Here is a 56,388-nt window from a genome sequence, read left to right on the forward strand (position 1 = left end):
GTGAGAGAGAGAGGAGAGGAGAGAGAGAGAGAGAGAGGAGAGAGAGAGAGAGAGAGAGAGAGAGAGAGAGAGAGAGAGAGAGAGAGAGAGAGAGAGAGAGAGGAGAGAGAGGAGAGAGAGGAGAGAGAGAGAGGAGAGAGAGAGAGAGAGAGAGAGAGAGAGAGAGAGAGAGAGAGAGAGAGAGAAGAGAGAGAGAGAGAGAGAGAGATAGAGAGAGAGAGAATGGATGCCACGACCTAACTGTCCACCATCCCTCCTGTTCCTGTTGAACAGCGCTATTGAATATAATCCACCCACTTCATATGAACGTGGATACATTTAGGAATTAAAGTTGTGTTTCATCCGACACAGGAATATGCCTCCCTTGTTTTAGCAATCTTAGGTTTCTGTATACCGAGGTTCTTGTGCACATTCCGGTATGCAGAGGCCTACGCACCAAACAGCGCGATTGTTGTGATATCATTTATTTTTATAATAGTCGACATACGAAACTTCGTGGAGCAGCTTCGAGTCTATTATGGGCTGCGTAGGTTCGGGCACGGCGCTTCGGCTGACGACATGGGATGTTTAGGCAGCCACGGCTTGACATCTGCACATTAACCCTCGCCCCGCCGAGGGGGGGGGGGTGCAATTTGGCCCCATCTGTGTTTTTTCCTGAATAGCAAGAAAACGGCGGCGCGCAGCGCCGCCTAATTTTGAGTACCTTCCCGGGCATCCATTTGACACCTTTACATAAAATTTCAAGTCTTAGGTCACCTTAGGTCAGGAGTTATTGAGGTCAAACTGAGGTTATGTTCGAGCAAAAATGAGCGAAAAATATGAAATCTTGAAACGCCCACAAAAACTACAGTTACGAAGCAATTTCACAGTTCTTTATATGGTCATGTAGACAAAAGACAGCGCTACATAACTGCAATCTCGGATTGTCAAAATTTAGGGGTTTTGACCCCAAACATTCAAAAAGTTGATTTTTTTAAAAAGAAAAACTCAAAAATCCAAATTTTCCGAATTTCGAAAAACCGGGATACATGTGATAGTCCCTGCGCTCTTCTATATACATAGCAAATTTTAGGTCGATAACTCCTGTTTTGCCAAGTTATAGCGAAAACAAAAGCAAAATTGATGACGTCAATTTTTTTTAAACTAAATTTTTAGCAATTCTAGACCACGTAGCGCAAAACAAAGGCCATCATTGAACGCTCCGTGACGAGCTGCATCGAATCCATACCCATTTTATGCAAACATATCAACTTTGAATTTTGACGTAATTTGACCTGACCTTGACCTGACCTTCACCAGAAGTCAGAACATAATCTAAACTGACCTCAAAGGCTGTCTGACCCACATAATCGCATTTGGCATATAAAATGGACCATGAAAAATGCATCACATGATATTTTGATATTTTGACCCTCAGTGCTCTGACCTCTGTGACCTAACCTGGTATCAGTGACCTCAAATAGCAAAACATGTGTTTGACGAACATTTCCTCATCGATGATTTTCAATGAAATTTATTGTACTCGATTTTACAACGCATTTCTCGAAATGCCTGTAAACGGTGAAAATTCGATATTTGACCTGACCTGTGACGTCATCGGTTTGACCTAAGTCAATGAAATTGGGTCACAAGGTTGGGGCTATCCAACACCGTTTGCTGCTTGTCGCTAGGTTGCGTGGTTCTCGAGATCTTAGGGGGGGGGGGCAATTTGCCCCCTCCCCACAAACAGGGCGCATTACTCGGCAGACCCCAACGGGGCGCGGGATAATACAGTATCTAATCACACGTTAATGTGAGCGATAAATGTATGCACACTCGTCTACCTACATTTATAGTCCAGACATAGACCTCTGTCCAGATAATATTCTGTTGGATCTAGTGCGATCCTCATGTTATAATGGGGATATGCGGCTCTGGTGGAGAAGTTAATGCCGGCGGTGCGGAAGGTTCCGGGTTCGATCCCCGGTTCCGCCAGTCCCACGAGTTATCGTCCCATGACTGCGCCGTCAAGAGTAGGGTGGGCTCTCATTGAAGCCTTAGAATATGGAGGAGCGGGAACTCTCCTGTAATTGAGCGTCATAGCCTGTTGGAGGAAAAATATATTAATATAAAAATAGATTATTTCTTGGTGGCAATTAACCTCCTAGTTATATAAATTAGATAATAATTGGATTGATCTTCATTCAGCGCATCATAAAGTGCCGGTCGATGTCTGGGCCTCATCGCCGAGACGTTAACAAGTTGTTCATGTTTAGTTACTGTTTAGTTAGTAGCTCAGTAAGCCTTGTTTCTATCACCGCCATAGACAACAACGGTAGAATTATCAATTATATTTCGGCCTTTTTTAACGAATTCATGCATTGCTGCTCGGACGCCCAAAGCAAAAAATAATTTGATGACGTTGGGAAATGTGAATTTATTTTATTTTCGTAAGTAAAGGCACATCTAAAAGGCTCCCGGCCGCCTCTACGCCCCACTCAAAGGGGGTCAATATCTCCTTAACCCCCCTACGCGGTAGCTACCGCAGTCTGTTTCAGTGGCTTACCAAAAAAAATCGACACACAATCACCATTAGCGACTAGCGGACAGAGGCGGACATGGAATCATGTTTCACCTGGCAGCGTCAGCAGAAACCATCTGACCAATCAGAACAGGATAAACCGATAATTGGCCGAGGAATCGAACAGGCTCTGCCTACAGGCCGTGCGGATGCCAGCGGTTATGTCAACAGTGCCCGACAACTAAATCGGCTCAGTTCGCTGCTGTTTGCTCTAGTTCTATTTCAGGGTAATTGGCACAATGGCACACAGAGCGAGCTCCATGTAAATGGAGTTGCAGGATGTAGATAATTCTGTTAGTCCGATTGCATTCGCGCAGGATCTGCATCTATGTATGCGCTGGAGAACATGGTCATAATCAGGTGATTTAATCTCACGTAACAACGAATCATCTAAGTAACGTTTAAACTTCAAAAGAGGTGGCCTTGAAATCTCAGTCAGACGCAATCGTCGACCATATTCAGCGTCTGTATATTCGGACTGGAAATGTCATAAAAGCAGTTTATGACTTGTTTAGGAATACTATACCTCAATGTTCTTCAGTTAAAAACTCCTTGGATTTGGTTCTTTAAAAGTTATTTAGTGATTTAACGTCAACTTTTATAAGCAAAAGTGTGAGGTGTGTTTTACCTGAATTCCGAAAAACGGCAACATTTTGTAGATTTCGGACGATATTGGACAGCGGGTCCGAATGCCTTCCCCTTTCAGTCGGCCAGTGATTACAACTGCTCCACTGGTCTACCCGCAGAAACCACGGCGCGCTTTGCCATTTCCTCATCCCAATTACTTGATAAGAAAAAGTCCAGTTAAAGGTAGTGTGCCAGCTTTCTTGGACCGTATGGAGTTAATGGCCCAGATAAGGAGAACCGGATTTTTAGAACTTATCCATACCTTCAAAACTCATGGAAACGTCTTAAATTCTTCAAATTATGAGTACCCCAGTGCGAAATTCGCCCCGACGGGTTGTCGGTCGTACCCCAACCACATTTCACACCACTATGAACAATAAATGCACACACTGAAATCGCTATTACCGATATGCTCATCCAATCAAGTTTCGATAAACCCGTTCATCATCATCTCCTGCGGTTTCGAACACGCCTGTTAGGTGGCTTCTGATGCTCGTCGAGGTCGGAATTTCCAAATACGCGTGGTGCGTCGGGCCGCGCGCTCTGACTTCGGCCAAGAAAAATGCGTCAGCTGATCATTGTCATTTCTGCCACTTGCGTGTGGTGAAATGGGGTCATAACTTATAAGACGGCTTTTTCATATCAATTATTTTACATAAAATCATATTTCAAACCATAAATAATGTTCGACAGCCAAATAAAAGAAACAATACCAATACGGGCTTACAGTTTAAGGCTCGACATTGTGTTGTCTACGATTAGACAGCTGATAACTCATTCCCGTACGTCGTATGGTCGTAACACTATAATGACCTTTGCTTATTGTCACAAGTGCGCCGCATTCGCGATTGTTGCCCGACGCCTGTTTGCAGGTGAGCCCACTACAGTTGTTATACATATCTAAAAACCGAAAAACTTTTAGGCGAAAAAGGCACTATTCCAGGCCCATTTTTGATTTTTTTTGCGATATTAGGTAAAAACAGAAGCTTCTTATCCTAGGAAAAATAAAATGGGAAATCTTTCAAAGGTGGCACACTACCTTTAAACATGTGTTTGTCCTATTCTTTCCCCAAATGAATTTTCAATCGTTTAGCTGCAATCACATGTTACGTCAGATTACATCCCTGTTTTTCTTCATATGCAGATTGTACCCTTGCGTACAGCCCCATGTGACCGTTGGGTGGTCGTTCAATTTCTCAGCTGATCGCCTATTGCCCATCATGCTGGGTCGTTTCAGCCACCACAGTGCACGTCAATACCTCATCGATGAGGTGGCAACAGCTCCCTCAGTGGTCACTGCGGTTGTCATGGAAACGCTCTGGCAATCACTCTTTGCGTTAGCTTCCTCCGCTAGTTTAGCTCTGCACTCTGCCTGTTGCTCTGGGTAGTAACACAGCCAGTCTGTTCGTAACCCTTTCTTGCTTAGTAAGGCATGATTAATTCTTATACACCCCCGTCGGAGAATCAACCTATACCTTTCCAGTCATAACTGGATCGAAACTACCCAAGAAATAGACCAAGCGCAACAAATGCCGGCCCAATATCAGCATTTTTCACGCCGGATTAGGCAATGGCACGGTCGGGTTCAGGCACTCTGGCGGTTCGCAGCGAGCCAGTGTAATCCAGTCACGCAAGGAGCGTCCAAAGCTGCACCATGGGGAGGGGGGGGAGCTGTGGGAGCATGCTGTGTCAATGATCCTTCCTGCAGTGTATGGCCAATAGTGAAGATACAATGGAATTACACATAGGATATTTATCATTGTATTTTTCGTTATTGCTTCTTATTGTTATTGTTTTCTTCAATCTTCCCCATGTTCGACCTAAACCTGACCTGAGACTTCTATCCAGCATGATTTCCCTATCAACAAGCGACACAATATCTTTTAGGGGATTTCTAGTTTAATTAAGGGCCAAAGGAAAAGGGCTGGTACAAAACTGTTCGGTATGCGAAAAACAAGAAGTTCTGTGGGTTGTTTTCCAGGAAGCCATTTGCTAATTAAGATTCATCATCTACGTGATACGTTAGTCACTATACGCAGTACCTACTTTTATGCAGAAGGTTCCGTTCAAACAAATGGTTCAACAATGAAATGTTTCACTCGTAACACGAGCACACTGATATTTCTCATCGAATATTGGTATTTCCACAAGATGCCAAAACAGCAGTACAGGCACCTCCAATTATTTTCCAATTCCATCCTTCACTAGATCACACTGCATGAACGACTCTCCACCACCTTGTCGACTTATCAGTAGACAAACAGGCTGGCAGCCCGCGCGCGGCAGCGATCTGGCAGCTCTGACGTCATTAGCGCCAAGCTGCTCCCCGAGCTGTCATCAGTGGTGTGCGGGGAGCATTATTGCGGCGAAACGGCCGCGGCAGTGCGCCATTATTTGTCGGTCGGCGCCACTCTGGTGAAATGAATTAGACCGCTGTTGTTGGAAGGAAGCAGATGTAATGAATACGACCAGACCGCCGCCAGAGCGGCCGAAGCATCTCAGAGGTCTCTGGGGTGTGCGCCGTCCGAGCAGCAGCTTTTGGAACTGAAAATGACCGGCAGGATCACACAGGGCGAATGAGCAGTAGTACTGCCGCCGTTTATCATGAGAGATCAACCAACATTACATACATAGATTCAGGAAAACAGCAATATTAGTTGACGATAAATCCAGAAGATAATATCGACAAAATTGTATGCATTAAATTCGCAATCGGTAACAAAATTGTGTACAAATAAAATGTGCGTGTATTAAAATGTGTACATAATAAAAATCGTAACAAAATTGTGTACACAAAATTCGTAATCGTATTGGAACAAAACCGAGTACCACTTTGCCAAATAATATTTAAAACACGTCCCAAACATCACATGGCAAAATGCTCAGTGCTCACATTGCATCTGACAAAACACTAGGCTCTCTTTTCCTACCTACTCAAAATACAAACAAAACATGACATCCTACAAAATATAATTCAGTAATTCCGGAACTTGACATGTAATCTAAATAAGTTCAAAAACACGATACCATAGCCATTAGATAGTTTGTCGACCCGTACAAAAAAGCTAAACATTTGTATTTGAAGTGATCTGAGCTGACCTAACCGTGAACCCTAACGCTTGAATTGGTCAGCGTGACCTCACTGACCTCGGATGCCACAAAAATATTTGTCACACTAAGAGAGAAAAGTGCATCCCCTCAATGCTCAAAAGGCCTACAGCAAAGCGAGATGAGATATACCTCCATCCTTGCATCCATGCAATAGATTTCCTACATTCATTGATCATTTCTGCTGATTTAGGTGTTGCAATGCCACATCAAAAAGAGACAGCGAACGGCATTGGCTATCTTGTGCGCACATTGACATTGCGGGTCGACGTCGGTATTTGAGCTGCTGTAGAGTCGTTAAATGCATGTTTTTGCTGGACCTGGTGTCTTAACGACAGAGGATTTGTTTTTGTTCGGTTTTGTGATTGAACTGAGCTGTTTGCAAGAATGTGGCTGACCACATCCTGTAGATAAATGCTTAGTTCGTTTCTTTGTTCGTAATCCTCCACATCAACATTTTCAACCTACGAGTATATTCTGATCAAAGTACGATGACATAGCAATTGCTGTGGTCCAAATTTGACTATCAGCCCGGGTCCAATAAGCCATCAGCGACCTAAATAGTTAGCTGCTTTGAGTTACATAAACTCAGCGCTTCATCATTATTATATAACGAAAAAGTGTATAGTCGTAAGTGGCCGTATACGATGCACAAAACACCGAAAAACCCCAAACACTGCGAGATACAGGAACCCAGTGGTTCATCCCACAGTCTCGAACGACTGACCTTATCCGCATCACTGCGCTCATACCACATCTAATCGCGTCAGCCCCAGTGACATCAATATCCCACGTCTCTCCAATTACCTACCCGATCTGCCTGCCATACGCTCCGATAATTATTAATCAATCACTCCATGTGCCAACCGGCCGCGGCGCATGCAACAGCCGCCCGCTGGCTGGGCGTAAACAGTGGTAACGGTTGCTACCCTTGGTAACGCAGAGGGAAGTGCGTTAGTGCATGGTGTGGGAGGACTCGGGTTCGATCCCCAGTGCCGCCCAGCCCCCCCCCCCCCCCGGACGCGTCGCCAGCTGCGCAACCAGGAGCCACAGCGTAGGTTTCCGCAACAGCCGTAGCCTAGTTAAAAAAAGAGGAGAAATAACTCACCCAGTAATTGGGCAATCATGGCCTGTTGGGGGACTAAAGTGAAAAACACGTAGCCTGCGGGGCCCGGCGCGCGGCCGTCGCCGCCGTCGCGCCGTTACCGACGCAGCAGCGGCGGCTCGGCCGTGGCGGCGGCAGAAGGTGGGGTCGGTGGCGGCGAGCTCCGAGGTCGGCTCGGATTGCCGACGTGACGGTCGCCCGGTGCGCCAGCAGAGCGCGGGGCTCCCGGCCGACGGGCGGGTATCGTCGCTGGCGACGGTCGCCTATCGTCGCTACCGACGGTCGCCTATCGTCGTTACCGACGAGGAGTACGGAGCGCGGTGTGTTTGGTACGGGAGAAGAGACGGAGACCAGAGAGAGCCCCAGATTGGAGCGGAAAGCACCGGCGCGAGAGGAGTGGGATTTTCTCGCGGAAGCCGATTAGTCGGACGGCAGAAGATATCGGATTGTTTTTTTTTTTCTGAGTGGGTTTAGTCGTCGGAATAGAGACGGAGAAGTCTGACCAAGACGCAGTGGAAGAGGTGAGTACTGATTTGCTGAGTGTCTCTGATGTATCTGACTTCAGTTGAGGGTTGTTGCTGCTCAGGGGTATAAAATTCCTTTCTGCATGGTAATATGCACACTTTTCAATGATGAACTGCGAGTTGACTCCGTGTAATTCAGTGACTTAATAACTAGTAGTTATAGTAGTTAACTAGTACTCGTAGTTAATAACTCGACAATACGGGCACAGTGAATCGTAAGTTTTGCGAATTATACATTACTTATTCATCGTTTCTTATGTCAGGATAAATCGCACTCAACATTGTGGCTGCGTTTCTACATTTCGTCTGAAACGACCTTAATTTAGGTATAGTTCACCTGTTGGCTGTTCAAGTGTTCAGCCATAGAGCGACGACATTCCACGCATTATTGGCCTTTGATAACCGGCTTTACTGGCGGCCTGTTTCGGCGACACAATCCACATTGTCATTCATGTGATATATCTGCTTTTCTGAGCATGAGCTGGGCTTGACCTCCAATTTCAGTAGGACTGAGAGGACTCTGAATGCCTTTTTGATATCCGTGGATAAGTTGACTCTCCGAATTTAACGTGCCTAAATGTCTGCCAACGAAATAAATAACTTTTTATTGATTAAACTTCTAGGTGCAATCGATGCCAAGTATTTTGTGACGTCACTTATGGTACGCAGCGGAGGCAGAAAACGAGCTTATATCATGTTATCTTTATTCATTCGTTTGTTTATCCAATGCGGTTCTCTGCAAAATCCAGAGTCGGTCAGAATTGTATGTCCCGTCAATTGTGCTTACCATCGATTCTTGGCTGACCTCGTGCTCTAGATCCTTTCCAGTGTGCCAACAAATATTGCCAAATTATTTGAACAGAGGCCAGTTTTACCAACAGAAAAATAGCAGCCCGGCGCAATTTTTCTGTCAAAAACCAGCCGACGAGTTTCACCAACCAGGCGAGAAAATATCCGCCGGCGTGAAAAAGTATCAGCCAGAAAAATAGCCAACGAGTTTCACCAACGGCAAATGCGGCATTAATGGAGTGTTATTTTGCGCCATTATTTGTAGAAAAACAGCCCAAAAAATAGACGGGGGACCCCGTCTATTTTTTTGATGTCGTGTTGGAACAATTGGCCTCATTTGTTACTAATTATCGTGATTTGCGCTTCCCAGTTGATATAATAATTTAGTATCATTCATGGCCAATTTGCAAAGCATCTGGGCTTCAAGATTAGAAGAGGAATACTGATGATATTGCGTAAAGAAAGAGCCTTTGTCACCAGGCAGGACCAAAAGGAACCAACAAGACTGGTGTTTGGTGTTGTGGTGTTAGTTTTTTCGTTTATATTATCTTTTTGCTACAAGCACCCAACAGCAAGATGATAGCACATTATTAACTAGTGGACAGCTTACAAGTTCATTGCTCGTGCGAGTCGCATGGAAGTGGAAAATAATGATGGAAGATCATTTTCGAAAATTGAAGGTGCTTGAACAAATGCTGGAAGGAGAGGCAGAGAGGGTAGGCTCATTGGACTCAAGATTTTAAATAAATATGTCACTGTTTTCACATATTCAGCTACATTTGACAATGCAAGGCGCCAACTACTGATACCACTACTACTTTTGGGTGGAACTTACTTGAATGTGCGGAATAGGGAAGGTGCAATTGGCATGGCTAAGACTAAAATGGCAAGATTTTCAAGATCAATGACAGTAAATTTAAAAAAAGAAATTGAATAGCATGAAAGAAATGTATAAAGGCTTGTTTTTGAAGCCAAACGTGCAAAGTTTGCATGGTTGCGAACCCGAACAAACTTGCTGTCATAAGATTGTGCCACTGAGCTCAGCAAGTCATGCTGCCAATATTGAAGGAAAAGAAAATAATAGTAATGTTGTAAAATGTAAATGAATCCATAACTGTTGTGTGTGCATTGTGCTGATATTGAATGCATGTGTATCTTGCATGCATGAGTCATGCAGGGATCATGTTAAAACTGGCTGTAAGTATTGTGAGTTAGTTTTGCAAAATTGTGGAGGCACCAGGCAAATTGCGGCCGAAGTGTTATTTGTTCACCTCAGCGCTGAAATTTCTGCTCACAGAGTTTTCAGATCATGCGCCGAAATGTTCATGCAGCCCATCCGTTACACTGGTCATGTTGACAGTGACAAGGATTTTTTCCCAGTCTCATGTTGAAATACAATAATAATTCACTTAGCTTGATTTTAGCTTATGTTTTTCATGCCAGTTCCTAGAATAAAGCAGCCAATATTTTCTGTCATGTGAGAAATATAATAACAATATGCACAATTGCAGGCTGTGGCATGTTGTAAGGTTTTCCTTGTTTATTGCTGAGGTTTTTCCAGTCTCTGCTGCAAAAACGGTGATGAATCCACCATCGTCCGACGGTTTCGATGACGCCAATAACGACAGTGAGGACACCTCCGAGTCGGACGGAGACGCCGCCGCTGACGACTTCACCGTGCTGGACGAGGTGGAGCGCTCGAGCCGACAGACCGTGCACCGCGTGCGCTGCCCGACTGGCTGGCGCACCTGCAGCCGATTGGCGACCGGCGGCCGGCGCCGGCCAATCTGTCGGCGCTCTGCCCCGAGCTGTGCGCCCGGCTGGCCGCCGAGGGCATCGAACAGGTGTTCCTGGTGCAGGTGACCGTGCTGCCCGAGCTGCTGGCGGCCGCAGAGTCGCCACTGCCACCGGCCGACCTCTGAGTCTCGGCGCCGGCCGGCCGCTCGGTGCCCGCCGTGTTCCGCCAGTACGACGCCGACACGCCGCTCTGCGTCCAGCTGCTGGGTGGAGACACAGTGGCACGAGGGGGCGCCAACTGGTGGCGGTGGGGCCGCGCGGCCCGGCCTCCCTGGCTGATCGTGGTGAGCACTCCCGGCTGGCTGATTGATCACATAACCAGCGCCGAGGGCTTCTCGCTACCGCACCTGCGCTACCTGGTGATCGACGAAGCCGACCGGGTGATCGAGATGGTGGAGACGGGCTGGCTGAAAGCGGTGGAGCGGGTGGCGGCGGCCACGGCCCGCCGCCCTGCATCGCTGGCCGGCTGACGGCCGCCGCCGTCTGCGCGCCTCACCTACCGCTTCAGAAGCTGCCATTCTTGGCCACCCTGTCACAGAACCCGGAGGCCGGAGAAGCTGGAGCGAATGTCGCTGTTCCAGCCGCGACTGCTGGTGGTCGGCACGGCGGCCGCCGCCGTCGTACTGCCCGGTCAGTTCGTCGGCAGGTTCACCACGCCGGCCGAGCTGAGCGAGTCGTTCAACGTGGTGGCGCCGCAGCCGCTGAAGCTGCTGGTGATGCACCATTTGCTCCGACAGCCCGACTGGCGACGCTCGCTCGTGTTGGTCAACTGGAACGAGGTGGCGCACCAGCTGGAACTACCGCTGTCTGTGCTGGGCGCGCGCGTGACTGAGTTCTGTGGGGTAGTGCCGGCGTGCCGGCGGCGGCGCGCGCTAGCTGAGATGGCCGCGCTGGTGTGCTCGAGGCTATAGCGCGCGGTATTGACGTGGACGCCGTGGACGCGGTCGTGTCGTACGACATCCCGGCGCGGTTGAAGACGTACATACACTGCGTGCGTCGGACGGCGCGCATCCGCCGGGCCGGCCAGGCGGTCAAGCTAATGTTGGAGCGGCAGCGCAGCAATTTCCAGCGGCTGATGGTGCAGGCGGGCGGCCGGGTGCGGGAGACGCTGGCGCTGCTGGACGAGCTACGAGCTGCGCCAGTACGAGGCGACCTACGTCAGTGGATTTCCACACTAGCTTCTAGTGGATCGCTGTTGTTTTTTATGCTCATTGCTCATGATTTATTTACATTTTAGAAATATTGCAATGAAATAGATGTATGCGTTGTCATCAGCCTAGAAAAGTTAAAGTAAGTAAAGCGTTTTAGTTGCATAATGTATGTTTGTTCATGAACACGGATTTAACATGTCCTAACTCCCAAACATTTCGATATTAGACCCGAGTTACAAACCAATCGAAAGGCTTAGACGATCATTTGGGGCGTAGCCAGACGGCTCGGCTGGGTGTGAAAGCCGGCGACCAAGGTGGTGACCACCCGATCATAATGCACAGCGGTCTCCGTCGGACGATTGTGTCCGCGCGCAACGAATGATCTGGGCACACGCAGAGGAGTTCGGCAGGACTCTCCACTGAGCGGTACTGGGCGCAGTCGAACGACGGTCGACGACGCTAGCGCAGGTATTGTTAATTTGTTACGACTTACGAGCCGGACCAGTGTAGCGGGCCTGGAGCAAATATTATTTGCTGTGTGGCGTTCCTTCTGCTCGACCGGGCCCGGCAAACGGGGCCTGCATATCGGCTAAAACCACCTAGCCGGGCAGTCTGACCTCCACCTCGCCGAAGCGGAGCGAACGACGTACCCTCAGCCCTGCAATGACCGCGGTGCAGCAGTTAATCTGGGTAGGTATTTTCCTAAGGTAAGACACTTGCCTTTGCACAATGCTTTACATATATAGGCCTTGGCGAGTTCGTTAGCCCTCTTACTCCCGCTAGAAGGTGCTAATGCAGTGCACGCGAAGCCGCCTCGTAGCACCGCAGTTCAACTTCAATCGCTCGGCAGCGGAACTGTCCGTCGTCCGTCCAGCTTCAGGTGGCGTCTCTGGGAGCAATGCTGACCGCTTATTTGCCGCTCTTTTGAAAGCTAGGAAAGAGGTGCGGCTCCCGGATCTGTCGGGAGCGGGACTCATAGGCGGCGGAACGGGTAGGGCACCGGGGCACCGTGCCCCCCTTTGATTTTGACATTTTAATATAAGCCCTATGGGCGTTGCATGGAAAGAATGGGACCAAAAGTCGGCAGTGCCCCCTTAATTGAAGGTGTTCCGCTGCTACTGGAGTGGTCCCATCTAGTCCCCACCTCATAGGTGGAGGTCCACACATTGCGTTCTCGGTCTACACGATGATTTTCTACAAGGTGCGACTAAAAACAGACAAAAAGGTACATAGCAAGTTGAAGGTATTGTAAAAATTAATATAATAGGCTGACAGGAAAAAAGATCCATCTTAAATTTGTCTTAAATGCAAGCTTCCTTACGTCACCTTTATGAATGACGTACCTACGTTTACAATTTGGTAGTTTTGTATTGATTGGCTTTTGCTGGGCACCAGAATGTTAATATAGATATGAAAGTTTATAATGCTCTACTTTGTTGTTATTACTCTTGAAAATAATGTAATAATTTACGATAATAATATTTCGAAATGTATATAGCAGTTGCATTAGAAATCACGCTTCAGTTTGATTGAAAACATGCTTTAAATGATTTATTAACCTCCTTGACATATCGTAATTTGATATCGTAACAGAATATCAGCTGACTACCGGCGACAAATAATTTCCGTCCGAAGTCGGCTGGAATTTTTTGTTGGTGAAACTCGTGGCTGTGTGGCGTCTATTTTTTCGGCTGGATATTTTATTTCGGCGGCCGGCTGGTATTTTTTGGTAAAACTGGCCTCAGTAACATTAGATTAAATGTCTCACTGCCGTTTACTATTATACACTTTCAACAGTAGCTCTTCTATTCTTTTTGACTATGTTAGCTGGATTTGAATGACCGGCGGAGCCTATGGGCGCTGAAACAGTCTGTTTTGATTAGATGGCAGAATCCAGAATGCAAAAAGAGGCTAATGCATCGTCAGTTGCACGCGAAAAATGCAATGCCGCGTCCATTTCACAAACCATTAAAAACCAACAGAAAAGTCAATTAGAACGCCGAAAGGCCGAACATGATCCTCTACACTCTATTCCAAATCCACATATCTTGCTCCCGTATGCCCTTCTCTCCCCACTCACCTCGTCTTCCCCCAAATATTGCTTTTATCCTTCCCGAATAATGTCCCTTCCCCTCCCCACCTAACCCATCTTCCCCTCTCCACCTAGCCAAACTTTTTCATTCCCATGCTTCCCTTTCCCCTCCCCGAGTAATCCCTTTCTACCACCTCATCCACCCCAATATCTCTCATCTGAAAAGACATCCAACAAACCCATTCAACTTAGTTTCAGCTCCATTTCATTTTCTCTCTTCGAATTCCAGTTCATTCTTTTTCATCTACTGGAGTCCCAACATCCCGCGCAAGCAGAAATAGAAGTTGGACATCGGATCAGCTTCAAAGAACTGTGATATGAATAGCAAAAATAGTCCACTGAACAAGCGAAGGTTAATGTAAAGCCTTTAGTTTTGATGATCAAGAAAAATGTTCGAAATCAACAAGGTGTAGAATGAACAAGGCTACCAAACTGATGTCGCGGATTTTTTTTTTGGCCTTCAAATATTAAGAGTTTTTTTATATAATACCAAAAAATTGTAAAACAAATCTTGAAAACAAGAACATATGTTATATAATATTGGTATTCTATCGTCATGCCAACTTTAGGCTCGATAGCTCCATTTTCGGCAAAGTTATGGCAAAAAACTGCTCAAAATTGATTACTTCAAATTTCCAAACTCAATCTTTAACCATTATAGACCACGTAAAGTAAAACTGTGACAATCATTGGATTTCCCGTAATGAGCTGCATCGCGAAGATACCTTTTTATGCAAATATCAACATTGAACTTTGACTTTTTTACCTGACCTTGACCAGACCTCCACCAGAACGTAAGCTAAGCTGCCCCAATGGTCGTCGAACCAACACCATTGAATTAGAAATGTAAAATTGGTCATAAATCATGTCTAAACATCACAGGACCGTAGTACAAATCGGCTCATATTCTGACCCTTAGTGACCTGACCTCTGTGGCCTGACCTGACCTGGTATTAGTGACGTCTTTAAGCAGCATATGTATTAGACAACCGACGCTCTATCGATGATTTTCGACAATATGCCATGGCAATATACAATGGTGAAAAATGCGAGCTTTGGCCGGATCTGTGACGTCATCGGTTGCCCGAGGCCAATGAAATTACTTATCTTTCGACAGTTTGTACAGGGCTATCGAACACCGTTTGAGATTTTTAAATCCGTCCAGTAGTTCCGAATCTACAAGGGGAAGGGGGGGGGGGGCAAAAATAGTCCCCTCCCACCAGGTCGCGTTATAATCAGACCCCACCAGCGCGCGGGTTAATTAACAGGTGAATAAAGTGCGGTTTGCTTGCTCAAGATAAAAACGAGAAGGAAAACACGCTGAGTACACGGCTCTCTTTACTGTCTCTTATGCTTTAGCAAGAAAGGGCTTCGTACAGAAACAACATGTCAGACCTAATTGCGACTATTCAACTACTCGAGCTGGAAATTGAATTCAATTTGCTCGGCACAGGTCGCTAATTCTTTGGGAATTGTTGTCACTTGCATCCTACAGATAAAATGTGAACCTTGTTGAACGTCGTCTTCTGCATACAACGACGGCAGATGCAAAATGCAGCGTCGTATAGATGAAGATGCATGAAGATGCAATGAAGATGCATGAGCTTCAAGTACCTACTCAAAGTCACAAAGTAACAATCCGGCATTGAAACAATACAAAGCTATTACCAGTAAAACGCCTTTTGGGCGAAGAACGAGCGAGCGAGATAGTGAGCCCTGCACGTGCGGAAGGGCGAGAGGGTGCTTCCAACGGGCTTGCGCAAAGCACCCTTCTAACCGGTCGCTAGCGGTGTGCCAAATTTGAACGCAATCGCCCCAGCAGTTCCTGAGATCTGGAAGCGGCATTCTGCACGTGCGCACGTGCAAACGGGTCCAAAATGACTCTTGCACGGCACCCTACTAACTGGTCCCCAACCGTGTACCAAATTTGAGCGCAATCGGCCCAGCCGTTCTCGAGATCTGGAAACGCCCCCTGCACGTGCGCACGTGCAGTAGCACCCTAACCGCAACACATGGGAATGCATTGCCTGGTGGGTGCCTACTTGTATGCCAAGTTTCAGCGAAATCGCCCCAGTAATTACCGAGTTACTGAAATGGGAACAAATTTGGCACCTCTTATTGTTGTATTTTGCACGTGCACTGGGGGTGACCCACATGCATCGAGAGTATCCTATTTTGGGTAGAAGAGATGCTGCTACCCTACAAAAATTACCGCAAGTCAATCGCCCAAGCGGCTGCTGAGATATGAGCCTCTCAAAATCACTCCTTTTGCAAAACAGCTTGAACACCCTTGACTTTTCACGTGGCACGTGCCACGATGGTCACTGAGATGTATCAAAAGTAGTCAATTACGGGGTAGAAGGGATGGGGCTACCCAACAAAAAGACCGCAGGCCAATCGGTCCGGCAGTTGCTGAGATATAAGCCTCTCAAAAGCGTTACAGGCCGGGCCGGGCCGGGCCGCTCATACTGAGATTTTTCCGTTACATTGAAAAGACTCACTTCGCTCGCTGCGCTCGCTCGCTCGTAATCAAAAAAGCAATCAGGAGAATTCAATAAAACAATCAAAATCAAATAGAATTGGTCTTTGTTTATTATCGTATACGCAGAGCTCCTTTTTTAATTGTTTGTTCTCCGGAAAAAGTTGAAGTGATAACTATCGGACATGGCGGGATGGACATTGGACAGCAAAAATAGGAATCTCCAGATTTTTGCAGATCCCTTTATTGTAATAAACGCCGCTGTTCAAGGCAATCAATAACTTACCTACATGCTACGAAGATAAGCTTCTTGAAAAAAACTTGGAGACTTATAACACGATCTGTCAGTTTCGAAACGGGCAGTTCCGGAAAACGAATCACTACAAAGAAGACGGGGTATGCATGGGGCAGACGGGGACAGTGGGCTGGGACACAGGGCGGAGTGGGGCGGAATGGTGGGGCGGAATTACGGGCGGAATTACGGGGCGGAGGCGCACGGGGACACGGGGCGGTTACATGGGGTGGAGTGGGGAGGAATGTGGGGCAAAGTGAGGCGGAGGCGAGGAGCAGCATTACGGGGCGGAGTGGGGCGGGCGGAATTACGGGGAGGAGGCGCACGGCGGAATTACGGGGGCGGAGGCGCGGGGCGGAGGCGCACGGCGGAATTACGGCGGCGGATACGCGCGAAGACGTGAGGCAGAGACGGCGGGCGGGATCACTGCGCGACACGCCCGGTGCCAATTAGTGGAACTGAGCCTGCCGTGTGAGAGCGGATCGGCACCAGATCGGGGAGGTAACAGGACCGCAGCGACCGGCGACAACAATACCTCTCCGGGGAGTCCCACAGAACTCGGAGAGGCGTGTGATGCCGAGCTTCCGCCGAGATACCGCCAAGATACCGCCAAGATACCGCCGAGATTCTGCCGAGCTTCCGCCGAGATACCGCCAAGATACCGCCGAGATACCGCTGAGGTGTTCCCGAGCTCAGAGCTGGGGCGAGACTCGCGCGGACCGAAACTGACACCGCGGCTCTGCCTGAGATACTGCTGACTGCGGGGTGCTGAGCCATTAATCTACTACTGAGCCTCTCTTAGTTAGGTATCTCCGAACTGATGATTAAACTGCTAATCATGAGAGCTCTGTCAGCCTCCACTGAGCTGTCGCTGAGTCCAGAGCTGTTCCAAAGCTGTCACAGAGCTGTCAAAAAGCTGTCACTGCGCTGCCACTTAGTTAGCACGTTTTCTACCAACATCGTTTCCATTTCCCGCAGCGCTGGGCAGCCGTCTATATAAAAAGACGTCTTTTGTCCACGATCTCGCGTGTCGTACCGCTGTGAAGGTCGCCAAGGAACCGTTGACCTCTCCCGGGTCAATGGGGACCCTCAGTCTGATCCTAGGTCACCGAAGGCCCCCATGTCACCAATGCCCGTCAGTCGGCGACTCAGCGCCCACGAAAAGAGGGGCTAAGCGAGGAGCAGACGTCGACACAGCATCTCAGAAAGACGCCAGAGGTGTGAGGAAAAGCCGTCAGCACAGCGCCGCGAATGTCTACGAAAGCACCCGGGGACAAGTGGCATTTGTCAGGGGGCTGACGATGCAAAGGCGGCTGTATTGCGCGAGATAAGCTCCTTGGGTGCCACGAATGATGTGTGAGCGAAAATCGGCTAATGGTGTCCAACACTAATGGCGCATTGTACATATAAGTAGGGGAGACCCGGGAGGTATGGGCCGGTTTTGTGAAAAGGCAATTTTCTTCCAGTGGGCAGTGGCTAGACCCGGTTTTTCACCCTGTGCATGTGAAATTGCCTTTCGCCTACAACGTGTGCCTGACATTAGGCATCTGGGACCAGCTATTTTGTCTCCAGATAACTTCCAATAAATCATATGCTTTTTCGATCCATCAAAATACACCGGGAGGTATGGGCCGGTGCCAGGTTTCATATTCTTTTCTCGACAATGAGAATATACTTGTAGCTGGTATCTACCTTGATCTCTCTTAGAGCCCAGGAACCGCATAAGCGGCCAACAGCTTACTTCATAGAGGTCACTTGGGCCCATATGTATTTTGGTTAACTCAAGCATGCACCATGAAATAAGATCAATAATATTTTTTCTGTTCAAATGAAATTTGAAGTTAAATTTTCGACCTTGCGCGACAAAAATAAAACTTGTTGACGGAGACATTCAATGAAATCAACATTTTTGTTTATTTAGGATCAACGGGGGTGGGTGGCCCGAACCTCCCGATTAGGACGCCAGAATGTGCGTAGCATCTCAGCTCATAATCTTGCAAGAAAGCTTCAAATTGTCTATCCAGTCTTAATGTGCATGCTTAAAACTTTATGTTAGCGATGGTCTGACATCATAAAACGAGCCTGGTTCAAATTTATCACGAATTTTCTGTATGTACCGTATTTTACTCGACGAGGGCAAAAACGCTTTATCACCGCTCATTGCCAAAGAAGACTGAGGAAGATTTTGAAAATCACGTGGGATGTATAACAGAATGGCTGCTACCAGTTTATTCCATCAAATGCGTAAAAATACGCAACACTTCTTCAAAACTGCGATGGCCCATACCTCCACGGGGCCCATACCTCCCGGGTCTCCCCTACTACAAAAAAAAGAGCTCCGTGACGTCCAGGGCGCGAAGGGTGGACCAAAGTCTGCCAGGCTGTGCCAATTTTGCCTCATGATGGAAATATGGATGGCGCTCGAGCGACATGTGGCCTCACCGAGTCGACATGAGCCAAGAAATACACACCAGCAGCAAGACGGTTTGGGGGGTTTGAGATGACGTATATCGAGCTACAGCAGCTCCAAAACACAGCTGACGCCTAACTTATTTGAGCTTGTACTACCAAATGAGTCAGGCAAGCCATGTGAGGCGGCAACATTAGCTGCCTGTTTGGTTGCGAGAGTTCCAAGAACATTCCGAAGCCGCGTATTATCTGGATAGGAAGCTGCGCTTGTTTCATCCTCAGAATATGGCGATAAGACCGTTACACAATACACTGTCGGGATCGGCTGGCGCATCTGGCCACAACAGACAATTTCAGCCGAGACATCGTGCTGTATTGCTGTCCGCAGTAAATGCTTATTCGCAGAATGATCACTGGTCGCTGTTTTTCGGAACGTTATGTAAACCCCGGATCTTCTGTGTTATGCAAAATGGCACATAAATGGCTGCACACGTTCTTACGAAGATGTAGCGATTCCCCTCCCCATGATGACACTATTCAATTTCATCTATACTTGTTTTGGGAAGTTATAAAATTGGAACATGATTGAGTTCACGGCGATGTTGTATTTAGTCATATTCCAACATGAGTATGCATACAATCGTCAACACACGATATCCTATATTTCTAATCGTATTATTTCTCAGTCCCAGTTTTGTTGCAGACAATGCGGACCCAGTTGTTGACTAACCATCCATTCACATGATCATAAACACTTTGAAACTGTAAACGTTATGAAATGCAAAGAAAAAAAGGAGAAAAAAAAACGGAGTGTCTGAGATATGAACAAATTTAGCGTTGCTATTCATTCTCTCTATCAGCGTATCGGGCCTTCGAAAGCTTGCAAAATGGTTTAATAATTCCAGGCGGGCCATCTTGTTCAGTTGCCAGTTGACATTCAATGATATTGACCCTCAGGGAAGTCAAAATGTCTGTAAATGTCTGTTAGAGCTATCTGTAATGTATGATCACGGGTCAAACGACGTGGTGCCTCCGGCCACGAACTCCCTATCGCCGAGTTAGGAGACTGACCTTATCTACTAGGCCATAACGAATATTTTTTATCAAAATGAATTTATACGGAAAATTGTATTAACCCGCGCCCGGCTGGGGGTCCTGGATTTCCACGCCCTGCTGGGGGGTGTTTGAACACCCCCCCCCTTGTAACTCGGCTCCTGGGCCACGTAGCGATACGCGGAAGGCGGCGTTCGAAAGAGCGTCAAAAATAATGACGAAATCACTTCGGTCAATTTTTTGGTCAGGTCAAAGGTCAGGTCACCAGAGGTCATTGAAGGCAAAATTTCGCCGATTTCCAGGTCGAATGTCGAAAATTTCCAAGAAGCCAACGCATAACTCGAGAACCAATAGAGCTACAGCGCCGCGGAAAAGCGCATTCGATAGCCCTATTAAAGCCCTTTCTGAGTAATTCTCTCAGATTTGACCTAATGTCAATGGTTTTGCCTGCAGGGGGCAAAAACTGCAAAAATAGCCGATTTTTTCGGAAACAGTTTTTCTGCAATAACTTTTGACTCAAGCCTTGTACGAGTTTACTTTTACCGGCATCGTGTTCCTCTCGTCAAGACGCATCGAATGAACTATAACTTGACCTTGAAAGGTCAACTTGAAAATTTGACCTCAGGTCAAGGTCATGACCTGACCGGAAAGGGTCATGTTGCATATCAGTCGATCCGTATCGTCGAGCTGAACACATCTAAGGCGTTTTCATCGCTCTAGCATGCCTCTATCAAAAGTTATTTGCGAAAAACTGTTAGATACCATTCGTGACCTAAGATGACCTCAGGGCATAAACAAGGGTCACGGACACCATTTTCATGTTCAGTGTGTCTAAACCACTTGTAATTCGATGTTTGGGAGTGTTTATAATGTCTTTTGTCCAAAAGAGGCGCATTTCAATTTTCTCCCATTGACTTATAATGGGGAGGTCGCAAAATTGACCTGACCTTAGGTCATCGATATCAAAATTCTGAGATATACATTTTTTACAAGCTATTGCCCTTAGCAATCGCTGAAAGTTTCAAAGCGATCGGTCACTCGGTGTAGCTATGACAGACATTGAAACTTTTTATGAGGTGAGGTCACTTCAAGTGACCTGGTGACCTGACCTTGAATGACCTTGGTCTGAAATTTTCACAACATGTGTAGAATTGATGTATGATAAGGTGTACCAAAAACGGCGGCGCTCCGCGCCGCCGTTTTTGAGATATTTGCGAAAAACCACAAGGGGGGGTGTTCAAACACCCCCCCAGCAGGGCGCGGGTTAACCCGCGCCCGGCTGGGGGTCCTGGATTTCCACGCCCTGCTGGGGGGGGGGGGGGTGTTTGAACACCCCCCCTTCTAACTCGGCTCCTGGGCCACGTAGCGATACGCAGAAGGCGGCGTTCGAAAGAGCGTCAAAAATAATGAGGAAATCACTTCGGTCAATTTTTTGGTCAGGTCAAAGATCAGGTCACCAGAGGTCATTGAAGGCAAAATTTCGCCGATTTCCAGGTCGAATGTCGAAAATTTCCAAGAAGCCAACGCATAACTCGGGAACCAATAGAGCTACAGCGCCGCGGAAAAGCGCATTCGATAGCCCTATTAACGCCCTTTCTGAGTAATTCTCTCAGATTTGACCTAACGTCAACGGTTTTGCCTGCAGGGGGCAAAAACTGCAAAAATAGCCGATTTTTTCGGAAACAGTTTTCCTGCAATAACTTTTGACCCAAGCCTTGTACGAGCTTACTTTTACCAGCATCGTGTTCCTCTCGTCAAGACGCATCGAATGAACTATAACTTGACCTTGAAAGGTCAACTTGAAAATTTGACCTCAGGTCAAGGTCATGACCTGACCGGAAAGGGTCATGTTGCATATCAGTCGGTCCGTATCGTCGAGCTGAACACATCTAAGGCGTTTTCATCGCTCTAGCATGCCTCTATCAAAAGTTATTCGCGAAAAACTGTTAGATACCATTCGTGACCTAAGATGACCTCAGGGCATAAACAGGGGTCACGGACACCATTTTCATGTTCAGTGTGTCTAAACCACTTGTAATTCAGTGTTTGGGAGTGTTTATAATGTCTTTCGTCCAAAACAGGCGCATTTCAATTTTCTCCCATTGACTTATAATGGGGAGGTCGCAAAATTGACCTGACCTTAGGTCATCGATATCAAAATTCTGAGATATACATTTTGTACATGCTATTACTCTTAGCAATCGCTGAAAGTTTCAAAGCGATCGGTCACTCGGTGTAGCTATGACAGACATTGAAACTTTTTATGAGGTGAGGTCACTTCAAGTGACCTGGTGACCTGACCTTGAATGACCTTGGTCTGAAATTTTTACAACATGTGTAGAATTGATGTATGATAAGGTGTACCAAAAACGGCGGCGCTCCGCGCCGCCGTTTTTGAGATATTCGCGAAAAACCACAAGGGGGGTGTTCAAACACCCCCCCAGCAGGGCGCGGGTTAATGCATGAATTAGCAGATGGCACTGAAAGTTTGCTGCTGATGTATATACAATTTTGACGAAATATAGCCATGATAATAGTCTTCTGTGGCCCGAGCTCGTTGCTATTCATCTCACACTGATGCCATCACCAATGCAAAGCTTGCCTCCCACTGACGTCATAAAACGACCTCCAATGACGTCACGATACACCACCATGTAATATGTATGCAGCAAGAGGATCCACATAACGAACTAGCACCACGCCATGCCTATCACCCGATAAATCCAATAATAGTTTTTTGATGCCGTTGCAACAGATGATGCATCCTTGTTATATATGACACATTGCAGGTCGCGCCAGATCAAAGTTATCAAATAAACATCTTAAATTGTCTGAAGAAACGGAATGGAAATTAAAACACTACCTACGTTCGATGTTAAACAGATGTATAATGCATCTGGAGACACACATAGGTATAGTCAAATATCACCAATCGCAAAACTTTTGCCAACAGTGACTTTTGCCTAATTATACACACAATCCAATGCCCACTGCTCAGTTGCAATTACTTCATGGCAACGCGGCTTTCGAAAATCCTTTGTTCGTAAATTTCCATATATTTGATCATAGATTTTGATTGAACCGTTAAACATACATGTAATTGTAGGAATGTAAAAAGGTGTAATTGAGTGAAATCAAATTTTATTCAGAGTCGCGTATGTTATCAAGTGAACAAAATACAAATATTGAATTTTCACATTTCAATTTTACCGAGTTGTATTGTTTTGTTATACCCAAGAAACTCTACCCTCGCCGGTCGAGGGGGGGCGGGTGCGCCCCCCACAGGATTTTTTTCGCGATAGCTCCGAACACGCTGGCGATAGAGAGCTGAAACTTGGCATACCTGACCTTTGGTTCAAGCCGGATCTTTTGACACCAACCGCATTTTCGGGTCAGGTCAGGTCACTGACCTATGACGTCATAAGTGATCCTCTGCACGGTCTTCAGATGTCACAACTTCGCAACGCCCTCACTGCCAGAGGAGATGTCACAGGGAAATGAAACTTGCAGGATCTAGTATCCATTATGAGTCTCACCACAACTTGTATATCTCGGATTTTTCCTAAAGGTCATATGAGGTCGGATCATTTTCGTGACCTTACCATTATAAGTCAATGGGGAAAAATGAAAACTGCTATTCTGGCGCCGGGAACGATCTCCAACTATCTCAAGCACACAGAATCGTGATTTGATGCACTCTTTGCAAGGTTAGATGCGTCACTTTTGCAATGTTGATCTTGCGTGACGTCATTTATGACGTCATCAAGGTCATATTAGTTTTTCGTCAATAACTCTTGATCAAATTGAGCTAGCGAGTCGGGAAAGCCACCAATGGACTCAGGAAGACCTGCCGAATCGAGTGATATACGACATGGCCTCTTTCGACCAACTTCGTGACCTGGGGGTGCTGACCTGACCTTGACCTGAGGTCAACATCCCAAGTTGAGCTGACCCGGACAAAAAGTAAATCATTCGACGCGCCTGAGCGAGGCGAACACGATGCTGCCAAAATCGCGGCTGCGCGGCCGTTTTTTGCGAAGTTATCCACCAAAAACTGAACCGTACATTGGGGCACTTGACCTGACCTCAGAGGTCACCGGTTGACCTAGGACCTTAAAATCGGGTACCAATCTCTGCGTCTCGTAACGGCGCACACGCTCGTTTTTTTTCGCGACGCGCTAGGGGCGAAACGGCGAGGGGAGGGGGTCGTACCCGCCCCCCCCCCTCGGCCGGCGCGTATGTAGAAAACCAATAGGTCCGCGAGGGTTAACTCTGCATGTTAGATGATATCTATCTCTGACATCTGATCCCCGCGCACCATCAACGCGCGGCCATTCGGAAGATACGGGAACGCAACTTTGTTTATTATGACATTTGGGATCTCAATATCAATGCGAAGTATGTTCGTGCAGAAGACGGGTCTCGATGCACTTCAATCACACTAATGCACTCTTGGAATTACTAAAAAAAAACTTTTCAGAAAGTTTCTATACGCTGCGTTTCTGGTATACTTAATACGTGATAGGCTCAGATTCCTTGCATCATTTGCATGTAAGAATTTATGAGAACTGATATCTGTTATGTCAAACTCTTCCAAACAGTGTCGAAAAACAGACCTACTCAAAGCATACTAAATTTAATGAACTTAAAGAAACGCACGTAAAAATCAAATAAAAGAGTATCTAACTTAGGTACCTACTTAAGTATTATGCGACAGCTAGTTGCATTGCTGTCCGTCTTCAAAGAACAACTGAGGAAAACGTCAAACCAATGCACGACCAATGAACTTCAGAGCGTTTTCCACATAAAACACAGCGGTTGGAATGTTTGCTAGCTCAGGATATTGCGCCACTTATATTTACTTTAACTTCTATCCTCAGAAGTTACCAGCTGCACACAGTCTAGCATCTCACCAAAGGTTTACAAGGCCAACTGTCAGGTACGAGGAGCGCCCTAACTGTAATCCAATCATCTGTAACTTATCATAAGTAACTGCATTTTACTGTCTTTTTCAGAGAGCCAGGCGACCACCGCCGCCAGCACAGCCAACTAGGAGAGTCGAGATCAATACAGCCACAAGCCACCGAGCCTCATCATCTGTTCACTATTCTGTGTAACATTCCTAGACCAGCGAGGGACGTGCCTGCCGCGTCTTTCATCTCTGGCACACGTAGATCGCATGATGATGAAAATACGATTTTCGGATCAGGGTTAGCATAGCTGCATAGCAACAAGTATAGCGGTATAGCAAAACTGCTGCTGATAGCAACTTATCAGTGATACCTCTCCCAACAGAACTGTTGAGAGCACCCACTACTTGAAATACAAAGCCGTTCGCAACTGATGAACCTATTGGACGTTGTCAAGGCTTCCAAACACATTCATTGCACGGAAAAACTGAAAACTGCTAAAGGAAAGAACATCTATTTGAGATTTTGCCGTGTGGCTATCAACGGCAGGGGGAGCAAAACTTTATGAGACGTCAGTTGTTGGCACTGTCACCTTTGAGAGCCGAGAAGTCGCGGACAGCTGGCTGTTCTAACTAGTAGCGACCAGAATAGACATCGACTGAGAGGGGCAACACTGACACTCACCATAGGCGGCAGATTATGACCGACATTCATTGCGCTCTGACGGATACTGAGAGACGAAAATAGCCGCCGACAACCACACAACACCGCCGGCATCTGCACATCGCGATAAACGACGGACCAACTCGTCCTTACCAGCAGATGAACCCGAAGAAACTGGACGAAGGAATCCGAAGCTAACTGTAGAAAAAGCAGGGGAATAAAAAAGGAGACCGAGGACAGCAGGACGGATACGAAGACAGAAGAAAGAGAGGAAACAGAACCTGATACCCACACAAGCAGAAGCGTATTTCAAGTAAAGGTCCGGAATCTCCTGCTTTGTACTCCTACCTAACACCAGGGTAGGATCCAAACCTTCTCACCGGTCAGCAGAATGTCGGTCAGAAGCTGGAGCTCAGCAGGTTCGGCCGGAAGCGCGCGCAGAGAGAGTCAACGAGGAAAACGTGAGTAACCCATGAGCTTTCTTTCTGGTTATTTATACCTCAATGTCAATGACCATCGCAACTAGGCTCAAGCCTCGAGTTTTTCCTTTTTTAGATGCAATATGGTCATAAACTTTATCGTTTCATGTATGGACATTCTCGTAGCATTTAGATTGCTTCGATGAATTTTATTACTGCTCAATGCTCATCCATGAATGAGTCTCGTTAACACCACTCGCACATCAAACTAGATTTGTAAATACCCGTCTTTCTTCCTGCAGGAGGAAACTTCGTCGGCAAGCTGACGCAGAGCGTTCGTCGTATTGTCAAAGAAGTGAAAGAGGACCCAATCGAAGGAGGTATGTACTAAAGGGCCGTCTTGCAATACTTTCCCGTTTGCAAGAAATCAGCTAGTTGACTAGATATACTTTCTTCACCTGTGTAGAAAACCTAATAATTTGATCGCTTTGAAAAGTTTGCACCCAATCGGTTAGCAATTTTCCGTCAAAGGGCAAAGTTTTTTTTTGTGGTGAAGAACGGGATCGTGTACTTGTTCTGTGAGATGAATACCGGATAATCTAAGGATAAATGTTACAGCACCGCAATGCGAATTGCAGTGAATCGTTAACCGGATCCTATTCAAAACTTCACTCTCTGAATGAAAAGTGTTCTCATAAAAATAGTCTGATGAAAATTCCCAGGCGCCCATATGTATGATGTAGGGAAACTATAGTTATGAAGCAGTCAGCAGCGACCATCATTAGTGCCTGAATAAAACAGCAACATCGCAGTGCTAACGCTATTCTTCAGAGACAGACAGACACCTTGGGTTACCGAGCTTCATCCATTCTATTGCGGAATTTCTCGTACAATCTGATGGCTTATGACACGGTCCGTTCCAATCCCTCCAAAGCCACCGGAGGCCCCATTTCCCATCTGGGAACACCCACTATTTAGTTAATTAACCAAGGTTTAGTTTATTTAGTTAATTAACGCGTCAGTCGCCGGAGGTGGATTAACAACATTGTTGGGGGACAGTTAACCTTCGCCCTGGTGGGGGGGGCCATTTTGGCCCCCCCCTGTGGTTTTTCAGCGATAACTCAGAAACCACTTGAGTTAGCGCCCTGAAACTTTGTATAGCTGTTTATTCAACATTTTTACATCATGTCCTTTTTTGGGGGGTTCGGGTCAGGTCAGGTCAGGTCACAAGGTCACCAAAACTGACACCACCTCTAAAAAAGTTCAAAGCTCTCTCAAAGGCACAGCTTTTATCCGATCGATGTAAAATTTACAGTACTTGAAGATGTCACCCAGCTCTACAAAATGGCTATCTCGGATTTTTTATAAATGTGACCTAAGGTCAGGTCAGGTCATCGCTGCTCCCCATTATAAGTCAATGGGAGAATCGAAAAGTAGTTGTTTTTCAGCTAAATCGGGCGTGATTGTTCCTATATTTCGTTATTGAAGTGTCTTGGGTCAGCAAATCACAGCCCATGTGAAACCATTTGCTTGTGACCTCGCTGAGGTCACGCTAGGTCATCTCCCTGGTCACCAGAGGTCACCAGCGGTTTTTCTGCACTTACTTGTTATTGAATAGAGATAGAGACTCCGTTCGACGTTTATCGTGTTTGTCTCGTCAATGCGGATCGAATGATATGCAGCATGACCTATTTCGGTAAGGTCATGACCTTGACCTGAGGTCAAATTTTCAAAATGACCTTTCGAGGTCAAACTATATATCATTCGACGCGTCTCGACGAGCCAAGCACGATGGTGCATGAATCGTTTCTCTATTTTCTCGTGAATGCATGCTATAGTTAAAAACATTTTCAACGAAATTTGCCAAGTTGACCTTGCATGACCTCTGTGGGCCAAACCGTTGAGCTGAGGTCAAATCTGACGAACCTTGGCGAAAGAGCTTGAAAAGAGCTATCGATTGCTTTTTTCCGCGGCTCTCTAGCTCTTCTAGTTTCCGAGCTACAGCGGAATATGTCCGGCAACACCGAAAACACTGAAATTTGACCTATGATGACCTCTAGCGACCTCAATATTGACCTTAGCGAAAAAATGACTGAAATACTTTCGAACGTACTTGTTATGGGCTTTCGTTTGCTTTTTTCCGCGTCTTCCTAGCCCTCTTCGTTTTCGAGTTAGACGGGGGGGGGGTCATTTTGGCCCCCCCCCCACCAGGGCGAAGGTGGCTCAGACCCACACCAGGGCGCGGGTTAACTAGCAAAGCTGGCTGAGCCTTCGTAGAGAGGCCTCGCGTTGCCCGTCAGATTCCCAGAGAAACTACCAAAATCAGACTGCTGACAACGGCTGATCAACAGTGGAGAGGAAAATAGATGCCTGTCGCTAAATCACGCCCCTTCCTGAACGAAATGGAATGTAAAGGTCAACAGAATGGCACAAAATAACAAGAATTGTGCCATCACATGCCTGGATGTTAAAAACAGCGTCAGAAAAATAGTTTAGTTTCACTTATCACTCCAAAGTCCAAACCAATTTCGTTACTCTCTAAATTGAACCAATTTGGTAAAACTGCGAGCGGTCGTATACAAAATAAAAGCTTCACGGACGCGCTATGCTATCCCGTGACAATATCGTCGCCTCTTCCGGCGATGAGCGGCGGATGTCACGTTTTCGCCCAATGCGCTACTGTGGTCTAATGGGCGGGCTGGGCGATCTGCTAACGACCCCCCCCCCCCGCACCGACCCGGGGGAAGGGGGAGGGGGCGTGCGGTGGCACTCTGCGTACTTAGTGTGGCGCTCCAGACCCATCAAATTACCGTGGGCAGGGCGCGGAAGGCAGCCGAATCCCAGCACACACGCATCGGTGGGGAGTCTCATAGCTCTTTCGTTATTACGTCCGACTTAGTTTTTTCGGACTTGATACCTACTTGATAGACTGACAAAAAAACGATCGGTTATGAAAGAGATCCCCGCTAAGGATGGGATCTTGGATATATGATGCCGGTGTTTGGTAGATAAAAACAAACTATGAAGGAACGCTGCTACCTGGTGAAGTTAGCGGGTCTGTATCAACTGCACTACAGTCTACAATATGCATATGAATTGAGTTAGCGTGACCGAAATCATAATGCGATTTTTTATTACCATACTGGTCATAACTCTCCGACCAGCCATCACATTACCACCCAGTGGCGTATCCAGGGGGGAGGCCAAGAGGCCATGGCCTCCCCCTTTGGCAATAAACACGCAAGTGGGCCCTTTGGGTTACTTGAGTGCAGTGACGTACCCAAGGGGGGCAATGGGGCCCTGAGGGGCGCCCTGCTTACCTGAGGGTCCCCCTGGTCGTCTGAGGGTCCCTGGTTATCTGAGGGGCCCCTGGTTATCTGAGGGGCCCTGGTTACCTGAGTGGCCCCTGGTTATCTGAGGGCCCCTGGTTATCTGAGGGGGCCTGGTTACCTAATTGGTCCCTGGTTATCTGAAGGACTCCTAGTTTCCTGAGGGGCCCCTGGCTACGGGGGCCCTGGTTATCTGAGGGGCCATGGTTACCTGAGGGGCCCTGGTTTCCTGAGGGCCCTGCTTACCTGAGGGGCCCCTGCTTACCTAAGGGGCCCGTGATTGCCTGAGAGCCCCTGATTATCTGAGAGGCCCCTGGTTACCAGTGGGGCCTCTTGGTATATGAGGGCCCCTGGTTACCTGAGGGGCCCTAGTTATCTAAGGGGCCCCTAGCTACCTGAAGGGCCCCTGATCCCCTGGCCAGTGATCTGAAGCAACCCTGGTCACCTGAAGTGCCCATGTTTACCCGGGAGTAGGTACCTGGTTATATAAAGGGCCCTTGCAGTCACATAAAGGCCCTTAGTTACCCGTGGAGCCCCTGGTATAACCGTCCCCTGGTTATCAGAGGGTCCCCTGGTCACCTGGAAGGCCCTGGTCAATTGAAAGAACCCTGGTCAATTGAAAGGCCCTGGTCAATTGTAAGGCCCCTGGTCACCTGAGAGGCCCCTGATTACCTGAACGGTCCGTGATCACTCAGATTCAATGGTATGGCCAGGGGCAAGGGGGCACGTCTCCGTTATAGGGTTCAGGGTCACCTCGGGCCCGAAAAGGCCTTGCGGTGCCAATTGGCGGCAGAGGGCCCGCGCTGGCAACGCTTCAACTGGAAAGGAGACCACAGGGCTTGTGAGAACACCCCATGAGCTCTTGTGTAGCCACACTTATCTCCAGAAGGGCCTCACGCCAGGTTCTGAGGGACCTTGCCGGCCCTGAGTGCTCTTGCCGGCCAATAAGGGATCAGCTGTAAGGGCCCCATACCCGTTTACTAAATGCTATGGCCCCACGGCCCACACCGGTGTTTCTGAGGGCCCTCACAACGGCGCCTGCGAGGGCCTCCACTGCCACCTCTAAGGGCCCCACACCAGTGCCTCTTAGCACCAGTGCCTACTTCGGCGGCTCTAAGAGCCCCACACCGGCACCTCTGAGGGCCCTATGCAGCGCCCTATGCATCTGACGGTCACTTACCAGCGACTCTGGGGGCCTCTTACCGACCTCTGAGGGTCCCTTGCCGGCCTATGAAGGACCACCAGTAACTTTCAGGGCCCCACACACGCCTAAGTGATGGCCCCCACCAGTGTCTCTAAGCCCATAAGGCCCTCACAACGGCGCCTGTGAGGACCCCACACCAGCGCATCCGACGGCCTTTCACCGACACCTCTGAGGGTGACTCAGACTACAGGTGACTCTGAGGCGCTCGCTCGCTTCACTTCCTCATAAAATACCGTGCATTTTATGCACACTTCTCAAGCAAAAAAAATGATATTTTTACCTGCCAATTTTGGACATTTTCTCGGGGCTTAGACAGACAGACAGACAGACAGACAGACAGACAGACAGACAGACAGACAGACAGACAGACAGAGGGGCCCGTCTGCAAGGGGGAACCGGACCCAGCATGTGCCCAATCCCCTCATCGAAGGGCTCTGGATACGCCCCTGCCTGGGTTGACAGCGGCATCCGGGTGACCCGTGGGCCCCTTTGAGAGCAGGCGGCCCCCTCCTGGGCGAAATCCTGGGTACGTGCCTGCTTGAGTGTCCCAAGAGAAACGACCTTCAGGGCCTCATCTAAAGTACTGGCCCAAGCATAAATAAAGTCAAACTGCGTCAAACTATCTTAAAATGCCATTGATGGCCCTCATAGGCCCTCAGAGGCCAAGGCCGAGCCCCCAGGGGCTAGCGTGGGCCCTTAGAGGTCGCTTTGGCGGCCATAAAGAAGCTTAGACTCGAGCGTGGGATCCTTTGACGCTGGTGTAGAGCCCTAAGGAGCCAGCGCTAAGCCCTCTAAGGCCAGCGTGGGGCCCTCTAAGGCCATTTTGGGGTCTTCTAAGGCCAGTGTGGGGCCTTGTAAGGCCAGTGTGGGGCCTTGTAAGGCCAGTGTGGGGCCTTGTAAGGCCAGTGTGGGGCCTTGTAAGGCCAGTGTGGGACCCTCTATGTTCAGCATGGGGCCGTTTATGTCCAGCGTGGGGTCTTTTAAGCCCAGCGACATGGGGCCTTCTTAGGTCAGATTGAGGCCCAATGGCCACCGAAACTAGCTTGGGGCCCTCCGAAGATAATGTGGAGCCCTTTTAGGCCAGTGTGGGGCACTCAGGGGGCATCATGGGCTTCTAGAGACCGGCGTGGGTTCGAGAGCGGCATAGGGTCGTCAGACTGACTCAAAGACTTCCCAGAGCCAGCGGGGGGGGGGGGGGCTATGAGGTCAGCCATAGCATGGGTCTCCTCCTAAGGCCATTATGGGGCCCGGAGGCCAGCGTGGTTCACTCTGTTGCCGGTGTGGGACCTTCAGAGGCCAGAATGAGCCTTCAGAGGTCGGAGTGAGGCCAATGTGGGCGACATAGAGCCATCAGAGTCTAGACCAGAGCTCAACCCGAGTCGGGCCCTTCTAAAGTTCAGGGTATCAGCGCAACCCTCAACCAGCGCAAGACACTAAGAAAAGATATTGACATCTGCCCCTTGAAAAATGTTACAACCGTAAAAAAAATGACAAAACATTTTGCTTTTGATAATCTTTAGTGGCCCCGGCGACGACCAAAGCAAAAAAAAAAAACTGTATGCCTACTGCTGAAATAGATTGTACACTACATACAGAGCTATCGATGTCGATGGCCTTTTCACGTTTTTCTTTTCTTTTTTATATTGGCGAGTGTGCTTTTTCACGTTTTTCTTTTCTTTTTTTATATTGGCGAGTGTGCCTAAAAAGACTTCCTCACATGATGAAAGTGGCAAAGAACCGCACCTGGGCGTGGCATAAGTACGCCACTACTGGGGCCCCTAAGGTAAGGGCGGGGCCCCTTGAGCAGGTTTGGCCTCCCCCTTTTCAAGATCCTGGATACGCCACTGTTACCACCACACTAATGCTGCCTACCATGGCAGATCCCGCTCAGAAATCGACCCTGCTACGTCATATTTGGCACAAATCGCTCTGAATTGTTACTGTTCCTCGCGCTGTACCTTCGCATCCTGACAACTGTGCGATATAAATGCCGTCATTTAAATTGATAACTGTTACAAACACAAGCATATCCTCGCTACGTCCAAATGCTAAAAAAAGCTGAGAAATAACAAAGTAAAACAAGGCCGTACTTCATTTAACGTCACGAATCCAAAAGCTTGCTATGGCGACCAGATCCTTCGTCAGGCGTGAGGTCATCGAGAGGTCATCACCTATCGACCATTCGATTGCTCGCAGCACCTAGTGGCTCGCGTGGCTGTTGGTTATTTGTCACCCCCACTTACCGATAACCAATCAATACTCGTCCGCGGTCGGTGACGTCATCGGCGGCCTATTGGAGACGCTCCTGAGGAAACCTGAACAGATGACAATTATCTGCGCTCCTCAAAGACTACAGACGACGTCCCGGCGTCGGCAAATAGCTGTTGGGGAAACCGGGGGGAAAACGCCAGAAAGATAGAGATGAGAGGGAGAGGGGAGAGAGGGAGAGGGTGAGGGAGAGAGATAGATAAGAGAGAGAGAGAGGGGGAGATGGAGAGGGAGAGAGAGGAAGAGAGAGACATAGAGAGAGAGAGGAAGAGAGAGAGAGAGGGGGGGTAGCAGGAGAGGGGAGAGGAGAAGGGGAAGGGGAGGGAGAGAGGGGGATAGAGCTTGTTTCTGGTGGGAAATATTTCATTTTTTTAATGGTAGAAGTGGTCCATATATCCAAGAATCCACGCTAGCTCCACCCAAGCTAGATACTGAATGACGTATAGCTCACGCAGTATCGCCGAGGACATTGTCTGCCAAATAGTATTTGCCCAGCCAGACGAGCCCAGCAGTCAGCATATAAGCCAGCACAGCAGCTCCTCTGCAGGTAGGCTGAATTACTTCCGTAATTGATTCTGTGCGACTCTTGATTCACCGCACTGATGTCATTTAGCACTGCCGTCGGCCCCATTGCCGTAGGGCCCCACGGTCGGTCACCGATACCAGCGCCTCTAGCGGTCACCTCAGGAAGCTCGTGGATAACAGCCCAGTAGCCGAGTACCTACCTTGAATACGCTTCATTAATGTTATTTGTCCGATATATTTAAAACGGAAACGTGTAAAGCTGAATCCTTGTTATGTTACCCAGAAACGTTTCCGAAGCATAGGTATTGTTCCAGAGACTGTAAATCTGGCCCGACGGATGAACGAAATCCGTCGAAGTGTTTTTTTCGTGGGGTCGTGTGGTATTTTATAAGGTCCACCTCAACAACATATTTACCGATGCTAGGTTCCTGTAAGTTTATGTGCTATTGATTCACCGTCTCTCGCAGAGGAGATAAAGACGTGACGTCGACAGTGCCAAAAAGTTGGTGACCTGATCTGGGACGGGAGCCGAGCTGTTGGCAGGGTCATTTAAAACTTTGCGACAAACTCAACTTTCCGAGCTTCTGACGCTAACCAGGTTATTGATTGAGGAACCCCTCCGGCCTCTCCATCACTCCCTGTATCAGATATGCCGTGTAAGAAGTGCATCTTCCTTCCAAGTTTGAAGCTATATATGTAAAAAATGCGAATCGGAACGCTCGCATTTTCTTCTTTCACTGAAGTACCTCAGTTGAAGTAGAACAGTTAAAAAAGCGGCTTCACCTTTCATTTCACCTCAGCTGCACTTGTGAAATTTCTTTCATACTCTTACGAATAAAAACATAGTCACATCACTTAACCCATTTATGCCGTTTATTCACTGAGTTATCTGCCAGTCCCTGCTTACTAGCTGTGACTCATTAATTTTCGTTAAGGATGGACATATCCCAATCTCAAAACTCATCCTGTACCATACATGAGCAAAGTTCCCGCATGAATTGATAATACCAGCTGGGTCGTTTTCAATTTTCCCAAACGAATGTCTGCGACCAGTCGTAGTCTGGAAATAGCTTAGGACCATCCACCGGCGGATCCAGGGGTCATTTCGCAGTCATCTCCACAGCTCAGGAAACGCACAGGATCCACGCTGTCTAGTGAGCTAAAGGGTTCTTCCGACACGTTCCACCCGGCCATTCGGACCATTCTGAGAGAGCGTTTGTTCTGTGGAGAACAGACTCCAGGGAGGTCGAACAGAAACAATGGCTCCTCCCCGGGGCCCAACAGGGCGAGACGAGTGCTTAGGTCCCCCGTGGTACGGCTAAGCACCACTTTCAACGAGAAAACCGACTGGGGAGGAAAGGAGAGCGGTGATGACCACCGAGGAAAACCGATTGAGCAAATTGAAGACATTGGTTTGGTACTCCGCATTAACCTCTGCCAACCGGCCAGGCCGTTTCTCATAACGTCGACAGACAGTAGCAGGGAGACCTAAAATCACAAAACTGGCATGGGGTTAGGTATAACTCCTTTCAGAAATCCTGTAATGTGGTTGACAATAAGTGTCACTGGAAGAAATCAGCAGAGAACTGCTCGTGTCAGCCATCTTTTTGCCATCCGTGACATGAATAAGATCCGAGTAGGCAAATGTTGACACCTCTGACCTCACACGACAAATGTGATTGCCTTTTTTGTATCATTGCCCAGTTTCCCCAATGGTGACGTTTTAACGGTAATTGGAGTGTCTTGAAATTGAAACAGACCGGTGACTGCGGGCCTTAAACATGTTGAACATTAACCCACCTCTTGTGAAACATCAACACTAACATGTTCGATGAGTCAGTAGATTGCTGTGGGCACAGTATCCCTTGTTTGCAGCCACCGAACGACTATAGTGTTGGGGCTGCAGCAGCCCTGTGGCGTGCATCCACTTGACTCATGACTGCTGAGCTGAGTCTCTGAGCCCTGTCACGGTAGTCGATCAATATCTCTGCAGCTCGGGCTCCAGCCAGCATCAGCCCGAAGACTGATGTGTATTAAAATTAACCCTCGCCGGACCTATTGGTTTTCTACATACGCGCCGGCCGAGGGGGGGGGGGGGGCGGGTACGACCCCCCCTCGCCGTTTCGCCCCTGGTGGAGCTAGCGCGTCGCGGAAAAAACGAGCGTGTGCGCCGTTACGAGACGCAGAGATTGGTACCCGATTTTAAGGTCCTAGGTCAACCAGTGACCTCTGAGGTCAGGTCAAGTGCCCCAAGGTACGGTTCAGTTTTTCGTGAATAACTTCGCAAAAAACGGCCGCAGAGCGCCGATTTTGGCAGCATCGTGTTCGCCTCGCTCAGGCGCGTCGAATGATATACTTTTTGTCCGGGTCAGGTCAACTTGGGGTGTTGACCTCAGGTCAAGGTCAGGTCAGCACCCCCAGGTCACGAAGTTGGTCGAAAGAGGTCATGTCGCATATCATTCGATTCGGCAGGCCTTCCTGAGTCCATTGGTGCCTTCCCCGACTCGCTAGCTCAATTTGATCAAGAGTTATTGACGAAAAACTAATTTGACCTTGATGACGTCATAAATGACGTCACGCAAGGTCAACATTGCAAAAGTGACGCATCTAACCTTGCAAGGAGTGCATCAAATCACGATTCTGTGTGCTTGAGATAGTTGGAGATCGTTCCCGGCGCCAGAATAGCAGTTTTCATTTTTCCCCATTGACTTATAATGGTGAGGTCACGAAAATGACCTGACCTCATATGACCTTTAGGAAAAATCCGAGATATACAAGTTGTGGGACTCATAATGGATACTAGATCCTGCAAGTTTCATTTCCCTGTGACATCTCCTCTGGCAGTGAGGGCGTTGCGAAGTTGCGACATCTGAAGACCGTGCAGAGGTTCACTTATGACGTCATAGGTCAGTGACCTGACCTGACCCAAAAATGCGGTTGGTGTCAAAAGATGCGGCTTGGATCAAAGGTCAGGTATGCCAAGTTTCAGCTCTCTATCGCCAGCGTGTTCGGAGCTATCGCGAAAAAACCCTATGGGGGGGGCGGCACCCGCCCCCCCCCCCCTCGGCCGGCGAGGGTTAACCGTCTGACTGAATTCACTCACCAAATGAGCATCTCGCAAATTTATTTTTACACCCAATGCACGGGGACTGAACGTTTGCACGGGAGAACAAGGATATTGATATAGGTAAGCTTGATTGCGCTTTGACCTGTCACAATGCCAGAGTTCATTCACCATGCGGCCATACGTTTGCACTGCCAATCTAATTCATTTAGTACCTACCATACTCTACAATCAGTCCACCAAAGATGCCTAAATAATGCACACAGTTCCGTATCTAACACACACAGCTAAGACTTCCTTCACAGTTCACAAGCCCCTCAGCAACCAACAGAAAAACAAACCACAAAAAAATCCTAACCGTACCGCGCTCTGTGCTGGCGGTCACCTCCGCTATGAGGATCACTGGGCCCGGTCAGCTCCCTGCCAGCTCAGCAACAGTTGGACAGAGCGGGCGGGCGGGCGGCAGACCGGCCGACCGGTCAATAATTCGCCGGGACCGTCTCATCCGCCGGCAGTGGCCGGGCATACGACCGTCTGGTCGGGTCGAGACAGGGTCGAGACCCGGCGACCGGCTGTCTGGTGGACCGAGCGTCCGGCCGGGTCGTCCCCCGGCCGAGAATGGACACTCGGTGGTCAGGTGGACAAGGTCTTAGGGTCAGGATCAGGGTCAGGTTTGGGTTTTGTGGTCAGGGTCTGAATCTGCGTCAGGATCGGATTCGGAGTCTGGTTTGGGATTAGACTTGGGATCAGACTGGGGGTCGTGCTTGAGGTTAGTATTGAGGTCAGATTTGGGTTAAGGTTCGAGGTCAGGATTGGGGTCAGACTCGAGGTAGGTGGTAACTGGTCAGGGTCGGGGTCGAGGTTTATATCGATTGACATTTGTGCCATCGTCTCTGAGGAACGGAACGGAATGCCGTGGTGGTAAACTGACCTCAAATGACGGAGAATTGACCTCCGCGCCGCTATGTGCTGGTCGATCACCTACGATTCACAGAGTGATTACTGATTAACATGACATCTAATCTGGAATTTTCTTATCTTTTGATTTATCTTCGATGCATGCACCTTGACCGAAAATCATGTAACATAGCTGACTTGTGTCGAACCACGATTACATCTTCCCTTATTGAGCGAATATCAATAAACATAACCAAACTCATGTCACCTGAACCGTGGCGAAAGAAAATTCCACAGCTGTATGTGCTTCCGATTGCTTTAATTTCACAATTGAAAGCCTACCATTGAAAGCTACGTAGAATGGATGTAATCGGCATCCACCTATGTGTTCCTGTGAGTGAGGGGCTTTTGAAGTTTCAGTCGCAGGTTTGCATTTCAGTACACATCAATTCCACACCGGAGGTTAGATCCGTCCGGTGCATCCACTCGGAGCTAACATATTTGCCCAGGTTACCAGCACCCAAACTGACATAAGCAGCGTTCGATGGTGAACTGCTTACATTTCAAATATACCTTCTGTATCCGAACTTCATATGCTGATGAGCAAATAGCATCCGCTTTCGCTAAAATGTCGAAATTAGTAATGAAATTCCATCCAGTTATGTTCCGATATCACCAAACACCGAGCCACGTTTAAATATCACTCACTTACTTTCGATATACTCGTAACCACCATTGTCTTTCAATTCTCGGCTGCTAACAACTCAAGCTCCTTCCTGGAGATCAAGTTTTCTCCTCAGGTTTTCTCCGTCTCTTCTCGACTTGATCACAATCATGTCAAACGTGAAACCCACTACCATTTCACGTTCAATCCTCATTTCAAATGCTCATCACCCACTTTCTCCGTTGCGATCATTATTACGAACAAGCCCACGGCCATGACAATTGTCATCTAAAGTCTTCAGAAAAACGAATTTAATTAAAGCGCAACTGCCGTTGATGCATGTGCCTATTCCCTGAGATATTCGATAACATTCTTTCACCCTTTTGGAAACAAATTTTCTCCGAGCCACACATTTTCAATCATCACAACAAGCGCAAAGTGATTCAGGCGCATTAACCCCTTTAATTCGTTTGCCAGATTATTGTCATGCCTTCTGTCATGATAACCTGATCTTACAATCATCTTTCCCCAGCCTCCACGGACCAGTTGTCACTTCACTCTTTGAAGACCACTCGCGCTTCATGACTGTCACTGACCCCCTCCCCCTTCGGGTCCAAAGCCCCGGCTCGTTTGTTCCCGTTACGAGTGTCTCGCTGACTTAAACCGACACCCACCGTGACCTCCCGGTCGGCAGCTTCCACCCTTGAGGAGGCTGTCTCACTGACTTAAAGGGACCCTCCCACCTTAACATTAGTTTTGAGTTGAGATAGCCAAATTGGTGGCCATGACCTGCAAATACCGGTTTGGACACTCACAACATCGAAAAATGCTTTAATTCGAAGATATGGAATTTCAAACTTGCAGTTTTCGGATTCTAAGGGGCTAATGCATTGGAATGCCCCCTTAGAATTTGTGACGTCAGCGGAGATCTAACGATTTTTAAATCTTAGACTAAAACCATCGTTAACACGTGGTGGTATACGCTGCTTTGCGCGCAACGTCTGCCGCACTTTAGGGCTGCCAAATTATTGCTTCCAAATAAAGTCGCTAGTAACAGGGGAGATCCCAAAAAGTAAACAAAAGTAAAAGCCTAATATCTTGAAAACCAGTGAATATTTTTCGGTGAAATTTGGTAGATATTCGTTTTCGCTCTTTCTGAACCAAGGGACATCACTTTCATGCCAATTCATTAACGTTTTTGAAGGTGGGAGGGTCCTTTTAAACTGACCCCCTCCCCCTCCTCACCCGACAGTGCAATCCCGAGAGGAGGTCATAGCGCTCAACGAACGCCTCCGGAAGGTCAGCGGTCTCCTCGACTCGTCATTCGGTCTAGCCAAACAGGCTCTGCTGGACCTCCACAAGAAGTTCGACTGTGTTCAGGAGGGAGGCAACGTCTTCACCCGCTACAAGCTGATGAAGCGGATGATTAAGGTGAGAGTTCTGGTAAGGTGTGTGCTTGATCTGACAGAAATGTGAATTGACTTGTTTTGATTAGCGTGATGTATGATTGAGTGCCAATGCCCATGTCAACGAGTGTATTCGTTGTGCTGCCATGAACAGTGAGCACATTATTTGGTAGCTCTGGTGCTTGAACCGTCTAAGTCAGGTTGTTGAGTCATTTGAGAGCTATTGTCAGCATAATTCAATAATAGGAAAGTTGATTGATCAGTTAGTTTTGGTTCCAAGGTGAACTATTTAATTCATGAGCTGTGCTTAAAAGAAATGTCAATGACATGTTTTGAGGATATGTTTTGGTGATGGCACATTTTATGAGCCTGTAAGGTCGGAAAATGATCAGCCTGTAGCAAAAAAGTTTCCAGCATCCGTAACATTTTCCCCAAGGCCAGGCGGTATAAATGGGTGCAAACTTTTACATTAACTGTGTTCCAAAGGAGCTTGAGGCGAGATGGAAGCTTGCTTTCATAAGCCTGCTACGCAGCAACAAAACCAATAAGACTGCTTCATGAGCTACAGCTCCTGGAATCGCGCTTACACGTGCGTTACTTCTTTTACGGTCTGATTTAACAATCGGCTTATAAATTGTTCACCAAACTTGACTTCAATACGGGAGTCGCTTATCGACAGTGAGAAGCCAGACTCAATCACTAGTGCATGTATGCCTGCATCAAATGACATTAATATCGTTCTCCATCATGGAGCGTTACCGATTTGCGGAATCACCATCACGCAAATGTTATATAACGCTCGCGCGAAGACTGCCACAGCTCGAGACACAGACAGACGTTCTCCGTTTAGCGTCTCCATGGCCCAATCTTGTAAAGTGCCGTAATTTCCCATTTCAAGTATTTGGTAATATGCATCATGATACCGGTGTTAGCAAATGCGTGTCGCAGTCAACGAAACAACTCCTAGGAACGTCAATATGTATGATGGACTAGCATGCGCTCCTCCCAAAAACATTTATCTCAAAAAACAAAAACAAAATCTCTCTCTCTCACTCTCTCTCTCTCTCTCTCTCTCTCTCTCTCTCTCTCTCTCTCTCTCTCTCTCTCTCTCTCTCTCTCTCTCTCTCTCTTCTCTCTTCTCTCTCTCTCTCTCTCTCTCTCTCTCTCTCTCTCTCTCTCTCTCTCTCTCTCTCTCTCTCTCTCTCTCTCTCTCTCTCTCTCTCTCTCTCTCTTCCACTGCTTTCTATGTCTCTCTTTAGCATGTCCCTTTACCTACTGCTTTTCCAATCACAATGCTCTTTTTATCATCGCTGTCTAACCTCAGAACTTCCGGGCCACACCCTTCATGCCAAGGCTCCCCTTAGCCCTATACACTTCTCCACATGACGCGGTGGTTGTTCGGAACCTCCAGCAGCACTAGTTCTCCTCCCACAAACACACCAGCTGGATCTGACTTAGAGTCACAGCAGGTCCATCATTCATCGGATCCCATTCCCGTGGGACTCGTAACCAGCGGAGCGAACACCTCCCTTGGGATCGGAGACTCGAGTTGCTGGCCGTAGTCAGACGGCGGAAAAGCGTCGTCCGATGTGCGACCTTTCTCTGAGAAAGCAGAGGGCGTAGGGATGGCGCTTGCAGGCAGAATCGGACCTGACCACTGAAGTGACCAGTGACCTGAGTACACATGTGCTTGTATACAGCTAAACACAGCTACGTTCGGCGTCAGCCAAGACCTAGTAACTATCTCCAAATTTAGAATAAGGTGCATGCGTAATGTGCTATTTGATTTCCTACGGACAGTCGTAGGATTTAAGGATTACTTGTGAACAAATAGATGGCTTGGAATGGCGTTAAGGGAATATCTCTGGCTAATATTGGACCCAAGACAGACATTGGAGCAATATAAATTTAAACCTGACAATGCAAACGCATAAAAGATGGCTCGAGGGAAGCCTTTATGCCCTGTCGTCCATCCTGGTAATATCGATAGCACATGCCTTGGTGATCATTTTGCACGTGGCACGTGCGGTGAATGCCGTTTTCATGCATCAAGAGTAGCCTGAAACTAACAACGCGCTGCGCGAATACGACGGTACTGATTAAAACCGCTGACGTGGAGGCTGAGTGCTGAAAAATGTGATTGTGGATGTAAAAATGGTTACTCACATATTTAACATAAACGCACCTATTTAACCCGCGACCTGGTGGGGGGGGGGGGGCTATTTTTTGCCCCCCCCCCCCCCCTCCAGACTTTTCGATATATCTCCAGAACCGCTGCGCCGATCGTCACCAAACTTTCAGTACCCTCCCAGACACCAATTTTACACATTGTGACCAAAAATTTTTCCAAAGGCTATGATAGGTTGGCCGGAAATGACGTCAGAGTGACGTCATATTCTGCCGTTTTCGGCCCAAAAAAGGGTTTCGCGGGAAGAGCTGTCAGGCCTAGAGCTTTGCAAATACAGAAAAATGATAAAGATATAAAAGCTGTAGAATTGACAGGGCTACAAAACTGTTATCTCGGATTTTTGAAATTTTTGAATTTTGAACCCCAAAAATCAAAAAATAGATTTTTTGAATATAATAGCCAAAAAATCAAAAAAGATTTATGAATTTCGCAAAAACCGGAATATATGTGATAGTCCATACCTCCTTCTATCCACATACCAAATTTGAGATTGATACCTCTTTTTTTGGCGAAGTTATAGCGAAAAAAACTGTTCAAAATTGATGACGTCAAATTTTCAAACTCAATTTTTAGCAATTCTAGACCTCGTAGCGCAAAACAAAGACCACCATTAGACTCCCCGTGACGAGCTACATCGAATCGATACCCATTTTATGCAAAACTATCAACTTTAAAATTTGACCTTTTTTGGCCTGACCTTGACCTGACCTTGACCTGAACTTCACCAGAAAGTGACCTAAGCCGTACCTGATAGTCTTATAACCAACACCATTGAGTTGGAAATGAAAAATTGGCCATAAAACATGCATCACACAACCTTAGTAAAGTTGGGCTCATGTGACCTGACCTGTGACCCTTGGTGACCTGACCTGTGACCTGACCTGGTATTGTCAGTGACCTTTAATAGCAACATATCTACTAGGCAACTGACGCCCTATCGCTGATTATCGACAAAATGCGTTTTCCTCGGTGTTATAGCGCATTCCCTAGCAGACCCGGGAACGGTGAAACATTTCATCTTTGACCTGACCTGTGACGTCATCGGTGACCCCGAGGTCAATGAAATTTGGTTTCTCTCGACAAATTTGACAGGCCTTTCGAACGCCGTTTGAATTTTCCGGATCCGTCCAGTAGTTTCGGAGATACGAGGGGGGGGCAAAAAATAGCCCCCCCCCACCAGGTCGCGTTATAAACAGACCCCACCAGGGCGCGGGTTAAATCGTATGCATAAAATACATACTCTCCCATCCGTGGGTCACTTAGTATGGGGAAAGCCAATAGGCACACTCCTGACTAGCTGCAAGTGCAGACCAGATCTCTCTAGCAGATAACTGGAGAATGATTCTCCTCTCAGCATCCTCCTTCCGGACGACACAGAAGTCATTCATTGCACCAATTCCGATCGACATTCTAAAGGTACTTTTGTTGCTGACTTGTCCACACGGTACAATATTGACAAAGTTCCCGGTATCGCAGCTGGAAACGTCCGCCACAAACTCGGCTGGTGTGCTGACGTGACCTTACATCTCGCGGCGTGTGACATTTCTGCACGTGGCGTGACCTTTGGCACACTCGCACAAACTCACTGCGCGCACAATATCAGGATACTCAGGGCAGGAAATCTGGGCAAGATATCAAATACGAAAAGTTAGCAATAAGTTACCGGCATTTATCGTCAAAAGGAAAGGTTCATCAGATCAGTCTCGACCTATAACCGTTATATCTCGCACGGGTGCGTGGTTTGTATGATTTCTGCCGAGTGTGGACGACTGGGGCGTACTCTGGTAGTTGGTGCAGCAATCGGGCGGCCAGCTGTGTAATGTCGTGCACGGGAATTGAGAGGACACTCATACCTATTAGGAATCGGGTACTATATGGGCTTGGGCGGCAATGTATATAGTATGCCCGCCCGCGTATCTAAACGCCAGTGCACTTGGGTGCTTGATCTTGATCTTGCTTGATGATAATAAATGAATACATGATTTAAAAAAAAGATCAGTCTCGACCATATCAGCAAAAAAAAAACATCCCGGACTGAGAATCCTTAAGAGACAGATGTTCTTTTACTATGGGGATAATCTTAGCAAGATCAGAAGAAATGTAACACCGCAGGTGTCTAAATAGAAAAAAAGATTTCCAGCAAGCACGCTCGTCTTTCTTCGCAAGCTCCCTAACAGACTCACGAGGCTCAGCATGGAAGGGTCTGCAACAGTTTTTCCTCTCATCAAAGAAGAACGCCGATCCCGTGGACACCACCAGCCACGAGATGGCAGACCAGCTGAACAACCACTTCGCCAGCTGCGGCCCTCGGGTGGCCGCTGAGACAGAGACTCAGAGAGAGGGACGCACCCCAGATGAACCCCGCCCACGGTGTGTCGTGAGTGGAGCCTTCCGTGTGCGTCCAGCAACACTAACTGAGCTAAGCACTGCACTGAGACAAATGTCAGACTCAAAGGCATCTGGGGATGATGGAATTACTATCCAGATGATTCGTATGACTTTTTCGGTGATTGGTCTCATACTGCTGCATGTTGTCAATTCTTCACTCGGATCCGGTTTGCTGCCTGCTGTCTGGAAAATCGCAAGAGTTCTACCACTCCACAAGTCAGGATCACGCTCCGATCCAAATAATTACAGACCAATATCAATACTACCCACTGTAGCGAAGCTGACTGAGAGAGTGGTGTGCAATCAACTCATGGACTATTTAATGGCTCACCACATTCTCAGTGACCGCCAGTATGGTTTTCGCCCAGGACACTCAACAGAGTGCGCCATGATGCATTCTGTCAGCTTTATTGTTCAAAGCTTAGATTTGAAACAAGTCACTTGCTTGGCGACAGTAGATACGTCCAAAGCCTTTGATAGCGTCCCCCATCACCGTCTCCTAAATAAGCTTGGCTGGTATGGGGTTGACACGCATTGGTTCCAAGATTGGTTAAGCGGTCGCAAACAGAGAGTTCATGAAGGTTCTCTTGCCCATGTAACCCACGGTGTGGTGCAAGGGTCCTTGCTCGGACCTGTACTCTACTTGCTGTACGCAAATGACTTTGCAGAGTACATAAGCGATGCTGAAGTCGTCATGTACGCAGATGACGTCCAGTTTCTGCATGCTCACTCCAGTGCCGACCTAGCTACTCTGCAGGCGCGGGTGGCGAACACCCTCAGTGAAGCGCAGTCCTGGTTCGTCAACAATAGTCTTAAAATTAATCCGAAGAAAACAGAAATCATATTGTTTAAGACACGCCAGCGTCGTCAGATTGAAGAGTTCTCTGTTGACTTAGACAGTGTTATCTTGCGTCCTTCCCCTTCAGCAAGAATTCTAGGGTTGGACATTGACGAACACTTATCATGGAAAGCGCAAGTTTCTCTTGTAGTGAAACGGTGCTATGCAACACTTCATGGGCTATCAAAATTCTGTCGTGGTCTATCAGCTGAAGTTAAAACATTTCTGATAGAGGCGCTTATTTTTCCGCACATTTTATACTGTTTGAGCGTCTGGGGTGGATGTGGTATCACCCAGAAGCGTCGCATTCAGCGTGTGATTAATCATTGTGCCCGTATCATCTTCTGCAGCCGGAAGTCAGAGCATGTCTCACCACTCCTGGCATCGCTTGGTTGGTCCACCATTGACGATTTGATAAGCAAGAGAGACATGTCGTTCATCAGCAGACTGATGAGCCACCAACATGCACCACAGATCCTACAAGAGTCGCTTGTTTACCGGCACGATGTATCTGATAGAGGTACCCGTTCTACTTCAGCTGGCCTTCTACAATTGCCCCGCGTGCGTACGGAACTCGCAAAGCGTTTCTTCAACTACCGTGCAACGGCCCACTGGAACGCCAGTCGTAACGGGTAGCCGTGTGTGACTAATGACTATGCATGCATGCATTCATGATGTGTAATGGGCAATGTTAAATGTAGTATTTGTGTTTACAAATCCGTACATGCGCGGTCTGAAAAGCCATCACATGGAGACCGTACGCAAATAAATACAAATACAAATAAATACACATTCGATTATGGGCTGCAAGCAGGGGCGTCGACGCGTAAGGAAAACTGGTCCGACTTTTTCTCGGGGGGCCCCCACCGGTGGGGGCCCCCAGGTGTCGCGAGGGCCCCGCGAGGCGCAGCAGGGCCCCCGCGAGCCGCAGCGGGGGGCCCCCGTGGCCGCAGCAGGGCCCCCCCGAGAGCCCCAACAGGGGCCCCCCGCGGCCGCAGAAGGGGACCCCGCGGGCCGCAGCAGGGCCCCGCGGTCTCTAGCAGGGCCCCCCGAGCCGCAGTAGGGCCCCCGCGGTCTGCAGCAGGGGCCCCCGCGAGCCACAGCAGGGCACCGCCTAGTCGAAAAAGTGGTCCGACTAGTCGGAAAAGTCGGACCGGTGTCGACGCCCCTGGCTGCAAGTTTAAAATCATTCAAGAGCAGTCTTTGTTACGGAGCGAGCGAAGCGAGCGTAGTCTTTCCTTTGATTAACGGAAATTTCTGAGTATGAGCGGCGGACGCTTTTGCGAGGCTTATATCTCAGCAACCACTTCACCGATTTACATGCGGTAATTTTGGTAGGGTAGCTTCATTCCTTCTACCAAGTATTGGACTATTCCCGATGCATGTGGGTGACCCCTTATGCACGTGCCACGTGCAAAACGAAGAGGTATCAGTTCTGTAATTGTTGCAATATCTCGGTAACTACTTGGCCGATTGCGCTGAAAGTTGGCATGTAGGTAGGCACCCACTAGGCACTGCATATTCATGTGCCAGAGTTGGGGTGCTGCTGCACGTGCGCACGTGCAGGGGTCGTTTCCAGATCTCGAGAACGGTTAGACCGATGTCGCTCAAATTTGGTACACGGTTAGGGACCAGTTAGTAGGGTGCCGTGCACAAGTCAGTTGGGACCCATTTTGCACGTGCGCATGTGCAGGGTGCCGCTTCCAGATCTCGAGAACCGGCTGGGCCGATTGTGCTCAAATTTGGCACATCGCTACAGACCGGTTAGTAGGGTGCCGTGCATAAGTCAGTTGGAGGTACCCCTCGAAATTTCGCACGTGCAAGGCTCACCCTCTCGCTCGCTCCGTTACGCCCCAAAAGGCGTTATACTGGTTCATTAAAACTTATAATTAAATTGAGAGACAACACAGTTAGAAACTTTGACGTTAACGTTCTCTGATTAGTCTACTATTTCAAAGAAAGTTATCAGTCCACTTTAAAACGTTTAGGTGGTCGTGATATAAATGCTTCGAAAATTTAAGCATTTTCTGATGTAAAACGTACGATGCAAAATATCACATCACTATCCCGACAAAGTCATCTATGCAACTACAAATTAAATCCCAGCTTACCATCCTAGCGTCATTAAGCCCCCATCTGTTAGTTTCCTACCGGAACTCCATCTCAGAACTAAGTCTATTTCATCCAGCAAAATTTTAACCATCAAAACTCGGGTAATGTGTTTCTGCACCAGAGATTCGATGTAGCTCCAGCATCGCAGCCAAAGTAACACAACTCGGCCATTAAAACTTGTTCACGAGCAAAACTACAGTTTATAGAGCTCAGCCTGCGGCCTACTGGTCTGAAGAGCATTACATCTGAAGCGAGGCATTTTTTTTTCTTTGCTTTGGCAAAACAACCCGCCGTTGCTGCAAATGCACCTCGTTCCACCCTGGGATCGATTGGCTTAACCCGCGCCCGGCTGGGGGTCCTGGATTTCCACGCCCTGCTGGGGGGGGGGGGGGTGTTTGAACACCCCCCTTGTAACTCGGCTCCTGGGCCACGTAGCGATACGCGGAAGGCGGCGTTCGAAAGAGCGTCAAAAATAATGACGAAATCACTTCGGTCAATTTTTGGTCAGGTCAAAGGTCAGGTCACCAGAGGTCATTGAAGGCAAAATTTCGCCGATTTCCAGGTCGAATGTCGAAAATTTCCAAGAAGCCAACGCATAACTCGGGAACCAATAGAGCTACAGCGCCGCGGAAAAGCGCATTCGATAGCCCTATTAACGCCCTTTCTGAGTAATTCTCTCAGATTTGACCTAACGTCAACGGTTTTGCCTGCAGGGGGCAAAAACTGCAAAAATAGCCGATTTTTTCGGAAACAGTTTTTCTGCAATAACTTTTGACCCAAGACTTGTACGAGCTTACTTTTACCGGCATCGTGTTCCTCTCGTCAAAACGCATCGAATGAACTATAACTTGACCTTGAAAGGTCAACTTGAAAATTTGACCTCAGGTCAAGGTCATGACCTGACCGGAAAGGGTCATGTTGCATATCAGTCGATCCGTATCGTCGAGCTGAACACATCTAAGGCGTTTTCATCGCTCTAGCATGTCGCTATCAAAAGTTATTTGCAAAAAACTGTTAGATACCATTCGTGACCTAAGATGACCTCAGGGCATAAACAAGGGTCACGGACACCATTTTCATGTTCAGTGTGTCTAAACCACTTGTAATTCGGTGTTTGGGAGTGTTTATAATGTCTTTCGTCCGAAAGAGGCACATTTCAATTTTCTCCCATTGACTTATAATGGGGAGGTCGCAAAATTGACCTGACCTTAGGTCATCGATAGCGAAATTCTAAGATATACATTTTGTACATGCTAGTGCTCTTAGCAATCGCTGAAAGTTTCAAAGCGATCGGTCACTCGGTGTAGCTATGGCAGACATTGAAACTTTTTATGAGGTGAGGTCACTTCAAGTGACCTGGTCACCTGACCTTGAATGACCTTGGTCTGAAATTTTCACAACATGTGTAGAATTGATGTATGATAAGGTGTACCAAAAACGGCGGCGCTCCGCGCCGCCGTTTTTGAGATATTCGCGAAAAACCACAAGGGGGGGGGGGTGTTCAAACACCCCCCCCCCCAGCAGGGCGCGGGTTAATTGGACTGGGGAACGCTTCGGCTAGCGCCAAAATAGAGTTAGAAAATCTTATTTACGGTAAGAGTTCTCTGGTAGGTGGAAGTTGGCAGCCTCAAGTGTCAGCGACAATGCCAAACGAACAGGTGCGGACTGGCTTTCGGTATAACAGTGTAACGTGGCGCCCCTCGTGCTTCTCGGTGTTGGTGAAGCAGACTCGGCTTCGAAGAAAACGCAGATGTCAGTTGTTCTTCTATTCAGCCAAGCAGGGGACACGCTAGCATTACGACCCGGTGGATCTTGCGCCGCCCTAGGACAGAGGTCTTGATGGTACAGTGCCTCGGTCCGAACTGAACTAACCTACCTCGCGACAGTCAGCTTTTATACGCGCGGGTCACGTTGCTGGCCTCGTGACTTCTTTGTGCGTACATTGCTGATGCAATACCGTAGCCGCTTAACATAAACGCAACGCCGTCACTTATGCAAGAGGCGGATCTCGCCCGTCGTTGCACCAGTCGCGCACCATCAGTCTCCACGGATACTTTGCATACCCCTGTCACTGGTTGATAATAGCCAGATGTCCTGAGCTCGCTTTTTCCTATACAGATGTCACAGTCTGACGAGAGCCAACTACGAACCTGTCACAGAGTGATAAACCGTGTCGTGTCGAGGGCTGGTCTCGGTGACAGTGGGTATGCGTCACTCGACTTGTTTACGAAAATAGCCAGATACAGGTGTCACAGTCTGACGAGAGCCAACTACGAACCTGTCACAGAGTGATAAACCGTGTCGTGTCGAGGGCTGGTCTCGGTGACAGTAGGTATGCGTCACTCGACTTGTTTATAGTTTCGGAGCGGGCTGGTCTCGGTGACAGCTGGTACGTGACTCGAATGTTTAGAGTTCGTGGCGCCGCGCACGGTCAGTGAAGCGAGCGATGGTTGAAAAAGTTAGGGGTGAGTACCGGGTCAGACGCTACAATACCTCCCCCCCTTATAAACAAAGCAATTTACGCGAAAATTGCGTCGAAACCGGAGCCTGAAGGGCACAGGATTAGCATAAAACAGACACCAGTAAACTTAATCTAACGCTAGGACAATATATAATAGAATACATCGAGTGTTGCATAAAACAGACGCCAGTAAACTTAATCTAACGCGAGGGAACTACATTGAGAGAGTACATAAACAAAACACACGCGAAACGCTATCACGGTATCTAGCGTAAAACTATAATCTAAAACTTAACCTACCCGCATCTAGCGCAACTGGGCTAGACCACGTGCACACGGCGAAGGCCGAGGCACCTTGACCATGGCTGGAGGGCTGAGCCATGTCGGAAAGCAGCGATGGAAGAGCGGTAATTGTACCTCACACCAGAGGCGACAAAACAGTGGTCGGTCCAGTGCCCGGTGGCACGAACGCGACTCGGGTCAACGGTGAACTTGGAGCGGCACCTCGTTGTGGCGCTGCGTCCTGGTCAACTGAATGCTGAAGCTCAAGCTGCTCAACAGGAATAGAGTCATAGAGAATGCAACATCAGCCAGGGCTGGGAAACATGAGTTCTACACAAAATAGCAACATATTTGAAACCATCGGGTGCCAATTTTGGAACAGATCATAAGATTTGTCCCCTTTCACAACTGGTTGTTGGATCATGGCAACACTGGGGTTTGGTGTCCCGGTGGACACGCAATCCAAATCAAACTGGACTCGTGGTCTTTTGTCAGGGGTCCGCTCGGTCGATGGGTCACGTTGTCTCTTTGGTATATACCGAGAAGTTGCATAACTAAAACCTTCTGGAGGAGGCTGAGTATCAACGGGGTCAGTGACCGGGCCCCGTGATCGTAGAGCATATCCATGCTGCGGCTGTCGTTCCTCCTGTGTACTCCTCTCTAACGATGGTGTCAGTTTACCGTGCTCACCATTCTCCGGTAAGTATGGCGAGTTAACAGCGGGACTGGCGGTTATCGTCGAAGGTTGTAGCGGACCTTGTTGCTCTGCATTCTCTTCGTCCATTTGGGTTTCCACTTGTGGATTGGTGACGAGGGGTGTGTCCGGGAGTTCAACCGGTGTCGGCTCGTAACTTGCAAACCAATCTCGATCGCTGTAGGGAAGGCGAGCAGCGCGGAGAGGTTGTTGTCGAACTGGCTGTTCCTCCGGCATACCACTTACCTGAACAGGGCGTCTGATTGACTGATACGACCTGTCCCATACGTCGTTGGAATCCCTGATCCTCAAATTTTCTGAGTGCACTATTTTGGTTTTGCCCGTGATCATGTTCTTAATACAATAATTTTCAATTCCCAATTTGGAGATGACACGGAAGTGATTTTTCCATGGTAGTGATAGTTTAGACGAGTCACCTGGTGGTATCGAGGGGTCAAAATAGAATACCAGGTCACCGGGTTTAAAGTTAGAGGGGGTGGCTGAGCTGGCGATGAGTGACTTGTTGTGCTCCCTAGCCTGTTGGATGTTGCTAGCCACATCTGTGTACGCGTTGTGTAAACGTTCAAACATGGCTGGCACGTACTCCTCTCCAGTATAGCGGTGACGAGGCTGAAGGAGTGTGTCAACAGGTAGTACAGGGTCACGGCCATACATAATGAAATACGGCGAGAATTTGGTTGATTCATTTTTGCTCATACGATACGCTCCTAAACATGGTTGTAATATCTCGTCCCACTTTGTCTGATCTTCACTGATTTGTTTTTGAATCATGTCATTCATGCAACGATGAAAGCGTTCGGTTTTCCCATTTGACTGTGGGTGATAACTAGAAGTGTGGATCCTAGAAATGCCTAATTCTTTGTGAACTAAATCCACTAGTGCGTTGCAATATTCTGTGCCTTGATCACTGATCACCAGGCGAGGGCATCCATGGCGTGGAATGAATTGATCCAAAATGATACGTGCGATGGTATTTGCAGACTTGTCTGGGATGGCGTACGCCTCTGGCCATCCACTGAAATGATCCACAATCGTGCACACATATTTGTTTCCCTTTTCTGACACAGGAAAAGGTCCACACGTATCGATACCAATAATTTCCATTGGTGCTGAAGGCATAGGCATGTCCTGCATTGGTCGCCTTTCCTTCACCAGCTTTTTCCGTTGACAAATTTCGCATGACTGGACGTACTGTAAAACATCCTTCAAAACACTTGGCCAGTAATATGACTTCAAGACTTTGTCTGTGGTCTTTTCAATGCCTAAATGACCACCGAGATACCCGTCGTGGGATCCTTCTAAGACAGTTTTTCTCAGAATTAACGGAATGACAAGCTGTTTTTTAGCGAGGGGTCGTGTTTTTGTGCCTTTCTCCAGGTGGTATAATAAGCCGTTTTCAACAAAGTACTGGGTATTTTGCGATTTAGCTGCGTCATTTTCTAGTTGACCGAGGATATCCTGTAGTTCTTTGTCTTTCTTTTGAGCTTTTCGCAATGATTCCATACTAAAATTTTGATAGTCTAGTGGTTCAGGTTTTTCGTTGTCAATGGCAATCTCAGTACTTTCACGACTGGCGGCATTGTCTACCACATTTACATCAGCTTGACCCCCTTGCCAATCTAAGTGACAGTTGTCATTCAATTCGCCGGCTACTGGGGTATGGTGGAGTCTAGAAAGCATGTCTGCGGCTGCGTTTTTCGGACCAGAAATATACTCGATTTTACAAGCATATTCTCCAAGAATGATAGCCCATCTTTGAATGCGCGGATTTTTCATTTCACTTGTGAACAAATGCTTCAGAGGTTTGTGATCAGTATATACCGTGATGTCGGTTCCAATCAGAATAGGGCGTAATTTTTCCAAGCTATAAATGATAGCGAACGCTTCGCGTTCTATAGTGGGCCACTTCTGTTTTTGATCTGAAAATTGATGGGAGATGTACTGGATGACTCGATCCATGCCTTCTTGCTCTTGAACTAAAACTGCACCCATCGCATACTGTGATGCGTCGGTGTATAATTTGAAGGGTTTGGTGATGTCTGGAAACGCGAGAACTGGAGCTTGAAGCAAGGCTTCTTTCAATGTTTCAAACGCATTTTGAGCTTCGTCTGACCACTTGAAACGAGCGTTTTTCTTGGTGAGGGATGTCAATGGTCGTGCGATTTTACTGAAATTTTGTACATACTTGCGATAGTACGATGCCATTCCAAGAAAACTGCGAACTTCGCGGATATTTTCTGGTGCTTTGAGGTTTTTCATGACTGCGACTTTTTCAGCATCCACTGAGATGCCTTGATCTGAAATGACATGACCTAAGTAATTTAGTTCCTTTTTAATGAATTCGCATTTAGAGATTTTGAGTTTGAGGTTGGCCTTTCGTAGGCGATTCAGAACTTCCTGCAGATGCGTGATATGCTCTTCAAACGTTTCGCTAAACACAATGATGTCATCAACAAACGCTAGGGCGAAATGACGAACGTCTCCTAGTACAGCATTCATGCAATTTTGAAAGATTGCAGGCGCTCCCGTAGTTCCAAATGGCATCTTGTTGAACTCATATACGCCTGATGCTGTTCCAAAAGCTGTCTTTTCTTTGTCTTCTTCTTTAATGGGGATCTGCCAAAAACCTTGTTTCATATCCAAACAAGTCCGGAACTTAGATTTGCCTAGTGCATAAAAGATGTCTTCTGCTGACGGTATACTAGCTGCGGGTCGCACTGTGATAGCATTGATTTTTCGAAAATCTACACAAAGTCTCATTGTTCCATCTTTCTTGGGTACCATGATAACTGGTGATAGCCAAGGAGAGTTACTTCGCCTGATTACGTTAGCTTTCAACATTTCCTGAATTTGGTCTTCCAAAATATCTCGGTAGGCTAGTGGCGGTCTACGTGGAGCTTGATATGAAGGTGGGTGATTTTGAGTGTTGATCGTCATTTCCGTTACGTTAGTAGTTGTTAATTCTGAATCTTTTTGCACAAACACATCTAGGTTCCTTTTCAAAAGTTCTGTGAGAGGTTCGCGTTGATCCTCCGGAATATGGTTCAGATTGAAAGTTGAAAGAATGTCTGAAGGACTTTCTTTTGGTTGTGACGACCCGGTTTCCTCATCTGATATTGTAGAGATGTTGGGTACTGGGTCCTGGGCTGTTGTAGCAGTTCCTAGCACTTGCCCTTTTCGGAAATGGACTTGTCTACCTGTTTCATTTACTATAACCCATGGGACATGGTTGCTTTTTGAAACTTTCACTAACGCATTGGGGAGCAGAAGACCTGGTTCGTTTTCGAAGCACGGTGATGAAACTAGTTGCGAGACCACAAAATTTTTGTCTGACTGCTTCCTTTTTGACATGAAGCACTTCACTTGTACCCCTGAACGTGGGAAGACGTCTACGTCCTCCGCCAGTCTCACAAGGTTGGTTTCTGGTTTGCTTGGATCTGGTTTTTGCTTCAACGGTTGCACGACTTTTCCCATTTTGAGGATTTGAGTTTCGAAATCAATGACAGCTTTGCGGGCTTTCAAAAAGTCTACGCCAAGGATCATATCATGCTTGAAATCTTTGACCACGATGAAGTCATGATACATCCTGACCTTGCCTAACGTAATACGGATTTTGACGCTTTCTGCTGCTTCTAATACGTGTCCGGTCGCTGATCGCAGAGAGACATTGGGTGCGTTTTGGGAAGATTTGATAAGTTTTGGGTCGCATAACTCTAGGAATTCTTTGCTTACCAGGGAGAGTTGTGCACCAGTGTCCAAAAGAGTCCTAAATGGGTGTGTACCTATGTGAATGTCTATGTAGGGGCAATCCTGGCTTACCTGTAATACTTGAATTTCCTGCTTTGTTTCTTGAGTTTTCTGTTTTGTCTCCCGAGGGTGAGGTTTTGCTAGTTTCCCTGCTGCTGACGGGGTGCTTCGTTGTCAGCCCTCCTTTTGCGACACATACGCTGGGTGTGTCCGGCTATTCCGCAGTAATAGCAGATGGGTCTGTCGTCGTCGGTCCAACGATACTCTGGTCGTTGTGACCTTCCATTTGGTCCTGCTACATTTCTGTTGGCGTTACGGGGTCGCTGCGGGGTCTGGAAACGTGGTGGTGCTTGCTGGTACTGTTGCCTTACCTGTGGCTGGACTTGAAACTGGTTAGCTGTCTGTGGTGGTGGACCTGTTGTTGGTATCGGTGGCCTCATCTGTGCTGAGATTTGGGCCATGAGGACGTCGGAGATGCGCTTAACGTCACTGTCCGTGAGTCTGCTGGTTTCTTTGGACACAATGTCGCAGTCCATGGGCTCGGGTTCCTGTACCGTCGAGTGATTTTTGAAGAGGGAGAGATGGTCCCTTACCTGTTGTTCGTGAATGGCTAGTTTGAAGGCGTCGTCTAAAGTTTTCGGCATCTTTCTCGCTACATTTTCTTGGATACGGCGATCACGGGCGATCACGGAGTCCGTTGATAAAAGCATTAGTCAGGGTTTCGATTACCTCTTTCTCCTCCAGTCGGTCTGAATAGGCCTGTTGTCCTAGCTTTTTAATCCTTTCGGCAAAGTCTGACACGGTCTCGTTTGTTTGTTGGACGGCAGTCTTAATCCTTTGTTTTGAACGGGGCGCGAGATTAAGGTGGGAATAGCGAGCGGTAAGAGCATCTTTGAGCTGGGACCATGTCGTACACTGTCTTTTGATATCGCGAAAGAAGTCATGAGCGGTGCCTTTCAGGGTGAGGGATGCGGCTTTCAGGATCCTAACGTCATCATGCTCTAACTCGTCACACACTTCTTCCATCATCGCTAACCATTTTGCGAAAGTATCGGCACTCGATCCATCAAATATGACTTTTCCGATGTCCAATGCATCTCTGATAGTTTGACTGTTTCCCAACCGCTGAACTGATCGTGCAAGCTCTACGAATGTTGCCTGTTCCATGTTGATATTTTGCTTGAACTTTTCTATATCTGACTTTGACAAAATTATTTCTGACTGAATTTTACGTTTTGTTGCTGTTGGTGTGAGGCACGTACCTGCTCTGTGGCGATCGGTGCTTTGCGACGGCGTCGCCTCCCTCACTGGCCGGTTCTCTCGGGGAATGGTGGGACTATAGCCACCGGTGTTGGCGGCTGTACTGTGGTCCCCTCGCTGTCAGATACTATGACGTCGTCGATGTCGTAGTCGTCTCCGATGTCGGCTGCTGTGGAGTTGATCTCGATGTCTTCAGTGGTCGTCGTTGAATGGTCCTCAGGCTGGGCTTGTTGCGGTGCCCCGAGGCCTGTTTCTGTACGGTCCTCCTCCACCAGAGTGGCGCAGTTGAAGCGCTGGGCCAGCGGTTGTTGACTGGCGGCTTTAGGGGCTGGTTGATGTTGGTACGTAGTTCCAGCCGGGTTACAGGGGCCTCGACGGATGCACGATATCCGTAGATTCTCGGTGAGGGTGGCGTGTTTGGAGGGCAGCGGATGGCGGCGTGCCGGTTGCTTTTGACCAGGTGGGTCAGGTACACTGCTCGCGACAGAAGATGTGCTGCGATGGATGTCGTGGGCAACACCTCTCCAGGCAGTAGGTGCAAGAACAGCGATGGAAGCCGGGTGCTGATGTTGTTACCAGGTCACAACCGCAGTGGTGACAGTACCCGCAATCGAGGCACCTGTGCACGTCTGGGTGGTAGTGGCACTGGCACTCGTGGGTCTGGCTGAGGTGGTAACGTCTCGCAAGATACTGCTTGTGATAGTCGCAGACTTTAGCTGATGTTAGGTCTGGGCCTTGTAGTAAGTAGATCGATTGGATGATCGTATCCCAGCAAAGACACTGGCCGTTGGGGTTATCAATATCGTTGAATCCAGTTCCCAGGTTGGTCTTCTAAGCCCGTTATTCGGCGGTGCTGGTAGCACGGGGATGGTAAAACGTACCTCAGGGCTGGGCGGCGGCAGTGACATCGAAGTCGTTGACGTCACTTAATCCGGGTCACGGCACCAATGTAACGTGGCGCCCCTCGTGCTTCTCGGTGTTGGTGAAGCAGACTCGGCTTCGAAGAAAACGCAGATGTCAGTTGTTCTTCTATTCAGCCAAGCAGGGGACACGCTAGCATTA

The 56,388-nt window shown here is 47.9% G+C and overlaps 1 protein-coding gene across 1 annotated transcript; it reads left to right on the top strand.

Annotated features, from left to right (window-relative positions):
* Positions 1–7,599: 7,599 nt before the first annotated feature.
* Positions 7,600–39,360, top strand: LOC122376529 (the record flags this gene model as incomplete). Its single annotated transcript, XM_043356424.1, has 4 exons — positions 7,600–7,921; positions 25,002–26,020; positions 26,281–26,358; positions 39,182–39,360. Coding segments are annotated over exons 2-4 (327 nt in total), but the record flags the coding sequence as incomplete, so codon positions are not given.
* Between the last annotated feature and the right edge of the window lie 17,028 nt (positions 39,361–56,388).

The sequence above is a fragment of the Amphibalanus amphitrite genome, unplaced genomic scaffold (genome assembly GCF_019059575.1).
Source record: "Amphibalanus amphitrite isolate SeventyFive unplaced genomic scaffold, NRLGWU_Aamphi_draft 002186F_arrow, whole genome shotgun sequence".
NCBI lineage: Eukaryota > Metazoa > Arthropoda > Thecostraca > Balanomorpha > Balanidae > Amphibalanus > Amphibalanus amphitrite.